A 72,089-nucleotide genomic window follows, 5' to 3' on the forward strand; every position below is an offset into this window, starting at 1 on the left:
TGAAAAGATAATCTAGCTATCTTTTATTTTTAAAAATATATATTTTATTGATTTTTTATAGAGAGGAAGAGAGAGGGATAGAGAATTAGAAATATTGATAAGAGAGAATCATCGATCAGCTGCCTCTTGCACACCCCCTACCACAACCAAGATACATGTCCTTGACTGGAATCAAATCTTGGACCCTTCAGTCTGCAGGCTGATGCTCTATCCACTGAGCCAAACTGGTTCGGGTAATAATCTAGCTATTTTTACAAACAGGATCAGAGACAAAAATGAGACCTGGCACCCTGGATGCACTGGTTACAACTGAGCTTACTCAGTTTAGATCTGACTTTTGGGAGGAGTTAAGGGAAAAAAGTTGAGACATTATTTAGTCTGATAAAAAATAAGCAAACATATTTTTCTAAAGAGACAAGATTTTTTTCCCCTGGCACTGAATTTAAGGAGAAATTTTGTATGTCTGTGGGTTTTTGTTTAAGGTACATGGAGTAATTTAATAAATATCTTAAAATGTGGTTTTGTGAAAGACAGATTGTTCTTCAAATGAATTTTTATATTAGTACACTGTGAAAACTAAGAGACTTGCATTCCATCTTAACTACATGAAGATTTCTGTAAGAGATCAAAATAACAATATCATGTATTATAAATTCCATTCTCTAGGTATTACCTAATATAGGTAATAGATTCTAGCTCTCACTCTCACCTACCTCGGAGCCAAATTCAGAATTTCATCCTGAAAGGATTCAATGTCAAAAATCCTTGAGGGAGGGATGAAGATCTTCAGACCCTCCAGAGCAAGGATGAGGGGCCAGGTACGGGACAGAAAGCTCCAGATGCCTAGCAAGGGGCAAACTGGGAAAACAAGAACCCCACCCCCAGGGTAGCCTATCCTCCCCATTTCATACCACTAGTCAGGCAGCTTGGAACCCAATCTTCCAATCTTCCAAAGTAGATCCAAATCCACTCTTTTTTTTTTTTTTTACACTAGGCAGACATATTTGTGTTTAGTTTGTTATTCACATTTCTCACCAAACAGCAGAAACTTAATCAAACTCATCCATTGGAGTTTGTTCCTCTTTCCAGTTACCTATTTCTCTTTCCAAATTGCTACAAATCCTCTCTGCGGTCCAGGTTTAGTTTCTGTTCTCAACTGAGGATAGCCTACCTCTTGTCTACATTATTTAAAAACAACAACCAACCACCACCACCACCACCACCAACAAAACCAATAAACAAAAGCCTGGTTTAATCAGTGGAGTAATTTCCATTTATTGTTCTCAAGCAAGACTATAATGCCTTACCAACCTACTGAAACATGACTTCTGCTTTTGGCGTGACAGTAGACCACATACTCTCCTCTTACAAAACAACTAGAACCTACATAAAACACAACTTTTATTATATTGCTTATATATCACAGCAAATAGAGAACCTTCCAAAGGAGAAAATAAAAAACCCAAAGAACCTCGAGTGCCTCTGAGAAGGCAGAGTTGAACAGGAAGCAGATGAAATTGCAGTCGAAAACCATGTAGATAAGAAGAGAATGAGAGTCCATATAATTAATAAACTACAACTTAGACCACCAAGAACTTTGGAAATGTAAAATAGCTATGGATAAAACGTTTAAAGAAACAAAAGGCGAATGTTAGGTCTGTTCAAATCATTGAATCAATACCCCTTCCCTGGAACTGACCTTTAGGCCACTTCACAACCAACATTCCCTTTCCTTCAGACCACAGTCCACCTGCTAAGACCACATTCCTCTTGCTAAGACCATAATCCTTCCCCTCCAGACCTTCCCAGGATCTGGACCCTCCCAGAGAATTCTCTACCCAGAAAAGGTCTTTAAAATCTCTGACTCCCTTGCCGAAACCGGTTTGGCTCAGTGGATAGAGCTTCAATCTGCGGACTGAAAGGTCCCAGGTTCGATTCCGGTCAAGGGCATGTACATTGGTTGTGGGCACATCCCCAGTAGGGGTGTGCAAGAGGCAGCTGGTTGACGTTTCTCTCTCATCGACATTTCTAGCTTTCTATCCCTCTCCCTTCCTTTCTGTGAAAAATCAATTATATCTATCTATTGGGTCGGCAAATATGTAATTGCGGATTTTTTTAAGAAAATCAAAGACAATTTTTTCATGGAACTAAATAACTTTATTCTGTAATGTATTGCCCATTTTGATCAATGACCTTTTGCCATCTTTCAGGCAGCATCATAATCCCACGTTCAAAAAACTTCTGGTTTTTATTAGCAAAAAACTGAATCAGGTACGATTTTACATCATCATCATTATTGAAATTTTTACCATTCAAGGAGTTTTGTAAAGATCGAAACAAAAAGTAATCAGATGGTGCAAGGTCAGGACTATATGGTGGATGTGGCAAAACATCCCAACCAAGCTCCATTAATTTTTGCCGAGTGACCAAAGATGTGTGTGGCCTTGCATTGTCATGATGGAATACAACACCTTTTCGATTTGTCAATTCGGGCCGCTTTTCTTCAACTGCATCATTTAATTTCGTTAGTTGTTCAATGTAGACATCAGAATTGATCGTTCGGTTGGGTGGTAAGAGTTCAAAGTAGACAATTCCTTTGTAATCCCACCAAACTGATAACAAAACCTTCTTTTGATGAATATCAGCTTTTGATGTTGTTTGAGTTGGTTCACCTGGCCTGCTCCACGATCTTTTCCACTTGATATTGTTGTAAACAACCCATTTTTCATCGCCAGTTATCAGTCGTTTTAAAAATGGATCATTTTCATTATGTTTCTTTAGCAAATCGCAGCTGCTAATGCGTTGCGTTAACTGTGATTCTTTCAGTTCGTGAGGAACCCATGTATCGAGTTTTTGAACATAGCCAAGTTGTTTTAAGTGATTTTCAATGCATGTATGTGATACATGAAGCTTCTCTGCAATCTCACGTGTTGTACTGTGACAGTCCGAATTGATTATTGCTTTGATTAGGGCGTCATCAACTTCAACTGGACGACCAGAGCGTTTTTCATCTTTGAGTGAAAAATCACCAGAACGAAATTTGGCAAACCAATTTTGACACTGCCGTTCTTTTAAGGCTTCGTCACCATAAACAGCACATAACTTTTTATGAGCTTGCGATGCGTTTTTCCCTTTGCGGAAATAAAAAAGCAAAATATGACGAAAATGTTCCTTTTGATTTTCCATTTTTCAACGAACGCCAAACGAAAACTACAAAACAGATCAAAAAACTTTTTTTTACTGATTAACAGCTGAATAGCCAACTATCAAATAACAAAATGTGTTTTACATTTGTACTACGTCTGCAAACCTAAAAATTCAACTGAAGCCATATATGTGTGAAACCCGCAATTACTTACTTGCCGACCCAATATCTATCTATCTATCTATCTATCTATCTATCTATCTATCTATCTATATATATAGTATCATTAACTGTTTAAAAATTTTAAAAAAAATAAATAAAATCTCTGACTCCCTTTCCCTGGGTGTTGATGCCATTTTGGGTCTGAGCACATCTGTTTTTCCAGATGACCTAATACATTTACAATTCTTTTTTTCTTTTTTTAAAATATATTTTATTGATTTTCCACAGAGAGGAAGAGAGAGGGATAGAGAACCAGAAATGTCGATGAGAGAGAAACATTGACCAGCTGCCTCCTGCACACCCACTACCAGGAATGTGCCCGCAACCAATGTACATGCCCTTGACCGGAATCGAACCTGGGACCTTTCAGTCCTCAGACTGATGTTCTATCCACTGAGCAAAACCAGTTTCTGCACATTTACAATTCTTTACCCCTTTTGGCTTTGTGCATTCCTCCTTAGGTGACCCTGACATTTGGTGCTGAAAACAGCCCTATTTATATTCAGGAAATACCACCCTAAACACCACCACAACCTCCTTTTGCGCCCAGGCCTCAACAAGCAAGGATTTGGGCTCTGAAGGAAAATATTGTCCCCTTTTAGCAGGAAGCAGCTAAGAGACCCTGTGCCCCCTTTTCTCTAAAAGGATCCAGTGCCAAAAATCCTTGAGGGAGGGATGAAGACCTTGAGACCCCCAGAGCAAGAATGAGGGGCCAGGTACAGGTATAGAAGCTCACTGGGACAGAAAACTCCAGATGCCTAGCAAGAGGCAAACTGGGAAAACAAGAACCTTGCCCCCAGGGTGACCTTCCCCCACTAGTCAGGCAGATTGAACCTCTGATCTTTTCCTTCTTAAAGCTAACATCTAGGTCTTAATTGTATTTCAGCTCCAGGCCCAGAAAAGCAGCAAAACCAGAGAAGTGACACTGTAGCAGCCTCAGGACCAGCTTTTATCTCCTAAGTTCCTCAATACGACTGACTCTTTCGAGCCTTCACCAACTAGTCTCTTGGGGACATCATGATGCTGTGACCCCTCCCTCCAACCATGAGGAATCTGTACAGTGTTCCAGCTGACTACGAAGTCCATCCCCTATGATCCCCAGGAAGTAACTACAGGAAATATGTATGACTTCTGTTCCTATTCCATAAAACACAAAGGCTGGAATGTTAATTCTGATCAAATAATTGAATTGATACCCCCTTCCCCAGGGAACTGACCTATAGATTACTTCACAATTGACATTCCCTTTCGCTTGTTTCCATTTGCTAAGATCACATTCCTCTTTTTTTTTTCTTTTCTTTCTACATATATTTTTATTGATTTCAGAGAGGAAGGGAGAGGGAGAAAAGATAGAAACATCAATGATGTGGGAGAATCATTTATAAGCTGCCTCCTGCACACACCACACTGGGATTGAGCCCAAAACTAGGGCATGTGCTCTTGACCAAAATTGAACCTGGGACCCTTCAGTCCAAAGGCTGACACTCTGTCCGCTGAGCCAAACCAGCTAGGGCTCACATTCCTCTTGGTAAGACCATTATCTTTCCCCTCCAGGTCCTCCCAGAGAATTCTCCATCCAGAAACAGCCTGCCTAGAGTCCTTTAAAATCTCTGACTCCCTGTCTCTGGGTGCTGGTGCCATTTTGGGGCTCAGCCCATCTGGTTTTCCAGATGACCTAATAAATGTATAATCCTTTACCCGTTTTGGCCTCATCCATTCTTCCTTTGGCAACCCTAACAATGGAATCATAAAGATGAAATATGTCAAAAGAGACTATAAAATATACTCAGGTTGTAACTGGACAACCAAGGGGTCCGGGCTGCTTGTCACTACTTAAGCCAATTCAGCAGAGACATGGTTGAATCACATATGAACGTTTATTACATTAGTGCCTGCAGTATGGGAGAGCAGCAGGTCAGCCCAAAGGTCTGCTCTGCATCTCAGAAGCCAGCTGCTTATATTGGGTAGAAGGGCAAAGATTTGTGGGGAAGTAGGATTTACATTCAGGGGAAAGTGGGAACGGGATAATCATTATAGATTACAAATCTTGTGGGCTGAGGGGAGGGGGATCACAAAAAGTGGGCGCCTCAGCATCAGATTACAGGTAATAGGGGCTTCCAGGTGCTTCCAAGACTAGATTGTCTCAGCAACAAGGTTGTAAATCTTTCTATAATTGGCATTTCTTGGGACAGGAGGATGGACTGCATTCTGATGTTAGCTCCCATGTCCCAGGGCATACAACTCCCAGCCAAGCGAAAATGTGCTTTCTAATCAGAACAAAACATCATGGTTAACAGAGCATGATTAATATTACTTGTAATTATAATTAGTTTCCAATATCCTATTTCTGCCCCTCACAATATGAAAAAGAATGAAAAGCCCAATGAGATCAAATAGCAGCAATCTATTTCCAAAAAAGTATTATACTGGTAGATGTGGGGAAAGAATAAAATATCTGCCAGCAGTAGAACAAATATTAATTATTTATTTGATTTTGTTCAGACTTTTTGTTTAGTATTTTGTAACTGCTTAACACACACTTAAACTGTCCTATTGGGAAAGTGGGGCAGGAGGAAAGGTTCTTATAGAAGCTGAGGGAAATGTCAGAAAGGCAAAATCCAGCCGGCGCTATCCATTTGTTTTTGGGTTTACTGTCTGAATAGCATTTCCTTCCTTCCTTCCTTCCTTCCTTCCTTCCTTCCTTCCTTCCTTCCTTCCTTCCTTCCTTCTTTCTTCCTTCCTTCCTTTCCGTTTTTATTTTTTTATTTTATTTTTTTTAAATAAGTTTTTATTGTTCATATTATTACAAATGTTCCTTTCCCCCCACCACCACCATTGCTCTCCTCCACCAGGTTCCCACCCCACCCTCTGCCCTTTCCCCATTCCCCATTGTCCTCATCCATGGGTGCACAGTTTATGTTCAGTCTCTTCCCACGCCCCCCCTCTCCCCTTTTCCCCAAGAATCGTAAGTTCACTCCCCTTCCATACCTCTGATTCTATTATATTCAACAGTTACTATTGTTCATCAGATTTTTTTTTTAAATTTCCTTGGTTTTTAGATTCACTTGTTGATAGTTACATATTTGTTGTTCATAATTTTTATCTTTGTTTACTTTCTCTTCTGAAAGAACCCCCTTCAGCAATTCATATAATTCTGGTTTGGTGTTGATGAACTCCTTTAGCTTTTTTTTATTAGTGAAGTTCTTTATCTGACCTTCGATTCTGAGTGATAGCTTTGCTGGGTAGATTATCTTTGGCTGTAGGTTCTTACTATTCATCACCTTGAATATTTCTTGCCATTCCCTTCTGGCCTGCATGGTTTCTGTTGAGAAGTCAGCTGACAATTGTATGGGTGCTCCTTTATAGGTAACTACCTTCTTTGCTCTTGCTTCTTTTAATAGTCTCTCTTTGTCTTTTGCTCTTGGAATTTTAAGTATGATGTGTCTTGGTATAGTCCTCTTTGGATTCCTTTTGTTTGGAGTTCTGTGCGCTTCCTGGACTTGTAAGTCTAATTCTTTCACCAGGTGGGGGAAGTTTTCTGTCACTATTTCTTTCAGCATGTTTTTGATATCTTGCTCTCTCTCATCTTCTGGGACCCCCATAATTCTGATGTTGGTTCGCTTGAAGTTGTCCCAGAGGTTTCTTACATTATCTTCAATTTTCTGGATTCTCTTGCCTTCTAGCTTCTGTGGAGGAGTGTCTTCTGGCTCTTTATGTTCCAAATCTTTGACTTGATTCTTGTGATCTTCCCTTCTGTTTTTAGGACTCTGTAAAATATTTTTTATTTCAGACAATGTGTTCTTTATTTCTTGTTGATCCCTTATCATTTCTTGATGACTCCGTATTAATTCTAGTTGATCTCTTTTCATATCCTCATAGGTCTTATCCATCTTTTCTAGGAAATTTTTGAAAAACCTTATAAGCGTAGATTTGAACTCTATATCCAGACGCTTTTTGTCCTCCATTTCTTTCGTTTGTGATCTATTTTGTTGTCTCATTTCGCAGTTACAGATGGGACGGGGTTTCAGGGTGGAGCCTGCAGCTTTGGCTTCCATCAGCCCCGCCCTATGCAGGTCCTTCAGTGCTCGCTGCTGCTGGCGCCTCTGAGAGAAAGGTGCCCTCGATTTTTGCCTGCTGCCAAACAGTCTATGCTCTCCCCCAATGAGCTCGGTATTGAGGTTCAGTTCAGTTGGAAGTGGAATTGGAGGTGGCGTTCAGAGCAGTCTGGAGCCCCAGTCTCCTTCCCGTCAGGGCAATCCCGTGGCACAGCCGACCGTCCCTTCTCTGCGCGCAGTGGACCTCCTTTCGCTGCTCCCCGGGGTTCCGCCTTACAGCCCGGCTCCCTATGGCTGAGCCTGAGTCCCCGGGGTCTGGCCTAGAACTGGGGTTCAGAGCAGTCAGGGGTTCAGAGCAGTCGGGGGCCCAGCACAGTCGGAGTTTTATCTCCTTCCCGCTAGGGAACGCACGCCAGGCACTCCGCCTCCCCCTCCTCTCTGGCTCCGTCCTCTCCGCGCGCTGCGTCTCCGTACCTTGGGCTTTTCCCGCTCCTCCGCGCCTCCTTCTGGTTTTCTCCTTGCTTCTTGCTGTAGAATTTCCAGTCAGTCAACCTTCCTGTAGTTCTGGGCAATGTCCGTTTTATATTTTAGTTGTATTTTATTGAAATTGTTGTGTGCTGCTGCGGCTAGGTGTTCACCTGGGCGCAGCCATCTTGGATCCTCTTTCTGTTTTTAAAAAAATATCCTCACCTGAGGATATTTTCCCACTGATATTTTTAAAAATATATTTTATTGATTTTTTACAGAGAGGAAGGGAGAGAGAGATAGAGAGCCAGAAACATCGATGAGAGAGAAACATCGACCAGCTGCCTCCTGCACACCCCCCACTGGGGATGTGCCGGCAACCAACATACATGCCCTTGACCAGAATTGAACCTGGGACCTTTCAGTCCGCAGACCGATGCCCTATCCACTGAGCCAAACTGGTTTCGGCTTCCCATTGATTTTTAGGGAGAGTAAAAGAGTGAGAGAAAGACAGAGAGAAATATTGATGTGAGAGAAAGACATTGATTGGTTGCCTCTTGCACACACCATGACCAGGTACCAGGCAGGGAGGAGCCCACAACTGAGGTACATGCCCTTGACCAGAACCAAACCCGGGACCCCTGAGTCCACAGGCCCATCAAATAGCACTTTTTTTACATAAGCATCTGATCTCAGCTTTTTCATACTGAGAACAATTGAGATTTCAGTTTGAAGACAGCCTGCGGTCCTATGGGTAGCATACCCCAATCGCCCTCAAATAGGCAGAGGAATTCATCTCTCCATTTTAGATGGCTTGATGTTTGTAGATCTTAGAATGCTTGCCTTTAAGGACACTTTTACTTGGAAAATTACAACACTAGTACACAAGTCAAGCCTTAACATATTTAATATTTGCTTGTTTAAAGCAATGTCATAAGATTAAACATGTTTTTTGCCGAAACCGGTTTGGCTCAGTGGATAGAGCGTCAGCGTGCAGACTGAAAGGTCCCAGGTTCGATTCCGGTCAAGGGTTGTACCGTGGTTGTGGCACATCCTCAGTAGGGGGTGTGCAAGAGGCAGCTGATTGATGATTCTCTCTCATCGATGTTTCTAACTCTCTATCCCTCTTCTTTCCTCTCTGTAAAAAAATCAATAAAATATATTTTAAAAAAAGATTAAACATGTGTTGGTGTGTTTTTGTTTTTTTTTCCTCACAAGGACATAAAAATTATGGAAGGGGAACTTAACAGGAAATTTTAAAAGGTAGCAATTTTTTTCTTCTAGTAGACCTGGGGTGGTCATGGCAGATAGGTTCCACTTTTTGTTTGTTTCACTGAGCAGGGATTTTACTGCAAAGTTTTGTTTTTAATATCTGCTTCTGCCTTGCCCTCAGTTAGATCGGCTTCCGGCAGGGCCACCATCAGTTGGCGCTCGGTAGCTTGAAATGCTGTAGGCATCAGGTGGAGAACGGTTCCCCCTTCCCATTGAAGGGGGAGGCCCTCTGTCTTGTCTGCCAACCCGATCGTGATCATGTGAGCGGAGATCATTTTGGCTGCTTAAGTAACTGTCTCAACTTCACCATAGCTGCTGCAGTCATCATAGTGACTGTTTTCCACCATAAAATGATGGGGCCCTCCTGTAGATGGAGCTATCGTAACTGTCATGTGGATCTCTGTAGGAACCACCCCTTAAATTATATGAATAGTCATGACCACAAACGTAGCCATCTCTATCGCTATAGCCTCTTGATACATAGTCATCACATGAACTGGAATGACCATAATCATGGTAAGTATAATCTCTCAGTGGTCCTGCATAATCTCTTGTATCACAAGAATTTAGATAATCTGTGTGAATAGCTGTCTTTAGTAAACTATCTGTCATCTCTTGGGAACAAATAAACATCTGTACCAGAAGGCAGATGTTACCTTCATTACTATCTCTTCCACATGGTGGGGAGCTCTTCCTCCCATTCACTGTTGCTGGGATCTGGTCCTGATGGAGCAGAATTTTTTTTTTTAAGTAAAATTACTTTTATTTATATATATATTGATTTCAGAGAAGGGAGAGGAGAGAGAGAGAGATAGAAAGGGTCTTTGCACCTTTGTTGAAATCATTTGACCATCTATGCAAGCGTTTATTTTGGGGTTCTATTCTATTTCATTTGTCTATATATCTGCCTTTATGCCAACACCAAACGGTGTTGGAAATACTGGTATCCACATGCAAAACAGAAACAACAACAGCAATAAAAACTGAAAATGGATCAAAGGCCTAAATGAAAAGCCTAAACGTATACAAGTCTTAGAAGAAAACATAGGGGGGAAGCTTTATGACATTGGGTTTGGCAATGATTTCTTGGATGTAATACCAAAAGCACAGGCTACAAAAGTAAACAGATAAATTGGACTACATCAAAATCCAAAACTACTCTGCATCAAAGGGCACAGTCAATAGTGTAAGAAGGCAACCTATGGAATGGGAGAAACTGTTTGTAAGTCCTATATCTGGTAAGGGTTAATATCCAAAATACATAACGAATTTCTACAACTCAACAACAAAAAGCCAAATAACTATTCAAAAATTGACAAAGGACTCAAATAGACATTTCTCCAGAGAAAATATATAAATGACTAACAAACACATGAAAAGATGCTCAACATTACTAATCATGGAAATGCAAATCAGAACCATAAGGAGGCATCACCTCACATCCAATATGATGGTCGGTATGACAAACAACAACACAGAAAATAACAAGTGTTGGTGAGGATGTGAAAAAATTGGAACTCTTGTGTACTGTTGGCGGGAATGTACAATGGTGCACTCACTATGGAAAACAGCATGGTGCTTCCTAAAAATAATATAATTACCGTATGGTCCAACAATATTACTTATGAGTATATATATAAAAGAACTGAAAACAGCATCTTAAAGAGATAATTGTACAATAATGTTCATAGCAGCATTATTTACAATAGCCAAAAGGTGGGAGCAACCCAAATGTACATTGACAAACAGACAATAACATGTGATATATTTATTAAAAGGGATATTGTTTGGCCTTAAAAAGGAAGAAAACTCTGACACATTTGACACCATAGATGTAACTTGAGGACATTATGGTATGTGAGAAATAAGCTAGTTGCAAAAAGACAAATATTAGATGATTTCACTCACTCAAAGAAACAGAAAGTATGATGGGTACCAAGGGAAGTGAAGGGGGATATGGGAGTTGTTTAATGGGTGTAAAATTTCATTTTGCAAGATGAAAAACTCTGGAGCGCTGTTGCACAACAATGTGAATGTATCTATTACTATGGAGCTGTGCACTTAAAAATAATCAAGATGGAAATTTGTATGTTATGTGTCTTTACCACAGTTAAAAATCGTGAGGAATGAGCAAAATGACTATACTGGTCAGAGATACACTTCAATATGTGCATTTTAATTACAAAGAAAAATGAAAAGTAATTATCATGCAGTCCAGATAGTGGTGATTTCTGGGAGGAGGGAGAATATACGACAGGGAAGGACACATAGGTTTTGTAGAATGCTGGAATTGTTCTATTTCTTGACTTGGGTGGTGGTTGCCCATATTCAACTTATAATTTCTCTTTAAACTCTTTATGTTTTATATATCTATATCTATATCTATATCTATATCTATATCTATATCCTGTTTCCCCCAAAATAAGACAGTGTCTTATATTAATTTTTTCTCCCAAAGTTGCACTAGGTCCTATTTTCAGGGGATGTCTTATCTTTCCATGAGCTAGGTCTCATTTTTGGAGGATGTCTTATTTTCAGGGAAACACTATATATTGGGTCGGCAGCTAAGTAATTGCGGGTTTCACACATATATGGCTTCAGTTGAATTTTTAGGTTTGCAGACGTAGTACAAATGTAAAACACATTTTGTTATTTGATAGTTGGCTATTCAGCTGTTAATCAGTAAAAAAAGTTTTTTGATCTGTTTTGTAGTTTTCGTTTGGCGTTCGTTGAAAAATGGAAAATCAAAAGGAACATTTTTGTCATATTTTGCTTTTTTATTTCCGCAAAGGGAAAAACGCATCACAAGCTCATAAAAAGTTATGTGCTGTTTATGGTGACGAAGCCTTAAAAGAACGGCAGTGTCAAAATTGGTTTGCCAAATTTCGTTCTGGTGATTTTTCACTCAAAGATGAAAAACGCTCTGGTCGTCCAGTTGAAGTTGATGACGCCCTAATCAAAGCAATAATCAATTCGGACTGTCACAGTACAACACGTGAGATTGCAGAGAAGCTTCATGTATCACATACATGCATTGAAAATCACTTAAAACAACTTGGCTATGTTCAAAAACTCGATACATGGGTTCCTCACGAACTGAAAGAATCACAGTTAACGCAACGCATTAGCAGCTGCGATTTGCTAAAGAAACATAATGAAAATGATCCATTTTTAAAACGACTGATAACTGGCGATGAAAAATGGGTTGTTTACAACAATATCAAGCGGAAAAGATCGTGGAGCAGGCCAGGTGAACCAACTCAAACAACATCAAAAGCTGATATTCATCAAAAGAAGGTTTTGTTATCAGTTTGGTGGGATTCCAAAGGAATTGTCTACTTTGAACTCTTACCACCCAACAAAACGATCAATTCTGATGTCTACATTGAACAACTAACGAAATTAAACAATGCAGTTGAAGAAAAGCGGCCCGAATTGACAAATCGAAAAGGTGTTGTATTCCATCATGACAATGCAAGGCCACACACATCTTTGGTCACTCGGCAAAAATTAATGGAGCTTGGTTGGGATGTTTTGCCACATCCACCATATAGTCCTGACCTTGCACCATCTGATTACTTTTTGTTTCGATCTTTACAAAACTCCTTGAATGGTAAAAATTTCAATAATGATGATGATGTCAAATCGTACCTGATTCAGTTTTTTGCTAATAAAAACCAGAAGTTTTTTGAACGTGGGATTATGATGCTGCCTGAAAGATGGCAAAAGGTCATTGATCAAAATGGGCAATACATTACAGAATAAAGTTATTTAGTTCCATGAAAAAAATTGTCTTTGTTTTTCTTTAAAAAATCCGCAATTACATAGTTGCCGACCCAATATATATATATCAGTTAAACTGCATAAAACAGTTTGAAGAAAATTATGAAGAAAAAAATATATAGTTGTAACAAATTACAACACACATTATCTTGCAGTTTGGAGGTCAAAAGTTCTAAAATAAGACATTGGCAGGATAGCATTTCTTTGGACAGCTTTGGGGAAAAAGCTTTCCTTGTCTTTTCTAAGTTCTAAAGCCCACCTGCATTCTCGGCTTGTAGTGTGGTGCCTTTCGAAGAAGTCTCCATCTTCAAAACCAGCAGCACAGCATCTTCCAATCTGTCTCTCTGCTTCTGTCATCACATCTCCTTTTCCCGATTCTGACCTTGTCTCCCTTTTCTGAAAACCATTGTGATTACATAGAGCCCAACCGAATAACCCAGGATAATCTCCTCATCTCAAAGTCCTTAATTTCATTACATTTGCAAAGTCTTTTTTGCCATGTAATACCTTATCTAATATATTCACACATATTCTAGGGATTCGGACTTGGGCATCTTTGGGAGGCCCTAGTCCAGCCAATCAGCAAGTGTTTTTGTTTGTTTACAATTTTTGTATTGTGTTGTTTGTTTTTCATTACTGAATTTTGAGTTCTTCATATATTCCAGTACAGTACAGAAATCTATTCTGCAAATATTTTCTTCCAATCTGTCCTTTCATTTTCTTAGTGATACCTTTGGAGGAGCAGGAGTTGTTAATTTTAAAAATTCCGACTCATCAATTTGTGTTTTTTATGCATTATGAATTTGCTGTTGTATCTAAAAAAACTTTGCCTGTGGTGGGAGCCTCTCCTACCTCTGTGACGGCTTAGCCCAGCTCCCCATGGGCCTAAGCTGTCAGTCATATCCCCTGAGGATTCCCAGACTGGGAGAGGGTGCAGGCTAGGCTTGGGACCCCCCCTCAAGTGCACAAATTTCATGCACTAGGCCTCTAGTATGTATTATAAAATCATGTAGGAAAAACAGAAACAATGTTTATTTCTTTCCCATATTTACCATTTTACATATAATGAAGTAGGTCCTATAGTCATTGAAAGGTAAATAATGAAGTTTTTTTTAAATTTTGTTTTGTTTTAAAGTATCAAGACACACGAATTTAAATATATATTTGATGTATCTCAACTCACTTTACTTATTCTTATTGATGTTCAAATTGTCCATTTTTACTATTCAACTTAACTTGTTCCCGAATTCTTTTGACATTACCCCATTTAGTCTTTGATAGCTTCCTTGCTTACTGACATCAAAAACTGTGTGTGTTTATCTTGTTCATTTCTAGCTGTAGACCTGAAATCAGCTATTTCTCCAAGAGTCCTATTTCCTGGTAGCAGGAAAAGGTAGCTTGAGATGGCAACCGTCAATTAAAGATATTTATCACTATTGGGTAACAATTCTAAGCTTCTTCAGCAGACTAAGATAGTACATATATGTGTATTTATAAACACAGTCCTTGGGTTATGTCGAACTCGACATACGTTGTTTCATGGTTACATTGCTATCCCCATTTATTTATATACAAAAAAAAAGTTCTGTCATTTCGATATATGTACATATGTGCTTTATGTTTTTTATTATTTATTAACCACAAATAAAGGTCAGGAATTGAAAAAAAATAAAATAAAAAATAAAAAAACTTTGCCTAACCTAGGGTTTCAATGAGTTTTCCCCCCTATATTTCTTCTGCAAGTTTTTCTAGGTTTGTTTGTACATTTAGAGCTATTGAGCTAATTTTTGTATAGCATTGGAGGTATGGGTCCTTTCAGGATTTTTAATTCTTGAATGAATTATCATGCAAAGACTAAAATGTAGCTAGAATTCATCAGCTGCAATGGTATTTAGTGATGGATGTTCTATTTCAGCAGCAACCTCTCGACCAGAGCCCCCTTCATTTCTGTCTTTGAGTATGACAAGGGAGCTGCATTGAAGATAAAGTTGTATTTGTGTTTAACAAAATATAAAAATTCCCAAATAAACAATATCCCCAAATAACATTACCAACAACAACCCCCCCAACACACACACACACACCTTACTTAGAAACAAATATGAGATAATACATATCCTTTTCTTTACCACATTTAAAAATTTTTAAACACAAGATTTATTATAGCCATTGAACAAGAAGATTGATTTACATTTCACTGCTTGTTTTAAGAGTTGTATGCAGACACCTGAAATGAACAGTGTAATCTTTATTTATCCTAATTGTATTTCGATACAGAGATTGATGTCCTAGAATATTGCTTGTTTGGTCCCTCCCTAAAGCAGCTCTTTGTTTATGTGTCTCTTCTCAGGTTTCCATAACAGAGAGAGATTTATGCTCTTATTTGGTTGAAATTTGGGAGAGGGGAATGAAATATGCACTCTCAAAAGCACTCTGGACCTTTAAATGCTTAAAAATTATTTTTATGTTTACCTTTGCCTTTATGACATTGTCCATGTATTTATAAGTGATGACATGCAGGCTTACATGGGTAATGTCTGAATGAGCACTTGCAAATGCTAAATGCAGGATCAGAGGTAAGAGAACCTGGGCCTTGGCACTAGGTGAACCTGGGTTTCACTCTTAGCTTTGGCACTTAATAGATTTTAGAGAGTTTCTTAGTCTCTCTGAGCCCCACTTTTCCCTTCTACAAAATGGAGAGAATTTTTCCTGCCTTGGATGCATGGACTAGGTTTTTTATAAACATAGCTAGATAGAGGGAACCCGGGGGATTGAGAGGAGACAAACAGAATCTGAACTGGATCCTGTGGGAAGGATAGGATGCTTCCTCTAACGTTTCCTTTTCACCTGCTTTTTTATTGCTCTGGCAAAGAACATATCTCTCCCCACTGCCTGCCTTTGCTGTTACCATGGTGATCCAGGTTCTATTTAGCAGGCGTTAGTGATAGGACAGATTGTTTTTGCGATTTTGTGAAATCTCACTCTCTAAAATAAGGACCAGGCAGTCACGGCAGCAGTTACATGTGTTGGGCAGAGTTTCTCTCAGCACGTGGTCAGCCTGGTGCCAGGTCCTGGTATCCGGGTGATGGGGAGACAGTCATCTGAACTGATAAGATGCAGCAGTTGAAGATTGCCGTTGGCTTTTCAGTTTCCCTTCCCTTCAGTGTCTTTTCTGTGCCACATGCCTCCATGTTCTGCCCTCTCTGCCTCAAACATCTGCTCTCAGATCATCGGCAGAAGTGGCATTAAAACAGATTCTTAGAACACCAACCAGAAAGGATATATGCACCCCTATGTTCATAGCAGCACAATTTACAATAGCTAAGATTTAGAAACAATATTTTCTTCCAATCTGTCCTTTCATTTTCTTAGTGATACCTTTGGAGGAGCAGGAGTTGTTAATTTTAAAGAATTCCAACTCATCAATTTGTTTTTCTTATGCATTATGAATTTGCTTTGTATCTAAAAAACTTTGCCTAACCTAGGTGCTCATCAACAGATGACTGGATCAGAAAACTATGGTACATATATACAATGGAATACTATGCTGCAAAAAAAGAAGGAATTCTTACTATTTGCAGCAACCTGGATGGAATTGGTGAACATTATGCTAAGTGAATTAAGGCAGTCAATGAAAGAAAAATACCACATGATCTTACTTATTTATGGATAATAAAGAACATTATAAACTGATAAAAAATATATATACAGAGATATATTTGTATATCTGTATAAAAAATATAAATACAGTAAAGTATCAAACAGACTGTCAAATTACAGTGTGAAAGTTAGGAAGAGCTGGGGGAGATAAGAGATCAACCAAACAACTTGTATGCATGCATAGAAGCATAACCAATGGACACAAAACACTGGGGGGTGAGGGCATGTATGGGAGTGAGGTGGGGGGGCAATGATAAGATATGTACACATATAATACCTTAATAAAAAAAATTAAAAAAATTAAAAAATAAAAATAAAATTGACAACAAAAAAGAAGAAAGAAAAACAGATTCTTAGAATTGATTTCAGAAAACCTTTTACTATAAAAAATGTTTAGTAAGTTAAATTTAGTAAATTATCATTTTTTAATTTAGTAAAAAATTTACTAGAATATTTTTAGTACTCATTACCTAACTTCAATAATTATGAATTTGTGACATGTATAAATATATATATATATATATATATATACACACACACACACATACTAGAGGCCTGGTGCACAAAATTTGTACCCAGGTAGGGTCCCCCTGGCCGGCAATCAGGGGCCGGCTGAGGCCTTCCTTCCCTGCTGCTGGCTGCTGGCCAGGGTCTTCCTTAGTTCTGTGTCACCCCCTGGTGGTCAGCACATGTCATAGCGAGCCGTTGAACTCCTGGTCTCCCAGTTGAACTCCCGAGGGGACACTTTGCACATACACACAAAGATATATATCTTTGTATATACATCAATATGTACATATAGCTGAAACCAGTTTGGCTCAGTGGATAGAGCATCAGCCTTAGGACTGAAAGGTCCCGGGTTCAAGGCATGTATCTTGGTTGAGGGCACATCCCCAGTAGGGGGTGTGCAAGAGGCAGCTGATGGGTGATTCGCTCTCATCGATGTTTCTAACTCTCTATCCCTCTCTCTTCCTCTCTGTAAAAAATCAATAAAATATATATTTTTAAAATGTACATATATTTCATCCTCACCTGTATTTTTTTGCCACACGTCCCAGAAATTGTCACTGGATCCATAAATATTTTTTTATTGCTGACACTATAATAGATGTTCCCTATTTTCCCCCTTTACTCATTCCTGCCCTCCCCTTTGCCCTCATTACATTGTTGTCTGTGTCCATGGGCATAAAGGTTTGAACAGAATCTTTAAAAGGTAAGAATTGTTGTTTGTGTGTGTTTAAAATGACTACGGTACCATTTAAGTTGATCTTGGGTATATTTCTCTTTGATAAGTTATAAAGAATAAAATTGACCTGTACTTTTTCCTTGCATGAAAGCTTAACGGCAACAAGAATTTCCACTTTGTGATAAACAACTAGCAAAATGAACAAAACTTACATAACAACTATTTTCAAACAGTGAAACTCAGGCAATGTAGAACTGTGAGACCTGAGAGGACTAGAATAAGTACTTTTGCTATATTATTTTCCAACCTCTCTGTTTTGGGGGGATTAGATAGAATCTAGGTGTGGTGTGCAATAGATAATCAGGACAGGTTGTTTTTGCAATTCTACAAAATAGTTATTACATAACAACTATTTTCAAACAGTGAAACTCAGGCAAAGTAGAACTGTGAGACCGTGGGTTCTGCACTTACCATGTGGCTGAGAGAAACTCTGCCCAACGCATGTAACTGCTGCTGTGACTGCTTGGTCCTTATTTTAGAGAGTGAGATTTCACAAAATCGCAAAAACAATCTGGCCTGATTATCTACTGCACACCACACCCAGCTTCTGCTCCTATTCAGGGTGTGTGTGTGTGTGTGTGTGTGGCATGCCCCTTAGAGCACCTAGAACACTATACCGCTGGAAGCAAATAGATAATGAAGATCTCCCATTAATGCCCGCTTTAATAATTTTCCAGTTCAAAAATCTTTATTATAATATAAAAACATTATGATATTCAACCTTGACTAATCAAATATTTACACATATAATAGAGCAGCCCATAATTGTTTTCTGAGAAAGATCTGTGTTCTAGCTTTAAAAATAAATTCTATAGCCACCAATACAGAAATGATATATTCATCTGTTGAGGTGCGAATTACTTGTGCATTCTATCGGAGTTAGCCTGTGCAAATAGAGCAATGTTATTTTACACAAATGGTAACATGCAGTGCTACCATTGTGCACCTTGCTCTTAATCACTTAACAATATGCATTCACCTATTAATTTATCACTTAACATTATTTGTAGAGCTCCTAATAAATGCCAGGCCCATTCTAGTGCTGGGGATGCAGTCCGTCTTTGGGGTGCATTGCCCTGACATCAGCAGTACTTACAGGTTCAGACTGAAAATCCAATTAGTAGGACCCAATGAGACTGAGTCTCACCCTAAGTTTACTCTATAGACAGAGAAAGACTGAGGAAAACAGCATGCAACACATCTTTGTTCTCATTGGAGATCCAGCAACTTTGCACGGGGAGTGCCAACATAGTTTTCATGAATGAGGTCAAAGTATATGGGATTCATCTTGAAACAGAGAATGTACTGTCCTAGTTCTCTACCTGTCACTTTATATGATTCTAGTTATGTAGACCCAAGGTGTGCATGCCAATTCATTGCTCTCCCAGTAAGCAAGACATGTAACCCATTTGTGGTATGCAGTTGTCTACATTTATGCAAGGAAGTGGTGCTGTGAGAAGGCAAATCCAGGATTACCTCCCCAAGTGGAACTGCTGCTCTCTCTTTACTCACATACATGCACTCTCTTGAGGGGTGACAGACAAAACCAGTAAGTATGCCCTAAGGACAGTATTGGTAAATGCGATGATGACCAATAAAGGAGAAAGAACGAGAGATGACCGAAGATGCTCCTTTATACCACAGCGAGGGGAGTCCTTGTATATTTATCATTTGTACACAGGTAAGTATATCCAGAGGATTCTTGCTCAGGAGCAGATTTGCTGCATCAAAGAACATGCACTTTTTGTAATTTTGATATATATAATCAAATTTCTTTCTGTAGAGTTTGCTCAACTTTATACTCCCACCAACGATGTGCCTGTTTCCTACCTACACCTTTGTCGACATAGGGTGCATAAGTCTGGAGTCTGAGCCATCTGATATGTAAAGGATAGGATCTCATCATTCCTTTGTGATTCCTTTTATTATGAATGGGTTTACACATTTTTTCATAACTTTAAAATCACTTACCCCCCTTTTCTGAGAACTATTAATTCATGTCCTTTACTCATTTTCTTTTGTGATTCTATTTTCTTGTATAAATTCTTATTGCATTAAAAAAATAAACCTTTTGCCTGAAATATGTAATAAATATTTTATTTCAATTTGAAATTTAGCTTTTTGCTTTGTGGTGTTTTTCTAATACACTATTTTTTACTTTCATGGAATTTAATTTATTAGGACATCTCCATTCTGGGATTATAAAAATAATTTTATATTATGTTTTCTGATAGGATTTTCCTGATATAATTTTTAATATTTACCGTATTTTTCGGACCATAAGACGCTCCGGACCATAAGACGCACCAGTTTTTAGAGAAGGGAAATGAAGAAAAAAAGATTCTGAAACAAATAGTGTCCTAAAATATTTTCTGTGCATTAAAACCCAACATCACAGTCATAAACACATGTAATCAACCCTGTAAAGTAAACAGCAGCATTTAGAACCATTTTAGAGCTGGGCAAGCACACAGAGACCACACAGAGCCGGGCAAATAAAAAAACTTTTTTTTTAAAGTATATGTGTAGGCTATATTTGGACCATAAGACGCAGGGACTTTTTCCCCCCACTTCTGGGGGGGAAAAAGTGCGTCTTATGGTCCGAAAAATACGGTACATTTATTATCTACCTGAAATTAATTTTGATACAAAGTGTGAGATATAGAATCTAAAATTTATTTTTTTTCTATATGCTATCCATTACACCACCATGATTTATTGAATAACAACTTGATAATATTTCAGAACTTATCTATCTACTTTAATTGGTAACCTAGAATATACATACTTTTGGGTTTTGCTAAAGACTGCAACCTCAAACTTTGTGTTGCTCAACTGTGATAAAAGATGATTTACACAGAGAAGCATGGATCAGATGCTCAAACCTCAGAGGGAAGGTAGGGGAGGGTAAAGGTAAGGGGAAGAGATCAACCAAAGGACTTGTATGCATGCATATAAGCATAAACGATGGATGCAGACAATGGGGTGAGGATGAGGGTATGAGTGGGGGGAATGGGGAGAGGGGGGATAAGGATACATTTGTAATACCTTAAACAATAAAGAAAAAGGAAAGAAGATTTACATGGAGGACTGCTTAAAGGATATTCATCTGAGAATTTTAAATATCAGTGTGTATTTCTTCTATGTTTTATTTCTGCATTAAGACAGAGAGTTGTGCCGAAACCGGTTTGGCTCAGTGGCTAGAGCATCGGTCTGCGGACTGAATGGTCTCAGGTTCAATTCTGGTCAAGGGCATGTATCTGGGTTGCAGGCACATCCCCAGTAGGGGGTGTGCAAGAGGCAGCTGATCTGATCGATGTTTCTAACTCTCTATCCCTCTCCCTTCCGCTCTGTAAAAAAAGCAAAAAAATATATTAAAAAAAAAAAAAAAAAAAAAAAGACAGAGTTGTTGTGTTTTTAAATCCTCATTCTAAGGTATTTTTCCATTGATTTTCAGAGAGAGTGGAAGAGAGAGGGAAAGACAGAGAGAAATATCCATGTGAGAGAAACACATCAATTGGTTGTCTCCCACAAGTGCCTGACCAGTGCGGGGCAGGGAAGGAGCTTGCAACCAAGGTACGTGCCCTTGACTGGAAGCCTTGACCAGAATCAAACCCGGGACCCTTTGTTCCACAGGCCGATGCTCCATTCACTGAGCCAAAACCGGCTAAGGCTGCTATTGCTTTTAATATCTTGGAAACTAAGGCCTTGAAAAAGACCCAACAATTAAAAAAAAAGCAAACAAACCAAATGTGACTGAATCCTATTCATTTCGTAGAATTGCAGAATAGAGGTGTTGGAGGTGTGGGCCAGTAGTATCTGGCCTAGTTTCCCCTCCAAGAGTTATTTGATAAATATTAAAATAAACCCCCAAATTTAACTTTTTCCCCTGTAAATGAGACTAAGGTGTCTTTTAAAGAAATGGGAAGTCTGTTTGAATCAGAATGAAATATACACACGTTTCTAAACACTAAAGTGTTTAAATATTTTCAGAACCAAGTTACTATCTGATATTTCATTTGGTTTAAATTCTGTTTGGGAAGCAATTCCTTTCTCCTTTCATGGTAGGTTGGCTGCTAGAGGGCCTGTGATCTCCCTAGCTCCTGGTACCCCCCAAGCTCTGGCCCCGCCCCCAGCTCTGGTCCCCCACTGTGTCCTGGATAGTCAGGCAGGAATCAGCGAGGACATTTGCTGCTGCGGAGAATACGTTGTGCTGATTTAGGAATAACAGCTCTGAGCGGATGATATCAGTAGCTTTTCAGCTAGCTTATTTAAAACTCTCTGCAGTGACCTCAGCTACACATGATGCCACTGGGCTCATCTAGACGTGGGCGGGAAATGTAAGAAGGATGGATGACAACTGGAACTCCAAGCAGCTGTATCTGCAGAGGCCCATTTTAGGAAAGAACTGGACTGAACAAGTTGAAGAGTGAAGATGCCCTTGGTACCCAGTGGCCACGATATAGATATGGAACCTGTGTGGCCCCTGGCCCTGAAAGCCTAGGGAGAAATCTTGCCTCCCTACAGCAGTTGCACAGGCCATTTCTCTTCTTTCTTTCTTTCTTTCTTTCTTTCTTTCTTTCTTTCTTTCTTTCTTTCTTTCTTTCTTTCTTTCTTTTTTTAAAATATACTTTATTGATTTTTTACAGAGAGGAAGGGAGCGAAACATTGATGAGAGAGAAACATCGATCAGCTGCCTCTTGCATACCCCCCACTGGGGATGTGCCCGCAACCAAGGTACATGCCCTTGACTGGAATCGAACCTGGGACCCTTGAGTCCACAGGCTGACGCTCTATCCACTGAGCCAAACCAGCTAGGGCTGCACATGCTATTTCTTGAGCTCCACACATACATTCTGTGGTGGGAGCTCTGGCCCTCGTTCCTGGTTCCCTTTGTATTTTGTTTTTTTGTTTTTGTTTTTTCTTTTTCTTTTACATTTTTTAAATTAAATTATTATCTGTGTACATGTGACTCCGTGGACTCATGGACATGGTCCTGTCAGTTCCTGTGGATTTCTCCTATTGGCCCTCCTTATGATTCTCTCTTGCAGCCCATGTGGCCACCGTAGCAGTGATACCCCCAGCGGTCGGGGGATCCAGGCTGAGGATGCCTGACTCCTAGAGCGCTTATGTCTACACTGGGGGCACGTGCCTTGTTGCAGAGCAGAAGTGCTGATGGGAAAAGCTGTGCTTAGTCTTCTGAAGCCTTCAGGGTGCTAAAGCTACACCAGAGCAGGGGACACGTTGGCATTGGTAAATGCCATTTATCTCTTATTTAGACACCAAAGCGATAGCATAAAATCTCCAGCACTCTATACCTGTTATGAGTGAAACATTCGTGGACCATTATTAAACACGATCTTACTAAAAACTTGACAAGTTCACAACACCTAGATCATCACAGGACTCGTCACCTTTTCAGCCTAATCAAAGATCTGTGTCCTACTGTTTAAAAAATAGCACACAAAGTCTCCAACTGGTTTGTGTCCTGCTTTTCCCATTCATTTCTATTGAATGCTTTTTATTATATTCTAAAAATAAAATCACAATTCACATAAAATACAATGGAGAAGGAGAAGTCAAAGACAAGTTTATATGGAGTGAAAGAATTGTTAAAATCAATTTATAGATAGGCAAAACCTTTTTTTTTTCTTTCTGGGTGGGGTAGTAGAGTGGACTAGAGTCTGTTGAACCTCCATCAGACAGAATTTACGGAGATGTAAAATAATTCAAATATAAAGACAAACACAAACTCCATAGAATCAAATAACCTGTAAATGAAGCATAATTTTCCACTGGAGATATGCAGTAATTGATAGATCCTTCCTTCCTCCAACCGATGGACGGAGAATGATGTAAACTCCACCTGCAGCTGGACGTTCCTGAGCACTGAACCACCAATCAACACCTGCCAAATACCCTAGGCCCCCTCCCTCCTCCCCCCATTCCTAAGTCCCTAGGTCCCTAATCACGTGCCTTACATGAAACCACCAATCAGCGTCTGCTGAGTGCCCTAAGCCCCGTCCCCTCTCTTTCCTCCCCTTAAAAGGTGCTTTTATCCTAGCCCTCACTCTCTTCCTCTCTCTCTCTGGAAGCAGCCGGCAGTGGTACTTTTCTCTTCAATAAAGCCTGTGTCCTGGCATCCCGGTCTCCGGCCCTCTCTGTTTCCTCTCTCAGTAATCTTTTTCTGCTTATTCTAAAGTCTTACATTTTCCTTACACCAATAAAATGTACTATAAGAATGTTTCCAAAGTATTGATCTAATGTGGAGAATTAGAAGTAGGACAGAAAGAGATTTAAAAAAGTAAGCCTAGACACACATAAATTAAAAAAAGATATTCAAAGAGGTTCTAATTATCTGATCTGGAGACGGGACCTGACATTGGGGGAGAGCATTTGCTTCAACTCTTGTGAAAGTCCTAAATACGTCGCTCATTCAGACAGTTCCCTCTACTGACCACTAGGTGTTGCTAAGCAGGCATGGTGACCCGTGGCTGGAGGAGAAGCAGGAGTGTCGCCTCTGATTCATCCCTGCTAATGTTCAACTGATGAAGCCACTCAAGAAGCTACTTGGACTTGTTGGCAACACAGAGGGTTGCTTTTATACTGTAGGCATCCTAGAAATGTGACATTTTGGAGTAAGGGTTCTTTACGACCTCTGGTCATAATTGGGCAAAGAGAGAAAACGTTACAGTTTGGAAGTCACTTGGCTAAAGAAACAAAATGAAGTAAATTTAGCCATGAAACGAGACTTGGTAAATCTATGAACTGTTTCCATTGCCTGTAAAAATACAGACAATGCAAAATATTTGTTTCAGTGAAGACAGGGTAACCATCCTTTTTTATATATTTTTTACCATCTAATTTTTATTTTTTCCACTCCTATGCCCCCAGCTTTCTAATAATTCCCAACTAATTTTGGCACGAGAAGTGGACGGCGAGCCATCTATAGTTACGTAATCTACACGAGCCTAAAATGAAAAGTGGAAAGTAGAGGGGCAGTGACTGCTGGTTAGACACAGAGTTGGAAGAAAGGAGGAGAGTAAGTCAGGAGGCTGTTAGAAAATCTCAAGAACAGACCTTCCTGTCCCTGAATTTTTTGGGGTGTTGCCTATGCAAGGGCCTGTCACTCGTCTACTATTAAACATGCCCTGATTTTCCTTTGGGGGATGAGCCCACCTCCACCAGGCACTGTCCAGATGGCTGAGAGGGAAGCACTGAGGCAGTCTAGTCTCATCAAAGGTGGGGTCCCTGGAAATTATTGTAGAGCCTAGAAACCACTGAAAGTCTCTTAGTTTGTGTCTCAAAGACACCACCTACTAGTTCTTTCTTCCTGGAACCCCACAGCTGCCCTGATTTCTGTCCTTTCAAAGACCTGAGTCTTCTTTGTATTTCTATATGCATAACCCATGGATACAGATAATAAGGTGGTGAAGGCCTGAGGCATGGGGCGGGGGGCAGGCTAGAGAGGGTTATGGGGGGGGGGGGGACATACATAATACTTTCAACATAAAGATTAAAACACACACACACACACACACACACACACACACACACACACAAAGACCTGAGTATTTTTTCTTTGAATAAGTTAGCAACTTCACACTTTTTTTTTTTTTTTTGCCTATGTTAGTCAGAGTTTGTTCTTATTGATTGCAGCCAAAAACTGCTAATGTAATGAGGAGTGGGAACTAGTAAAAAATCTAGTCCTATGATTATTTCTATAATCTTTGTTGAATTTATCATTGAAAAGAATCAGCCCCACATTTTGTGCAAAGATAATTTCCCTGTCAATCTGTTTGATGATTACCTTAGTTTGTAAATATCCTATGAACTGATGTTTGGTACCTTAAAACTAAAATACACATGTGAAAATGTATGCTTTGGTGCATCTGTGCTTTAAGTAATTCTTTTCATGTTTTATAAAAATGTGGCTCAGTGGTTGATTGTCAACCTATGAAACAGGCCATGGTTCAATCCTGGTGGACACATGCTTGGGTTGTGAGCTTGATCTTCAGTAGGGGGCGTGCAGAAGGCAGCCAATTAATGATTCTCCCTCATCATTGATGTTTCTATCTCCCTCTCCCTTTTCCTTCCTCTCTGAAATAAAAAATATACTAGTATATATATATTTAAAAATGGATCAGCCCCAGAATAATGGAGACTCTTTGAAAATGAGAAATCACAAACATTTATGGACACTTACTAAATGTCCCAGACACTTTTCTAAACATTTACAAATATTGCCTTACTTAAACTTTAGAATGACCACATTGAATAGATGTTATCATCCCCCTCTTACAAATGAGAAAGCTGAGGCACAGAGGGATTAGAGAACCTGCCCATTTTCACACGGCCAGATAAACATTCATGGGTTGCTGCATAGAATACTGGTTTTGTTTCCTGTGGCTTCTGTAACAGAGTACCACCAACTGGGTAGCGTAAAGCAGCAGAAGTTTATTGTCTTACAGTTCTGAGGGTTACAAGTCTGAAATCCAGGTGTTGGCAGGGCCATGTTCTCCGTGACTGTTCTAGGGGAGACTCTTGCTTGCTTCTTTTAGCTTCTGGTGCTTGAAGGTAGTCCTCAGTATTCCTGGGCTTGCAGATGCTCTAATCGCTGCCTCTGGTGTCATGTGGCTGTCTACTCTCTGTGTGTTCCACTCCTCTTCAAATAAGATCATTAGTCATATTGGATTAAGGGCCCACCTCCTCCAGTACGACTTCATTTTAGCTAAACTAACTTCATCCCCCCAAATCCTATTTCCAAATAAGATCATGTTCTAAGGTACCGGGGGTTAGGACTTCTTTGGAGGGAGGATACAATTCAACCTACAACAAGAATGTTAATAGACATTGCTCAAAAAGAATTCCTGGTCAAATAAATTTGGGAAACACAAGGTTATACACCACTACAAGAAGACTGTCAGCTAGTGCTTGAATTTGCTCATCTAAAGGCCAGTCCATATCTATCTTTTGGTTCATCAGTTTATAATGTTCTTTATTATCCATAAATGAGTGAGGTCATGTGGTATTTCTCTTTCATGGACTGGCTTATTTCACTCAGCATAGAGACAGTAAAGCAACAAGCAGACTGTCAAATTACAGCGGGGAGGGTTGGGAGATCTGGGGAAGATAAGAGATCAATCAAAGGACTTGTACACATGCATATAAGTACAACCAATGGACACAAAACTCTGGGGAGGGAGGGCATGTATGGGGGGGGCAATGGTATATGTACACAGATAATAATTTAATAAAAAAATAAAAATAAATAAAAGCCAGTCCATAAGCTGAGACTATAATGTAAGGATTGCTTTTTTTTTTTTTTTTCCACCCCACTGTAGGGTTAGCATTCTGTGTGTCAAATGGTCCTCAGGCTGATGGGAGGCAGCAGTCCCCTGGTAAGATCTCTTCTTTTCTGGTTCTACCTCTTCCTGCTCTGTCACCTTGAGACAAACACTTACTTTTCTGAGCATGAGTTTATTGATGGCTCAGATAGAGACAATAGTTAACCTCCCCTGTGGTTTTCTTGTAATGTCCACACTAAATGAGGCTGGCTGAAAAAAATAGCTGGTAGAGTACTTGGCATAGAAGTGGGCATTCACTTAACAGTAGCTGCCTTTGTTATGCTAACTTGTTGGTTGTAAATTTCTTGGAATTTTTATGAAGCATTTCTAGGATCTCAAGAATAATTTCAAAGCCAGGACTATTTCTACTAAGAAGGTTTTCTTGGTCATTTCCCCCTTTTCCTCTGACCATTTTTCTTCTATTTAGGAGAATGGTTTTCCTTATGGTTATAGAAATTCACAACTGTGTGTGTAACAGTCTCCGGCATTAGCACAGAAGGGGTTGTTTCTCTCTGCAGTTCCTTATTCTGATCTTCCACCCCAGTGAGGGGAAGAGGATGTGATCATGCGATCGCCAACCAACGGGAAATTGTGAAAGGGACCTCCCTATAGAAAAGCAGCCCACAAGTGCCTCAGCTCTCAGAGGAGGCTGAGCGTCTGAGAGGACTTGTCTGAGACTGGATCCAGACGTCTGTTCGTCCATCCAACATGGAACCAAAGCGGATCAGGGAGGGCTACCTGGTGAAAAAGGTAAGCAAGACGTGCCACCTGCCAAGCTGTCCCTGGAGAGAGGGCTGGGGAGGATTAGAGTCCAGTCTGCTCTCCCTGTGTACTCATTTTAGAAATGTTGAATGCTGAACCTACTGGGTTGAACTAGGAGAGCACTGCAGCATGTAAATGTTCAGGAGGAAGCCAGTACAGGTTCCACTTCTTTCTGGTTCTTAAAGGTGAGCTTATCCAGCACGGGTGTCAGCAGAGATTGATCTCATGGGACTGAGAACTCCAGGCTACAGAGTCTGGAAGGCAAAGGTCTAAGGCCCTTTTCAAGAGCCACAAATGCCTGTTATGACCCAAACTCTTTTTCTGTAGAGGTTATTTGGAGAGACTATTCAGTTATTATTTAAATTCCAATTCCCCTCCTTTTTATTTTTATTTTTTTGAGGAGAGAGAGCAAAAAATGGTTAAAGATGAGCTGTTATAATAGTACTCCAGTTGTACTTTATTACTTGGGCTTTCTTCTTAGAATCGGTACATTAAAACTCTTTTTTTTTTTAATTTGCCCGAGATCATTCACAATTCTTAGTGAATTTATATAACGTGCCGTTAAAGTGGTAGGTAGAGCACCGTTTTAAAGATTGGAAAATGAGGATGCAAGTGCACTCAACAATGCTTAGTCTCACTGGTGTGGCATCAGGAGTTTGGATTTTGTTAGTAGTGTTGGTTTTTCTTTTGCTGGTGAGCGTGTGCCATGTCACTGTGACACTCCCCAGGATGTTGAGTTCACACTCAGGGCTCATTAGCATCCTGGGGGCAATACCCATATAAATAAGTACACTCACACTGTTCCAAGTGAGCTATGCATGTCGGAAATGAACTGAATTCAATACGTCCCTTCAGATGCCCAGCTTTTTAATGGAATGAATGCCTACTGTGACTCTTTTAGGTTGTTTGTTGGTTTAACATTTTAGCCAAAATGTTCTGCTTACAAGGAGGTTAAACAGGGCACATTGCTGCCCGATTCTCTTTTAATTTAAAGCTGGAGGGATCCTAGATTATCAGACCTCATTCCCTCATTAAGAGAAGAGGAAATTGAGACCCGGAAGCTGGTGACTGCCCACTGTCACATGACTGTGACAGACTTGGGGCCAGCAGCCCACTCTTTTGAGACCTGAGTTTCTGATTTGTGGCCCTGAGCTCAGTCCAGTATACCAGGATTTTCTTAAAGTAAACTTAATCTAAGCTAAGATTTGTAATGCATCTATGGTAGTGAGAGGTATGAGTGGATGAGGGAGACTACATATACGCTCAGTTTGTATTTTCTCTAGCTAGCCATATTTTGAAACATCCTTTGGAAAAGACACACACATGTACACAAAGGTGTATATAGATTTTTTGCAATAGGCACCAATACTCTTTTTGAGAAGCAAAAATAATTAATGTTGACTTACTTCTTTCATGATTGCTTTGGTTAGTATCCTGAGATGAGTGGGTAAATGGAAACATTTTCTGGAGTTTTTTTTGTTGTTGTTCAAAAATAACTGAAACATCTTGTAATAAAAACTGTTTTAAGTGTGCATTTTCATATTTTAAACTCTATAAATTACAAAAAAAGAAGACTAAATCTTTAGTAAGCGAGTTTGCCCCATTAGAAAACGGGAATGATAGAGTTAAGATTATGAACTTAAGTTAGTAAATACATAGTTTTTAATTTTTTTCAGATCATGGCCTGTACAAGGCAATCTAGAAAATGCAACAAGAAAGAAAAATAGTGAAATTTCATATTAATATTTACATCTTCAGTAATTTTTGCATTTTTCTCTGGGACCTTTTGAACACTCTGTGTTGTAATGTATTAAGATCCCATAATTTGTCATTTTAAAGAAATGCTTGCTTCAGAAATATTCTCTTGTTGGCTATAGAATTACACCTGAAGCCAGAATTTCCTGAGAAGTTCTTAACTTCTTTAGATATTAAGTTTCATTTAGGTACATCATATATGGATTTAAAAATTATATATATATATATATATATATATATATATATATATATATATCATGAGATATGTACTCATTTCATATGTACTTGGTTGCCAAGTTAATAGTGAAGCAAGGGCCAAGAAAAATCTTTCTCTGGCAAGGCTGTGCAAATCCTTGACTATAGTTTTTGACATTAAAGCATGACAGACAATAATGTATGAAACTCTCACCAGGCACTTTTTTTTTTTTTTTTTACTCATGCAGTTTCAGATTTATAGGTGGTAATAAAACTATATTTCTTCTTATTCTTTTATGAAATAACTTTATTGGAGATAAAGATGTTTGGGGTAAAAGACTACAACACTAGAAAAACTCTGGTGCCAGGATTTTGTCAAGTCAGAAATTTTGGGATCAGTAATCAATGGAATGTTTCTGCTTTTCTTTTGTGCAAGGAAACTTCCCACATTTCATCATTCAGGTTTCCTCCTTTGCATCGGCTCAGATCTTTAAATAGAGATGTGGTTAAGGAAAGGAAGGAAAATACATAATTCTGTCATTTTGCAACTTTTTCATTCTAAGTAAGACCTGGATTTCCTTACTTCAGAATCTTGTCACTGAAAACCAAACTTACAAATACAAAAATACTTAGAAGCTACTATGGGGCCTAAAAGCAATTAATACTTTTTCTCTCACCCTTTAAGTTAATAATCAGATCAAAAGAGACAGATTGACGGGAGAAAATAAAATTTTAATGCATGTGCACAGGAATTCACATGCGCTCTTTGGCCCTTGAGTGTAGCTCTTCCACAAAATACCATGGCCTGAGCAAGTCAATTTTGAAGAAGTGGCGTTAGAAGAAGCTTAAGTTTAAAAAATTTCTCTCAAGAGAAATTTCAATCATTGACTGTTGATATTTGGCTCTGTTGGCTAATGAGTTTGCTGACCACTGGGCTAGGAATTTTTTCTCTCACAGCTACATTGTCTTCTGGACACAATGCCATGAAATGGTTTCCAGTGATTTGTACCCAGTGATTTCCATCATCTTAATAACTAATAGATGTGGTGCTTACCTTGCAGCAGGAACAGATTTAAAGTATCAATGCACTTCATACATCTAACAACCCTACAAAGTGGGTACAACTGTTAGCCTTATTTGACAGACGATGAAACTAAGGCACAGAGAAGCAAAGAGGCTTGCCCAAGGTCACACAGCTATTAGGTGGCATAGCTGGACTGGAATCCAGCAGCGTGGCCTCAGTGACACACAGATCTGTGCCTAATCGTGTTACATGCAGTCCTCTTGGGCTTGGATTGCAGTGATTTAGATTTCAAAGAGCAGTTGTGGTGATGGCTGGTACACAGGATAACCTTATGCCAGAATCATTTCACAGAATTGCCTATAATACTGTGTAATCCCATCTGCTAACCACTTTTGAGCACCTGCTACAAGCTAGCCACAAATACCAAGCTCTTAATTTATATCCCATTTAATGTTTACAACAGTGAAGAGTAGTACAATATTATCTTTATTTTACAGGTGAGGAGACTAATGTTTGGAAATATTAAGTAACTTGCCTATGAGCACCGTCTTCAAATTTGAACTCAAATTCCCAAGACAGAAATCATGCTATTAAGCACTTGGTACCATTTCTTTATTGCTTACCCAGTATGATTTTATTGAGAAATTGTCCAACCTGGAAGATTTTTATTAATGTAAAAACACATATTAGGGCCCTAACTGGTTTGGCTCAGTGGATAGAGTGTTGGCCTGTGGACTCAAGGGTCCCAGGTTCGATTCTGGTCAAGGGCATGTACCTTGGTTGCTCAGACATACCCAATAGGGAGTGTTCAGGAGGCAACTGATCTATGTTTTTCTCTCATCAATATTTCTAACTGTCTATCCCTCTCCCTTTCTCTCTGTAGAAAAAAAATTAATAAAACATATTAAAAACATATTAGGTAATAGATTGGTTTCTTTGCCTTCAGATAATTTAAATAGGTACAAACCAACCATGTATCTGAGATTTTATGCAAGTGATTTCATGGTCAGTTTGGAAAACCAGAAGATACAATTTACAATGCAGCAGAAATAAGGATGTAATTTGATGCAACACCAAGTTAAAGCAACACGCCCACAAATGTGGGAGAATAGGTCATGCCAACTCACAGTTCTGCTTTCGTTACACACGTAGTTTTGAGGAAAAGGTAATTTTCCTTGAATTCCAGCTATACGTCAACAAATGAAAAGAGAAGTTTGAGGGAAAGGGGAAGTTAAAGGAGGTGTCCTCACTCTGTGGGAAGTGACTTGGGAGGGGTTCTAAACAACATAATAAAGTCACCCCAACCCACAGCAGTGAGTCGTGGCTTTTTTCAGTGACGCTGCTCAGACTCTGCATCCTTCACATTGAACTGGGGGTGTCATTCAAGGTCACTCTCCCCCACTGTTGGATGGTGAATCAATGAAGAGCAGAGACTGTGCCTTACTCATTTCTCCACCCCAACATGCAGGCCAATGTCTGAAGCACATTAGTTGCTCTATCATTATTGGTTGAATGAACATGTCTCAGAGAAAGAAACTTGTCTAAATCACAGAAACCAAGGAATCAGGGGTCCATAGTACAGTAACTTTTAATGTATGAAAAATTTTCCAATGGGGCATTCATTTTTTGATGATTATGTTAAATATGTTTTAAAGCTTTATTTATTTTTGGCTTATAGGAGAGACCCAAAGGGATATCTTAAAATTGAGGATATCCACAAGGAGAGTAAGGACAACAGTCTGTTTGGAATAGATGTGTAGAATGCTAGGGTTGAAAGGAGTATTAAGTATTAAAGTAACTTTTAACTGAATTTTCCACCTGAGGCCGCATTTCTTTTTCTTTCTTTTTTTTAAATTTAGCCACTTTTATTTTTTATTTATTTATTTTTAATATATTTTATTGATTTTTTTTTGCCCCCCTCCTTCCCTCCCACACATCCCCTCCCTCCCCAGAGTTTTGTGTCCATTGGTTGTACTTATATGCATGTATAAAAGTCCTTCGGTTGATCTATTATCTCTCCCAGATCTTCCTCCCCTCCCCGCTGTAATTTGACAGTCTACTTGTTGATATACTGTCTTTATATCTATCTTTTGGTTCATCAGTTTATAATGTTCTTTATCATCCACAAATGAGTGAGGTCATGTGGTGTTTCTCTTTCATTGATTGGCTTATTTCACTCAGCATGATGTTCTCGAATTCCATCCAGGTTGCTGCAAATGATGAGAATTCCTTCTTTTTTATGGCAGCATAGTATTCCATTGTGTAGATGTACCATAGTTTTTGGATCCAATCATCTGCTGACGGGCACCTAGGCTGTTTCCAAATTCTGGCTATTGTAGATTGTGCTGCTATGAACATAGGGGTGCATATATCCTTTCTGATTGGTGTTTCTAGTTTCTTGGGATATATTCCTAGAAGTGGGATTACTGGGTCAAATGGGAGTTCCATTTTCAGTTTTTTGAGGAAACTCCACTGTTCTCCACAGTGGTTGCACCAGTCTGCATTCCCACCAGCAGTGCACGAGGGTTCCTTTTTCTCCGCAACCTCGCCAACACTTGTCGTTTGTTGACTTGTTGATGTTGGCCATTCTGACAGGTGTGAGATGGTACCGCATTGTTGTTTTGATTTGCATCTCTTGGACAATTAGTGACTTTGAGCATGCTTTCACGTGCCTTTTGCTGAGGCCACATTTCTTTTGCCATTCTGTTACCAAGCATGCTTGAATGCCTCTTGTGTCAGAGAACTCACTAATTTAACTTTCTCTCTTAAGTTATGCATAAACTGTTTTTTGTTTGTTCTCTGTTTGTTTTTTTCTGAAACCTCCATGATCTATGACAATGTTTGACACCTTTGAAGTCAGTCCTCATCAGTTTTGCTTGTTCCTTTTTGGGCTAAAACCTACCCAGTTTCTTCACCAATTTCCCAAAAGAGATGCCATCCTATCACTCTCATTTGAGCAGGCTCTGGTTTACCTGCAGCCTTGAGGTTTCCTAAATGCAAGGTCATTCTCCAGGTGCACCTGATAGGCACAGAGTCACAGGACGAGGTACTACTTATTGAGGCTTACTATGTTGCCATTGGCCATCTACATGAATTGTTTTATTTAATCTCCCAATAATGCTGAAAAATAGTAACATTGTCCCCCTTTGCCGGATATTATAGAAAATGAGGTATAAGAATTTGCTCAAGATCCCAGTGGCAGAATGTGGCAGAACTGGGATTTGAGCCTGGACCACTCAGCTCCATGGTCACCTGCTGGTTATGCGCCACTTAAAGTCAGAATATTACTGTCCTCACTTTAGATCTTATCCTTCTATATGGCCTACAATGACTTTAGGCATATATATACAATCTTTATTGATTTCAGATTTCAGAGAGGAAAGAAGAGGGAAAGAGAGATAGAAACATCAATGATGAGAGAGAATCATTGATCAGCTGCCTCCTGCGCATCCCACACTGTGGATCGAACCCATGACCTGGGCATGTGCCCTTGGCTGGAATTGAACTCAGGATCCTTCAGTCTGCAGGCCGATAATCTATCCACTGAGCCAAACCAGCCAGGGCACTTTAGCCTTTTTAAAAATTTTTATTATTATTAGTTTTTAGGCTTTTTTTTTTTTTTTTTAAATGTCCCACATCCAACTGCTGCTCATAATGCTCCTTTTTGTCTTTTCATGCCCCGTTCCCCAAATCGTCACCAATATATTTCATAAAATCTTTTTAAAAAATCTTATCGATGAATAGAATTATATCTTATTTAATTTTTGTCTCTTTGAGTACTATTATAGCAGGACATTTTTATGTCTATTGAGCCTGAGTATTTCTTCTCTTGAGAATGGCCTATTCATATTGTTTTCCCATTTAAGGGGTGCTTCTATGAATTTTTAATGATTCTAAAGAGTTCTTAAAAGCATATGTTAACTTTTAATTATATGATATATTACAAATATCCATATTTGATTTTGCTGTTTTTTTAATGTACATTAGTTCATTTTTTAAAAATATGAATATTATTTTTTTAATATTTTGTCCTTTGAGATTTCTTATTTTGGCGTTATGCAATGGCAGACTCTTGCACACTAAATTATACCCGTCCCATGATGATCAACAGCTATTCACTGGGAAACTTAAATAAACCTGATTCAGCAACTAAAATCCACCTATTGTACATTGTATAGGTTTTCTTCTATAATGAAAAAAGGCATTACAGAAAAATACAAACAATACCTCACCCCTCAATACTTCAGACATATGCTATCTATATAATATATATAAAACATTATATATTATGATTATCTAAAATTATAATCATGATTTTATGAGATCATATGTATAGCTAGTTAAGCTGCCTGAAAAAAATTGATTTAGATTCCAGAATTACTCAAAGGCACATAGGAACCAAAATAAAGATGGCATCTGAGGGGAAGTATTATAGAAAGACCATAAAATTGAGAATGAAGAGACCTGGATTCTAGTTCCAGTTCCACAGGTACTGGCCAGGTGTCATGTGTCCTGGACATTCCAGGATCACAATTCCCAGTTTGCTCTTGGGTGAGAACCAAGAGGGTTGGGAACAGGAAGGGGTACGTACAGTTGCAGTGGAGAGGAGGTGCTGTCAGTGTACTGCAGTGGCTATAGCAATGGCCGCTAGGAGAAGAGATATCCCCCGTAATTCCATCATCCTAATCGGGCTAACCCCTACCAAGCCTGGAAGAAAGTTTCCACTACTGCAAGGCCAGTCTCATTTCTTTTGTTTTACAAAAGATCAGCCTTCCCAAAGTGCATAATGGCCCTGAATCCCAAATGACACTTCCCGCTCTGAGAGCTGTCAGACCCCCGAGGCTACATTTGAATGAGGAGTTGCTTTTACCTTAATTGCTCACAGGAGGAATGCAGTGCTGGCTGACCTCTCTCAATTTATCCCAATACTAAGGTCAAAACTGCTGAGTGATTGTGGCAGTTACTCCTCTTTGAGGGGCCTGAGGTAGAATATATAATTTTTGAAAGGTATTCAGGGTCATTTAGTCCAACATTTTGCTCCTAGCTCTGTGAGTATCGCTTTTATTATTTTCAGTATTTTATAGACCTGTTTCTATGTTTCCCTGAAAGTATAGCCTAGATTCTCATATATATTATAGTAGTGTCCCATGTTGTTCATTTATTTATTAATTTCTCCCAATATTTTGAAAAATGTCATACCCACAGAGAAATGAGAAAACGAGTATGACTACCTGTATACTATTTACCTTGATTTATCAATGGTTAACACATGTCCACACTTGCTTTATCTCTCATACCTCTGTATTTCTATGTAAGTATACACACAGATTTCATGAGAATAAGCTGCGGACATCATGCTACTTCACTCCTCAGTACTTCAACATATATCTCCTAAGAATTAGGACATTCTTTTCCAGTTTGATGTGCCATTTTGCACTCCTGCCCACCACATATGGGGATTCCAATTACCATCCTTGCCAAGTCTTGCTCTTCTTAATTTTTGTAAATGTTAGATACTCTGATGGTGTGTAGAGGTATCTCACTGTACTTTTAATCTGCATTTTCCTGGTGAATAATGATGTTAAACAACCTTTCAGATACTTTTTTGATAACCTCTTTTTAAAAATTTAATTTTTTATTTTTATTTTTCATTTTTTCTTTATTGATTAAGGTATTACATATGTGCCCTTTCTCCCCCATTGACCCCCGCCCACCAGATAACCTCTTTTAAAATATATATGTGTATATATTATTGATTTCAGAGATGAAGGAGGGGTAGAGAAAGAGAGAGAAAGACATCAGTGATGCCTCCTGCATGCCCCCTACTAGGGATCAAGCCTGCAACCCGGGCATGTGCCCTAACCGGGAATTGAACCATGACCTTCTGGTTCATAGGCTGACACACAACCACTGAGCTGGGTTGGATAACTTTTTTTTAGTGAAATGCCTCTTCCAGTCTTTTTCCCATTTAAAAAATAGATTTTATTTTCCTTATTGGTTTGCAGGAACTCTTTATATTCTGAATATAAGTTTCTCTCAGATAGATGTAAAATAGGAAGGCATTTAACTGAAATTATTTCCTGTGTTTGCAGTGCCTGATCTTGCCCATTTTTAAAGAAAAAACAACAGTCTAGTGCTAGTATGGATAGTCATTCTGCCTGTGGAACAAAGAGATAGTGGGTTCTAATTTTAAAAGTTTTTTTAGTAACTAAATAACGGAAACACTTGGACAAGCAAAAAGATAGTCCTGCAAGCACTTAACTTTTTTGCATAAATAGACTTCCTTTTGGGCAACTGACCTTGATATAGAGGCTCTTTGCATTTTAAGATAAGCCACAGAGTCTTCTGGGAACTGGATGATAATTCTATTTTGTGAAAGTCATGACTGGGTGGCCTCATGGGTCCAACAGTGAGAGGCGAAGAACCTTATTTTCCCAAAATATAGACAAAAAAGAGAGACTTCTTTGATTTAGTCAGAACAGTTAATATACTGCTACAGGGGCAGTTGACATTAGCCCAAACTGAAAACTTTTCTAATAAGGATTTTTCTAATAAGGATTTTCCTAAAAGCATGGATAGCAACACTCAGGCATTACAGACCATTTTTTGCAAGGGATTTTCATACAACTTAGCCATCCTGAATGCAAAGCTGTTGCCTGAGTTTCTTCTTGACATCCACATTCAGATAAAATCTTAGACCACAGGATGGAAGAAACTTCAGCTAGCTCGCCACCTTCACGGCCTCCACATCTGAGAAACACAGCTGTTGGGTCATTTCACTTTCCCATGAGTCCAGCCTCAGGCATCGGCTACCATTTAGTCTGCCTTGGCACTTAAGATAGAATCTATTTGCCATCCTTGAGTTGAACTGAACACAATGGGCAGGAGTGGAGCAGAAAGCCAGCCTGAAATGCACAAGAAGAGTAGAGATCCATCCCATATTCCCTTGGTAATGACCCATGAGAGGCTTATGGCTGATTATGGATATGCATACAGTTTATCTTTAAAATGTATTTTTTTAAAGTTCCAGAAGAATGGCAGTCCCTTCTCCCTTGAAGGCTGCTTGCCTAACACCTTGGTCACACAAATGTGGGCCACCTGAGTCCACACTGGTCAACAATAGGCTGTTTACCAAGTCCTACTTCAATTCAATTTCAGAAAATATTATTACATGACTTTTTGTTGTCAATACAGGGGAGTGTGTTCAACACCTGGAAACCCATGTGGGTTGTATTGTTAGAAGATGGAATTGAATTCTATAAGAAGAAAAGTGACAACAGCCCCAAAGGAATGATTCCCCTGAAAGGAAGCACTCTGACTAGTCCCTGTCAGGACTTCGGCAAAAGGATGGTGAGTTGACATGAATAGCCACATGAATGGTTGGTCAGACACTAACCTTTGAGTCTGTGCATAGCCTAGACAGTATGGTTGGTTCCCCCCTGCACTAGCTCCCTTACCACCACCTGCTTTCCACTACTCTCCCCTGGGCATCTGGGTCTCTCTTGGCCAAGTACTTCCAGGACAGGGCTGGCTCAATTGCTGTGCTTTATTAAGGGACCTCAGCATCTTGAAAAGAATGATCCCTAATGGCATGTATTTTTATTTTTAGTTTGTGTTTAAGATCACTACAACCAAACAGCAGGACAACTTCTTCCAGGCAGCCTTCCTGGAAGAGAGAGATGGCTGGGTTCGAGACATCAGGAAGGCCATTAAGTGCATTGAAGGAGGCCAGAAGTTTGCGAGGAAATCCACCAGGAGATCTATTCGACTGCCAGAGACTGTTGACTTAGGGTGATTTTCTGTGTTTGCTTCCTTCTACCCCCCCCCCCACCCCCCCACCCCCTCCTTTGAGGAGATGTTCCAGGGCTTGCTTTGGTCACCTCTGAGGGCTGTATTCACCTTTTCACATCAATGCTGGCTCTAGGCGTACTAAGATGTTTACCTGGAGGAGTGATCATGGCTTCTGCAAGCCTAGCAGCTGAGGAGAGGAAGCTACTGGAATATACATTCCCTCATTTTGGAAAACCTTGGCAGAGAAAGAGACCCAAAGAGATAAAGAGAGACAAAGAGATAAAACTTATTGCATTTGTGAAGTAGCCATAATAAGCTAGTCTTTAAAGAATGCTCCAGGATTTCTAGGTAGGGAGGAAAAGGCAGAGGGTATGTATGCAAGTATGCAAGGTATACTGTCAGCAAGGACCAGCCAAGGTGAACAACCATCCTGGGCAGAAACCCTGGCCTGGTTTAATGTCCTATGACATTTAATGTCATATAGTTGATATGACATAATGGAATTGCAGGTGATAGTTGTTGTCTGTAGGTTGTTAGAGGTTCACAGGAAAATTCAGTCCCTGAGGGCTCCTTCCTTCCTGCATGTTTCATACATCCCTCTATCACATTGCTTCCTGATAATTTTGCATTTATGTTGAGTATAACCTGAAACAAGAGCCCAGTCAGAAAGAATTTCATGTTGGCTGCTAAAAATGTTTAAGACCGGTTCTGCTTACACAATGTGGTTGTCCCTGAGAGACATTGAAGACAAACCCTTTCAGCAGCCTAACACAGGACTTGGCATGTCACAGGAGTTTAATTAAGTTTGTAGAATGAGCTTGGGAGACTTAGACTCTTCTCTCACCAGCAAAGCTTTTGGGTAAAGACCCAAGAGCAAGGCTCCAGGTCTAGTGCAGCTGCTGGCTGGGGCATCAAGTGAACACATTTCTGGCCATGGCTGTCAGAGCTAAGTGGGAATGGTGTTTGTTCTACATGGAACCACATGATACATGAAAGAGGCTTTCTGGTTGCTTGCTGGCAGTTTCTCTTATGAAGCTATCTTGAGTTTATTACTTCAAGGACAAAAATGCGAACTTACTATTTTGCCTTGTTTCATAAGTTTAGAATAAAAGATAAGCTTGGCTAAAACATTCGCTTTCTTGGAGGCAATGTCTAGTCTAGATGGTCTCTTCACAACACTTAACGGTCTGGGATGTGAAAATCAAGGGACCTTGAAGATCAGAGTATGTATGGAAAACTGGCCCTAAGAACTTATTCCCTGCCACCTAACTTTCGCTCTCAGGCATTGGAACTTAAATCAACAAAGAGCTTAATGAATTTAAGAACTAATAATTATCTCCCTACTGCATTCTGTTGAATGCCATGCCGGACACAGACTTATGCCCTTGAACTATTGATGTTCTGGTGGGGAGATTAGGCGCAGGGAGCACCTGGGAGGGAGGGGAGAAGCTTGTGCTCTTGGCCAGCCCCTCAAAGTCCCTGCAAGGACTTGCCATTCTGAAATGCTCCCCACTCATCCGTCTGTTTTCATCTCTGTGCAGGGCTCTGTATTTGTCCATGAAAGACACGGAAAAAGGAATAAAAGAGCTGAACCTAGAGAAGGACAAGAAGATTTTTAATCACTGCTTCACAGGTAAAAGGTCTTGAAACTGAAATGGGGCAGCTGGGGAAGGCAATATGAAGTTCTCGCTCAGTTTTATATATATATTTAATATATTTAATTGATTTTATACAGAGAGGAAGGGGGAGAGAGAGAGAGTTAGAAACATTGATGAGAGAGAGTCATTGATCAGCTGCCTCTTGCACACCCCCTACTGGGGATATGCCCGCAACCAAGATACATGCTCTTGACCAGAATCGAACTCGGGACCTTTCAGTCCCCAAGCCGACGCTCTATCCATTGAGCCAAACCGGTCCCGGCAAGTTCTGGCTCAGTCTTATGTGTGGGGTGGGGTGTGTGTAGCAAGCTGGGTACGGGGTCATAGGAGGATGACTGGTGAACATGAGGATTGGACTTCTCCATCATGAACATAAAATTAAGGTTAAAAAAGAACTTTGTTGTCCAAGATATTGTTTTGGAAATGCCAGCTATATCCATCAAAGAGTCGTTTTTCTCCCAATAAATGGCATTATGTTAAAATAGACACAGAATTGAATAAAAGAATAGACAGGAATCAAGATACATAAGACTTCAGTGTAAGTGGGTAAAGAACTATTTCTTCAATGATGGATTGCTTCTTAAAGAACTTGTAGATTTAAGAAAAGGAAAACAAAACAAAACCCTTTACACAGTTCCTTTTTTTTCCGGGTATCTATCCCACTGATTTTGTTTTTCCTTCCTGGAATAACTTGGAAGAGGAGACAAGTCAGACACATGGGCACTCTGGGGATTTCTAGAGTGGTTTGTTCTTTAATTAGGAGAGTTAACCTTCCCTCTGATGGCCCCATCCAGGTAACTGTGTCATCGACTGGCTGCTTTCCAGCAAGTCTGTCCGGAATCGCCAGGAAGGCCTCATGATCGCCTCCTCACTGCTCAACGAAGGGTACCTGCAGCCTGCAGGAGACCTGTCCAAGAACGCAGCGGATGGGACTGCTGAAAACCCTTTCCTGGACAACCCTGATGCCTTCTACTACTTTGTAAGTGAGGGAAGCTACTTAGTTACTCTTCCAGGTTCTGGGGCTGGGCCACCCACATGTGTGAAAGAGAGGCCCAATATTCTACCCAGCGTTGTTAGCTGTTCTTGACTTGACAGCTGTCCCCTATCTCAATGCCTGCCACATCCACGTGAGTCAGTTTAAAGGAAAATATTGTTTACTTGAGTAGTTTTCTTTAAAAGGACTTTTAAAGCTTTACATCTATTCTTACTCTAAGTAATAATTCATTTATAAAAACAAGGAAGGTATAGCAATTTAAAAAAAATTGCAGCCTGCTTGGAGCTGCCTTTCTAGAGGAAATCCATAAAATCACATTATGCTGATTGTATTTTTCTCTTCTCAAATTTACATGAAAATATTCAATTTTATGCAAAATGTACGCATTGCATTCCCTCCCCCAATCATCTGTGTACCTCCCATGGCTTGCTTACCACAGATGGGGAAACACGTGATATTACACAATGTGGATCTAAACCTGGGCCACGTGAGAAATCCTGCAACAGTGAATTTCTAGGGGAGTTTTGGCAGTTTTGTTCCTATTTGGGGTCAGAGCCCACAAGTTAGGAAGTGACTTAAGAGCCTTTTACAAAAATGATGGGAATGTCCCAGAGAGAGTTTCATTTCACTTTGGGGGAAGTTCCGCTGTCAGTATACATATTTTAAGACATCTAATTTGGCTACTTATAGCCATTTAAATGTGGGATTCTAAAAATATCCAGCCACAAGGTCCAGGTCAGGCTTATTTCCTGTTTAATGTGTTACTGTGTGTGTAAAGATGGTACACATATCAATATGCCTAAGACTGATAAAATAAACTTGCTATTTCCTTTCCCAATAGCCAGACAGTGGGTTCTTCTGTGAGGAGAATTCCAGTGATGATGATGTAATTCTGAAAGAAGAATTCAGAGGGGTCATTATCAAGCAAGGATGTTTACTGAAGCAGGTGAGTGGCCTCTACTATTCCCTTTTAGCCTTTCCCTCTTCTCAGGTTCTTTTCATTTCTAAACCACCAAATGGTATTTCATTTGGCTGATAGTCAACCAGTAAATGAAACCAGCAGACTGAGAGATGGACAAATAGCTTGGTAAATGATGAAAGAGGCATTAGGAAAGGAGGATCGAGGCAGGCAGGGCAGAAGATGCACCTCAAAGAAAGGAGACTCTTTTATCAATATCATGGGAAAAAGAGATGTTTCAAGAAAATTATTGGTCTTTTAGTTAGCTGGAATAAATCAGTTGGCTAAGAGATGGCATGGAAAAGGCAGATATTTCATAATAAAAATACTTCCATTTGCTTATCCCTCCTCCCCAACTTCCCCCCAAAGTAACCAGGAAACAGGAATAAGTCACACCCAGAAGAGGAATATTATATATGCTTGAGAGCAAGTAAGTGCCATTCCAGCCTGTGGGTAGGACATAGTGAAACCAAATCCAGGGCATGCCCAAGGCCAACTGTGCAGGAGCAGCAGAAGAAGGTCAAATTCAGTCCTGGGGGGAAGTCATGTGCATTCCCAAGTGTCCACAGGTATAGTCTAGCATTAGACTGGGAGGCAAGGGCTAGGTGAGCTGAAGAGCTGAAGTTAGTTACCAGGTGCCAAAGCATGAGATGCCAAGAGTTAAGGGCTGGGGTGAGCGAGAAATCCAGGGCCAGCTCCTGGTAGAGGCAGAAGCATCAGGAAGACATGGGAATATCAGGATGAAATCAACTGATACCAGCACATGGTGACACAGAAGCAAAAGCTGCTTTATGAAGCCAAGGTTTTGCCCTTCTGGTTGTACTGTGAGCTGTCTTACAGGCACTGCTCAGCATGTAACAGGGAGAATCTGGTTGCTGTAAGGAGATTTTTGTGCACCGTCTATAGGCCCTGTGGGACTGAGAGATTTGATTTACCTCATAATGGGCCCCTGAACTTTCAGGGCAAAGAAGGGAGAACCAAGGTTGAGTATATATATCTACTTTTAGAAAGAAGAAATCTGGGCTAGTTGAAATTAGGTATAGATGTGGATTCTGAGTTTTACTAGGGGAAGTGGGACATTAGCGTGGTAAACCACCTTAACATCAGAGTCCTAAGAAAGAGTACAGCAAGGATTTAGAAAGATTTCACAGACTCTTGTAATGACTTTTATGGCAGGGTGGCCAGTGACTAGATCAAAGGAAAATTATAGGAGCAAGGCCAGCCTTATGTAGGGAAATGGACAGTTTGCCCATTTTTGGCTTCCTCTTTAGTTTAATCCTGGCTCTTTGATTACAGGTGCTGGGAGGTGGCCATTAAGACAAAAGTTCCTTAGGAGGGAATTTCATTATTTTCTTACGTTGTTGATTCCTTCCATAATTCTGTATTGTTATCGGCCATTAATGACTGTTCTTGAATAAGTTGACCTAAGGAGTCCTAGTCTAGAGAGGAGCCCTGAGAAAACTGAACGTGAAGGTTGAAAAGGGCTGAACGAAGTCTGAGCTGGACTACATAAGTACGCCAATGCAGGCTCTGGCTGGTCAAAAAGTGGCTGAGGGTAATGGGTGCCTCAGTGCCTGTTGAAGACAGTGGGGACCAGAGTAGGCATGTTCCATGTTTTCCTTCACCTTCCTCTTCTCGGCCTTTGATAGCTACCAATCAGCCTTAGCTGGTACTTAAACACCACTTAAAGGCATTATAGTGGTGGCCAGGGTTGGCTTATTTCACATCTTCCTGTTACCTTCCTCTTCCATTGAGTCATGAGAAGTTGGTATTCACCCAATTATTTCATAGGAGAATATGCCACATACACAGATTAGGATAAAATGGTGTGGGCGGAATAACTTTAGTGTCTACATCTTATGGGCAACATCTAGTAAGGCAAAGAGCAGAAATTCATTAGAACTTTAGAAGTTGATGCTTTGCAAAAGTTATTCTGAATGTGAAATAGCAGATAGAAATATTCTGTATTCTCCCATGTGACTTCCCAGAGTTCCTGACTTCAACCTTCATGCAAGTAAAAGACTCTTTTGAGATGAGCTCCTTGACCAAATGATTGGTCAAATAACTTAGACCCATTCTTTTTTCTTTTTTCTTTAATATATCTTATTGATTTTTTTACAGAGAGGAAGAGAGAGCGATAGAGAGTTAGAAACATCAATGAGAGAGAATCATCGATCAGCTGCCTCCTGCACACCCCCTACTGGGGATGTGCCCGCAACCAAGGTACATGCCCTTGACCGGAATTGAACCTAAGACTGAGCCAAACCGGTTTTGGCAAGACCCATTCTTGAAAGTCCCCTTTAAGTCCCTCTGACCTGGAATTATAATGTTTGCTAAAATTGTAAATGTTTCATTGCTTTCTATACACATACAATGAAAAAATATTGGAAAATTCATTTATGTGCCTGTCAATGTGTGGAATTTTAGAGAACAACATTCTTCATATTGGCAAGATAGAAACTCCATATCTTTTAATCTAATTTTTTTTTTGGCTTCTGAGTTATTTAAGTCATTTGAATTTCTGTGGGAAAGCTTGCAATTGTTGTACCATGACATTTTAATAAATTGCTATAAGCTAATTGAAATAACTGGGTAATTCAAGGCAATAGACATGAAGCACTCCCCTGTGCTAGGCACAGTGCTGGGCATTGGAGGACCAAAGACAAACAATTCTGCCCTCAAAACCCACAGTTCAAACAGTGTCAGTGTTTGATTCTATTGGACAAGGCCAAGTCCTATTCTTCCTTCTCATCCTGTCTGGTACAGCAACCATTCCTTCCCATTTCCTTTGCTGCTACCTGATGTTAGTCCCTGACAATTTTATGCCTGAATTGTTGTAATCATTTCTTAATAACTTTCTTTTTACCTTATTATCTTATCTTGTCCATGGTTTATCTCTAATCTAACCAGCTAATCTATTCTGTATGTTGTCACCACAGGGAGCTTCTTAAAATGTGATTGTAATCTTTTTACTCCTGACTCAGCAACAACCCCACCTTTTATTTTTACTAAATCTTCTTTCCACTTTTCCATCCTTGACTTGATTGTTTCTCATGACCCTTGCCTTCTAGTCTGACTGCTCTTACTGCTGGTTTGTTGTCAATTTTCTTCTCATCTATCTTTTTTCTCAGCCACATGGATAGGCAAAAAACTTACTTTGACATCCAAACCCCAAATTACATATCCCTCATTTAATTTTTTCAAATCCATTATCTATATCAACTATTTGATTTAGATACTTGATATTTTATTGATATTTTCCCACATGGACTATAAACTCTGTGAAGAGAAGGGACATGTCTTAAATTAAATCTCTTTATAGCCCCCACATTACCTAACATAGTACATTGAACATATAGAGTACTGTTTTGTATAATATCAAGTTGGAAGGCAATCCTAGAAATAATTTAACCTATAGTTTAATGACATCCAAATTGTTCATGGGCCATCATGCTAACTCTCTGACAAAGATCTGGGTTGGGGCCTGGTTCTCCTAGAATTAGTATTTCAGCCAAGATTTTGCAGGTGCTATATATACAGAGTGATGCCAAGAACTCATCATTTCTTTTTCTTATGTTGATCTTGGATATAGGGGCATCGGAGGAAGAACTGGAAAGTGAGGAAGTTCATTCTGAGAGAAGATCCTGCATATCTGCACTACTATGACCCAGCTGGGGTGAGATTCTGTGGCCAATAAACCCATTCTACTGGGAGCTTCTACTGCATCTGCTCATGGGGCTTTCCACTCCCATTTCTGCTCTGCTGATATCCCCTTTTCCTCTTCACCCTCCCACTTTTATTTTTCTGCCACCTGTTTCTGCAGTTTTCTACCTTCTCTTATTTGCAAAGATTTGAGATCTTAGGCTTTGAGGCATAGGCTCAGGGATGGAAGAAAATATCTAAGTTGTCATTTATTAGTCTACTCAACAGAATTTGTTTTATTTTCTCTAATTTAATATTTTCAGAGGGATCCAACCAGTTCAACACTTTGTTCCTGGTTTAATATGCAAACAAGTGTTAGTTTCTCTTCCAGGCCAACTTGGATGAAAGCATTGTTTAAATGTAGGCACTTAGACTGTTGAGTATTCAGAAGGGGGTTTTTCCCTCAATGAAATGAGCCAACTCTGAAGTGTAAAGACAACTCCATCTGGGTTAGGTCCCCAGCCTCTTTGATTCCCTCCCATGAGGTTTAGTTACATGAGGTTAAAGAGTTCCGGAAACATGCAGTTATCTTGTGGGACATGATGATTCAGCCTTTCCACCTCCCCTCCCACTTTCTCCAGATAAGAAGCTAAGATTGACTTGTATCTCCTCATCTCACCTCCCTGGATGAGGTGGTGGCTGGGGGACTTGGGCAGGGTTTCTTTTAGTTTCCTTCTGCTCTTATCTATTTTGGGGGGCCCCTGATCTATATCAGAATGATTGTGTGGCTTTGCATCGACTGGACAAGGTATATCCACACCCTGTATTTTGGAAACATAACAAAGGACTCCTCTCTCCTCTAGGGGGAAGATCCCCTGGGAGCAATTCATTTGCGAGGTTGTGTGGTGACATCAGTGGAGAGCAACCCAGATGGTAAGAATGCATTTTTGTTTGACAGCGGTGTATCTACTTAGGTTCCCTTTCCACTCATGGGCATCTTGAGCCAACAATTATCAATCATTCAATTAATCAGACATGAGCAGGAATGAATTTCTGTTTAAAAAACCTGGGAGAAACCAAGAGCTATTCTTTCCCAACTGCTGCCCTGGCTCTGTGGGTCTTGGGGAATTGGAGAGATTTTGTGGATGCCTTGGGTAAATCTCTGAGCAATGCTGAGAAAAATTCTTCACATTGGAACTGGCTTAAGTGGAGAAACTCGTTACCTCCTGATGCATGCAACTGAGCAATGACATTCCTTAACGAGAGCCTTTTACACACCAGAAAATCTCCCACAACCCAAAGAACATTTGCAGTGTGTGGAAGACGCACCTGGGTTATAGGTCTGTGCTAGTTGGTTAGTTAGCAGCATGGCCTTGGGTGAATCACCTAACTAATCTAGGTCTTATTCTTCCTCTGAGAATGAGGGGTTTGCACCAGATGACCCCGCGTCCCAGATCACAAGACTATGATTTGGTGCAGGGAATAAGCATGTTGGTGTAGATTGACTTCTCAGGTGTGGGGGTAGTAGGTGGTATCACTGTGGAGGTGTGGTTTAGACATCCACCTTGATTTTATCTGGTTGTTTGGGGGTTTATGATGTTATAGAGATAAACAGAAAAACACTACTGTTGCAAAAGTCTAGATTTTTTTTTTTTTTTTTTTTTTTTTTTTTTACTACCCCTGCTTACTCCCTTCACCTCACAGAATTCTGCTTTAGTTTTGAGGTGGAGATGTTAAGCCTTGTCACAGTATTGGCCAATTTACTGCCTCCAATCTTTCAGCAAAGACTCTAACTTAGCCCTTGACAAAAACAAGTTCAGGCTAGTCTGGTGGTCCTGGCGGTGGGCTTGGCTATCTATTTCTTTATTTACTTACTTATTTATAAATTTAAAAAAATATTAGAGTCAGCCCTTGATTTATATTATGAGTAGAGGGAATATTCATTAGACACTATTAGAGGTTACTCACTACTCATATGCACAAGTGAGAAATTTAGTTTGTAAAAGAAAATGTTTCTCCTTGAGTGTTTCAACTTATTTCTTAAACACACACACACACACACACACAATCATACTATGTACCTGTCCATAGAAATACTATATATAGTTATACAATAAGTATATATGATCATACAATGATGGTAAGCTTGAAAACCACATGTTTGATTTTCTTAAAACACCCAGAAAGCTGGAATTTCCTTCCTTGCAGAAGGAGGGTGAACGAGGTGGCCTCTCTGATGCCCATGGGCCCTGTCATTCATGTTTTCTTTTCAGCAACCAAGAAAAGCGAAGAAGAGAACCTCTTTGAGATCATCACGGCCGATGAAGTTCATTATTTCTTGCAAGCGGCCACCCCCAAGGAGCGCACCGAGTGGATCAAAGCCATCCAGGTGGCCTCCCGGACTGGAAAGTGAGGACACACCCGCAGCTCCTCACCACTCTCCGGAGGGAACCCCCCCTCCCCCAATAAGCTCGGTCCAGGGTCCATTCACTTCTGGAGACCAATCGACAAGAGAGGGCCCAGGGATGGGAATTTTCCATCTGCAGGGGTTCTCAATGTAACTAGCCACATGCCAGGCGATGCCCACCTGCCCCCCACCAGATGGCTCACCGCAGTCTCTGCTTCTCTTCGTGTCCCCCAAGCAGATATAGCAAGCTCTGTGGGGTTGGCACACAGCTTAATCTCTCAGGCCCTTGTTCCTCTTCTGGAAAACGAAGTGAAAGCCTTGGGGTCCTCCCTAGCTTAAAACCCCAAAGCCCCATGATTCTAATGCCCACCGTCACCCTGCTGCTGTCCCTTCTTGACTAAGTCTTGGCCCTCAGAACCTGAAACAACTCTTCCCTTTATAATCTTTGCAATCTGTACTAAGAGATCTTTGCAATCTGTACTAAGAGGAGTAGGCATAAACCATGTTTGTTCTTTTCCACTTCCTTCCCCTGCCCTTGGCCACTAGATCATGTATCAAAATGAAGGAGACCTCTTTTCTTCCTCCCTCCCTCTACCCAGAAACGCCCTGAGAGCCCGCAGTGGTGGCTTTTGGGGTGAAGCCTTTGTTCTCGTACCAGAGCCTGGAAGGTTATCATGTCTCCTGAGAAAAAGACCCAAGGAGGCCTGAAGTAGCCGAGGTCTCTCAGGCGTTTCCCACTCCCACTGGAGGCTGATCTGAGAGGGCCTGCCTTTGTCCCTTTCGGGAGCATTTCTCTATCACTTATTAGCATTAGGATGGGGAACTCCAAATCTTTGAGATTGTTTAATTTGAGTGTTTGCAAGGAAAAAAGTGACCATATGGGTTCCCTAAACTAGTGGTCAGCAAACCGCAGCTTGTGAGCCACATGTAGCTCTTTGGCTCCTTGAGTGTGGCTCTTCCACAAAATACCACTGCACGGGCGAGTCTGTTTTGAAGAAGTGACATTAGAAGAAGTTTAAGTTTTAAAAATTTGGCTCTCACAAGAAATTTAGTTTGAAAAATTTGGCTCTCAAATTTCAATTGTTACACTGTTGATATTTGGCTCTGTTGACTAATGAGTTTGCAGACCACTGCCCTAAACGGTTTCTCTCCAGGGTGCAAGGCCTGGACAGAAACCTGGTAATGTGTGCCCCCCAACCCGAGCTCCAGGGTCAGGGGCTGGACCACAGGCAGACAGACGGGGTGATGGGTTCATATAAAGACAGCACTGAAGGGAGAGAGCTGGTGGAGGTGGCCGTCAACATGGTTTAGTGCTTTCAGTTCTCCGGTGAATGACACTGTGGTCGTGCCTGAGCTTTAAGCATAAGCTGTAGCAGCTCCTGCTGGGCCTCCGAGGGGTCTGACTAATCTGACCTCGATGCAAAACGGGGACCGGTTTCCAATTTTTGTTTGTGTCCACTGACTGGGGATTCTAATCCAAAACTGAGAGATAAACCAGGGATGTGTGCGAAGGTGTATTTCCCAATTTCAGATTTTTAATTCTAAGGCCCCAGCGAAGAAGGGAGAGTAGAAAATTCTTCCTAATTGTATCAACTCTCTTCCCTCCCCCAATTTCACACAATATCCATGAGGCTATTCCTAGTCTCAGATTGCTTTAGCAATGGCCTTTGGGCAAAAGACTATCTTTCCTCTGATTCTGTAGTAAACTGTTTTCTTAGAACAAGCACGGTAGTTTTGTACATTCAGTGTTAAAAATATTTATTAATATGGAACCCACTTTATCTTTTCAAATAAATATGACTGTGATAACTGATGTTTTGCCTCCCAGTAATGACTCTCCTTTTCTACAACCCACTTCCATTTACTGAGGACAACACCATTTATAATCACTCAAGTTATCTCAATGACTTTATGATTCTAAACAAAGTCAGTCTGTTCTAGGAATAATAAAAATAGGAGGAAATAAAGATAAACCATAAGCCTGATTCACTAATTTTTAATTTATGAGAACTTGATTATAATGTTCAGGCAAACAAGAGTCCACAAATGGCCATTAGCTGTTAAGGATGCAGAAACTATTTATATCAGGGGAAAATAGTTTCCTCTTGGAGGGTTGCTGTGTGTGGTTGAGCAGATGTGAGCTGCTCAACCCCAGGAAGCACTAATTCAGACTGGAGTCTAGGTGACTGGCGCCCTAGGATTTTCATTACACACTCTGCATATTTGGATACAGTGGTCTGCAGAGAATGCAGAGTGTTATCATGAATTCCTCACACAGCAATTCTTCCTGGTGGAACGAAGGGGTCACTTTTCAAAGTCGATATTTAGAGTCTAGGTATAGATGTTACATCTGAACCTCTTTGGCTAAGAAGTCTGCCCAGGCCTTCGGGCTAATAATAGGTTTATCCACATGGGTCCTAGCCCCAGAGTGACAGACATTTCCCTCAGTTATGTGGATGAAGGAATATACAAACTGTCATTTTCATTTGAAGGACATTCAAAACCAAAAAGGAAAGGCTGCTTGGCATTTACCCAGGATTCCACCTTAATCAAATGTAGAATAATTATTAAGAAAGTATATATAAAGGAGAAAAATGTGCATCATGTGATCAACAGAAAAATAAAGCATCTGATCTGAAAAATCTAATACCTCTGTGGGGAAATGTTCTGACTTAAGGGGAGATGTTCAGTGTCTCTTGTAGACACACACAGACACAGACACACGAACAGCGACTAAAGTCTTCCAGCAGAGGATGACTTTCAAAAGCAGGAGGAGGAACTTGCTTCGATTAAAATGACGAACTGTTTCCCAGTGCTAAACAGAGCACTGGCATCATTTCCTTTGCATTTGGGGGGAGCCTACTATAAATGAGCCTCTTTCTCCTGCCTTCAACCCCCCCACCCCCCAGTCAGCCTTCGGGTACAAAGAAAACCACCAAACGGAATTCCTTGAGATTTCAGGATCTATTTTGTGCTCTCTGAATAAGGAGTTTCACAGCTAAGAATAGTGGATCAGGAGACATCAGAGGGTAAAGAATGGGACAAAGAGAATGAAAGGAGAAGCTTGCTTTAAAAAACAACAACACACAACAACTTGAAATGATAGTTCTCAGTGATTATGGCTGAGTTTCAGGGCAGAGGGAAGGTAAAATTCAGACAGAGGAGAAAAAGGAGAATGAGTGGAGAGTGTCTATGATACAATATTTGCTGCCTAGTTAAGATTCAAGGCAACAGTATTTATGGGAAGGTTGTTTGATGCAGTGGGAAATGCCTTGATTGAGAGCCTGGAACCTGTGTTTGAATGCCCAGTCTGTGACTTACTGCACTTGCACCATGTAAGAGTATCAACTTCCTTGCCCTTAAAATGAGAATAACAATGTCCCCCTCATAGGACTCTTCTTAGGACTAAATGAAATATTACCTGTAAGTTACCTGGCATGGGGGGGGGGCACCAGACAGATCCCAGTTCTCTTTCTTCTGACTTCTCTGTCAAGAAGCCATCATGTTAATCCAGATTTACTTTATCTAAATTTAACAAATATTTATTGAACATTTACTATGTGCCAGCAATGAACTGTATACTATTATTTTTTCATTTGAAAAGTATATGTATATATACGTAAATATATATACATATACTTTGCAAATGAAATTATATATATATAGTGGCCCGATACACGAAGATTCATGCAAAAATGGGCCTTCCTTCCCCTGGCTGTTGGCACCACCTTTGCTCTGGCCTGGAGCTGCCCAGAGGCTGGACCGGCTGGGGCAGGCTGGGGCAGTGTGGAATGCCTGTGTCATCACCATGGCAATGAAACAAGCATCCCATTCCCAGGCACTTGCACCTGTGTATGTAAATTAACCACTAATCTTTATTGGGTTAATTTGCATATCCACTCCTGATTGGTTTGTGGATGTTGTGAAGATATGGTCAATTTGCATCTTTCTCTTTTATATATATATGAGAGAGAGTTATTTTTTTCCATAGGTATTAATTTACTCAATTATAAATTGCTCTGTATTGGGTTTTGAGAACATAATCTCCACAGGCTCTATGTCAACGGGTTTCAATGTTTGGCCTCTGTAGGAATGGCTTGTGGAATTCTTTCACTGAACATATGCCTGAGCCTGTGCTTCAGGAATTCTAATTTCATAAGTGTGTAGTAGGGCCTTTATACATATATATGTAATTTTTTAAAATCAATATTAAAGGTAAAAACTACCAACAAACTGCTTGAATTCCCACTGCCTATAGTTTAAACATTGAAGAATAGCCTAGCATTTAATGCTCTTTGCCAACTGGCCCCCACCTCCCTTTCCTAACTGATTTCCCCTTTGCCCACCATCCACTCCAGACTTGTTCTTGGGAAGACCATCAGGCTTCTGGAACCTCCTCTTGCTTGTGCACCCCAAAGCCTAGATCTCTCTCTCTCTCTCTCTCTCTCTCTCTCTCTCTCTCTCTCTCGATATATTTTTTATTGATTTTATAGAGGAAAGAAGGAGAGAGAGAAAAACATGAATATGAGAAACATCAATCGGTTGCCTCCTATATGCACCCCAACAAGCAATCAAGTCTGCAACCTAGGCATGTGCCCTGACCAGGAATCCAACGGGTGACCTTTTGGTGCACAGGACAGCACTCAACTAACTGAGCTACACAGGCTAGACTGGTTCTCTCATTCTTAATGCCATAGCTCCCCCACCCCCTTTGTCATTCCCTCTACTTCCATGGCAAACCTTATGTCTCTGAACTTCTCTGTCATCTATTTGTACTAGGAAGAGTTCATAGCAATAGTTATATACTCTGTTGGTTGACCTTATGAACCATGCTACCTGTTTTAGGGTTTGTGTTCTTTGGGATCAGGAAAATGTATGTTTTTTTACATATTTCCAATCCCTTCTGGCACCTAGTACAGTGCTTGTGCATAGTAGAAGCTCTATAAATAGCTATTGATTGAGTGATGTGAGCCAAGGAATTACAGTCACAAGTAGGAAGCTCTTTATACACTGGCATGAGCTTAGGGAAAGTCCTGCAGTCATGAGAGCAAACACTTCTGCCTGCTGCCGCCATCCTAAGTACTTGGCAGATATAAGCTCAGTTAATTTTTATAGCAACCTTAGGAGATTCATATTATATTATTTCCATTTTATGGATGAGGAAATTTTGGCACAGAGAGCTGAAGTTACTTGTCCAAGTAACAACTAGGAATTGTCAGAGTCTGGCTGGCTCTAGAGTCCCAGAGTTCAGGCTGGTAAACCCACTTTCTCTTAATATCGATAATAAGAGATGAATTTAACGTGGTGATCATAGATGCCAAGAAATTTGTTACATACCACACCAATTCTTCACTTAATTTTTATAACAGTCATGGGAGGCAGCTTCACCTCCATTTTGCAAATGAAGAAAATGAGGTTAATAAGATTACCCAAGAGCCCTGAGCCAGTAGCCCAAGGAACTTCAAACCCAGGTCTGCGTGGCTTCTGAAGCCACGTGCTTAAGTGCTCGGCTCTGCCCTGGATACATTTGGGTTTTACCTCCTTCTGGTCATGTGTCTCGTTGCTGTGGGAACGCCCTGCTTACTGCACCCACTATTCATGCACTATCAGCGGCAGCAACATTTCCTGTTAGGTCACAGGCTTTAGGTTTTCCTTTGTTTAAAGGAAAACTTGCATGGTGAGATACATCTATGCCAACAGCTCTGCTCTGCTGATATTGGTTTGGAGGCTTCTGACGATTTTATTCTCTAACACTATATGTTCCAAAGCATTTTCCTGAGCTCATGAGGTGTGTGTGTGTGTGTGTGTGTGTGTGTGTGTGTGTGTGTGTGTGTCTATATATCCACACATGCACTTGTATATGTATTTATAACCTTTTTACCTAGTTCTACGGATATCACTGCATCCATGCTCAGGAAAGAAATTGCTGTGTGACCACAGGTCCTGTTTTGTCAATAATAAGAAAGCAAACAACATCGTAAAAAGGGGAGGATACTTTACTGAAAAAGATATGTAGATGGCAAATCAACATCATTAATTATCTTATTGGTGAAGACACTACTTTGAATACAGTGGGTTGAATAAAAGATATTATTAAAAGTAATTTCATCTGTTCCTTTTCACTACTTAAAATATGACTATAAGAGAATTTAGCATTGTGCATATGACTTGCATTTATGGCCTGCATCTTTTTTTAAAAATATATATTTTTATTGATTTTTTTACAGAGAGGGAGAGGGATAGAGAGTTAGAAACATCGATCAGCTGCCTCCAGCACCCCCCTTCCCCCCACTGGGGATGTGCCCTCAACCAAGATACATGCCCTTGACTGGAATCTAACCTGGGACCTGTAAGTCCGCAGGCTGACGCTCTATCTACTGAGCCAAACCAGTTTCAGCTGTGGCCTGCATCTTGTTTTTATTGGATAACGTGGTTCCAGATGGTAGTTCCTCTATCTGGATGGTTTCTAAAACAAGGATGTCAAATATATGGAATAGATCTTACACCCAACCCACATTGTGTAATGTGAGCAAGAAATAAGTGTTAAACCATTGGGGTTTGGGGTTACTGTGGCATTAATACCCTAGCTAACCTGTTGGGTCAACATGAAAGAGGAATTTCCAGACTATCCTACCCTCTGAAGTTTCCATAAATAATTTTTCTTCTTTAGATTTCTCATCTCTAGGAGCTACAACCAGACATGTAGGAATCTTTTATGATTTTCCTTGTCTGTCTAAATCAGTGGTTCTCGACTTTTATAATGCCTTGGACCCTTTAATAGAGTTCCTCATGTTGTGGTGACCCCCAGCCATAAAATTATTTTCGTTGCTACTTCATAACTGTAATTTTGCTACTGTTAATGAACCGTAATGTGAATGAATATCTGTGTTTTCCGATGGTCGTAGGCTCTACAGTACTGGTTCTCAACCCATAGGTTTAAACCATCGGAAAACACAGATATTTCCATTACGATTAATAACAGTGGCAAAGTTATAGTTATGAAGTAGCAGCAAAAGTTATTTTATGGTTGGGGGTCACCACAACGTAAGGAACTGTATGAAAGGGCTGTGGCATTAGGAAGGTTGAGAACCACTGTTCTAAGTGAACTCTGGTCTTGTAATAATTCAGAAGAAGAATGGCATATCCAATATCACTGTGGATTTTTCTTTGATGTCAGTGTCTTGATAGACAAGGAAGATAAGTTTCTCGTTGTCTTGCCTTTGAATTAGTAAATAATGTCAACATGAGGCTGAAAGACTCACTGCCCAGTTTGGTCATTTGTTTTCTGTCACAGTGTGTGACCCAGATGGAAGAGCAGCCCACTCTTTCCGTTATGCCTGCCTTCCTGTCTCTCTTGCTCCACATGCTCTCCACACTATGGTTAGAATTTGCTTGTAAAACACTAATATAAACAGTTCATAGAGAGGCCCAGAGAGCAAGAGGAGACCCAGAAGCCTGGGGAGAAGAATTATTTTACAACACAAAGGAAGTGGTCAGCAATGCCAAATGAGGCTGAGGCCTCAAAAAAGCAGTTGGGTTTGGTCACTAAAACACCATGATGACTTTCAAGGGAGCAGTTTCAGAAGAATGGTGAGGCGACAAGTTGCAACCCAGAAAAAATGGTGGGTGTAGTGAAAGGGGGAAGCTGTGGACATAGACTAACTATTCAGTCTAGAAGTTTGTTCCAGTGAATTTTAGAGAATTGGTTTGCAGCTTTCAGGGGTAATAGCATAACTCATTCACTTACTTGTTCGACCCCTGTGTACCAGAGCCCACTAAGTGCTTGTCCACTGCTAGGTGATTAAGACATGTCAGATTCCCACTGTTACACAGTTTGCACAAAACAGGCACATTTCAGTCTATGGATGGAAAGAGAAAGCACACAGGTCCTGAGGTAGGATCAAGTGCCAAATATTCAAGAACAAAAAGGCCATTGTGCTTAGAGCTTGATAAACTAAAGGGGAAGTAACAGAAGACATCGGAGAGACTGGGAAGGACTTTGGTGTGTGTGTTTTTTTTAAACACAAGGGGACACCGTTATAGATTTTAGAGAAATGACACGATCTGATTTACAACTGTTGAATTCTCTTTGGCTGCTTTGTGAAGATGGACTGAGGTGGGCAAGTGATGAAGCTTGGACACATGATAGGAAGCTGCTGAATAATTCAGGCAAAGGGAGAAGGGTGGCTTAGACCAGGCTGGCAGCACTGATAACAGAGAGAAAGAGCCAGATTGGAATATGTTTTGTTAGCTGAATCACCAGTTAGGACCTGCTAAATGTTAGGATATGGGAAAAAGACAAGTGAAGGATGACTCGGGGTTTTTATCTGAGCGAGTGGATCAACAGTGGAATCTTTTGCTGCTCTAGGAAGACTGGGGGAGGTGCAGATGTGAGGTGTGGAAGAGTAGTAGGGTAGATGGGGTTGCTCATGTGTGACATGTTTTGAGTCATCTAAGTAGAGGTGGGGTACAGAGAAGTGGTTAGAACCCAGTGGAAGATTGTTCTCTTAGTGGAGAACTGAATTTTGTAAATTATAGGTTGAGAGGAGGAATATGCTGGAGAGGGGATGAGAGGCAGAAAATGAGGAAGGAAGGTTTTGAAAGAGGGAAAGAAGGATTGGATCACTGGCCCAGACAGAGGTTTGCCATAGAAAGCAGAAGGGACTCTACTGAAGTGAAAACGGAAATAAAGACAGATGCAGAAATAGAGTTCTTTAGAGGTTGAGAGAAAGAAAGAGGGTAGGGCTTATGTGGAATGACCTCTGCCATCTCTCTAAATAAGAGAGGAAGTCCCCTACTGAGGGGGAGTCCAGGGAGAGGAATTGTTAGGAGCTGGAGGACAAAGGTGAGGAATAGACCTCTTAGGGGCTCAGTTGAGAGGAGAGATCACTCTCGGTAGTACAGGAGTGAGAAAAGCCCTTGACCTCAGAAATCCTTATGACCCTCAGGCAAGGATGAGGAATGCAGTGGGAATGAATTGGGCACACAAGTTGAGTGCAAACTCTAGCAGTAGGTGAGGGGAGTGTTGTTAGACTAGGCCACATGTGTCAAACACAAGGCCCGCGGGCCAACTCCGTCCCGCCAGGCCTTGCAATGTGGCCCGCACCGCGCTGTCATCACTGCACTCCGCTGCGTTTCCATCACAATGACAGTTTATGACTGTTCAGTAAACCATTCGACCCGCGATTTAGGATGGATTTTAGATTTTGGCCCCTTCTCTGATTGAGTTCGACACCCCTAGACTAGGCTAAACGTGTGTGTGTGTGTGTGTGTGTGTGTGTGTGTGGGCTACTGAGTGGGGCTGATGGGTTAGAGTCCTGGTGTGTGTGAGGGGGTGGGGGAGGTCAGGAGAGGGGGAGGAGGAAGATTCTGGGTGTGTTTGCTGCAGAAGAGAGATGTGCTGCTAAAGTGTGGTTCACAGCCCAGAAGCTGCAGTGTCCCCAGGAGTCTGTTAGAAATATAGAAGCTGGGTTCCTGCCCAAATCTCTGAGTAGGAGTGTGCATTTTAACTAGACTCCTGGGTGATGTTCTATGCATATTAAAATTTGGAATGGGCTGCTTTGGGGAATGAGGCTTTCAAAGGTTAAAAAAACAAACAAACAACCTTGTATATTTCTGCTGAAGATGTGAGGATCTTTCTTATAGATTGGTTTGATATATTTTACTTTGAAATCTATATGATTTTTAATATATATTTTTTATTGATTTCAGAGAGGAAGAAAGAGGGAGTGAGAGATAGAAGCATCAATGATGAGAGAGAATCATTGATTGGCTGCCTCCTGCATGCCCCCGACTGGGGATCAAGCCTGAAACCTGGGCATGTGCCTTTGACCGGAATTGAACCTGGAACCTTTTAGATTGTATCTTCTGAGCCAAACTGGCTAGGGCTGATTTTTCTGATTTTAAAAAAGAATATAGCCGAAACCGGTTTGGCTCAGTGGTAGAGTGTCGGTCTGCAGACTGAAAGGTCTCAGGTTTGATTCTGGTCAAGGGCATTACATTGGTTGCAGGCACATCCTCGGTAGGGGGTGTGCAAGAAGCAGCTGGTCGATGTTTCTCTCTCATCGACGATTCTAGCTCTCTGTCTCTCTCCCTTCCTCTCTGTAAAAAATCAATAAAATATATATATATATAAAAATATATATATATATATATATATATACACTTGTCTTGAAAGTGGAAAATACACATATGTCTGAAGAAGAAACCAATGTTCTAGCACATTTTTAGGTCTTACAATGTTAGCCGGAACAGAATCCTGACTGTGAGGGTTTCCCGGAAGTTTCGTTTCTCACAGGGAATAACCAAAGGGAGGCAAGTCCTACCTGGTTAGATGACCTTCTAAGCTAGTTACAAAACTTAGCCTCTGTTTCTCTATCAGCTGATGGGTATGCAAATAAGGGTTAATGTAAGGATTATATTACATGTAAATACCTTAAGGCAATTCCTGACACATAATATTAGGACTATATCAGGGAGAGAAGTCTCTAAGCAAAGCAAACTTTTCACACAGTGTCATAGCTGCTCCTGCTTGGAGGTCTTTGGATTACTTTGGTTATAGACTACTGTCTGGAAGGTACTCACCACCCATGACACTTCAGAGGGCGAGCCCTAGAGGACTGAGGAGGCAAGATACAACCTTGATCTGAAGGAGCTGGTCATGGGATGGATGTCAGGACCTAGGAAAAGGGAAACAAGATGTGGAGACTTTGATGTGGGGAGTTCGAAGCAACAGAGCAAAAGCCTAAGTCTTGGGATGGACTAGAAGATGCTCCTCTTCCACTTTTGGTATTGTACCTTTTCTCTTAGTTAGATGGTTTCAATTTGAGCTAGGAAAGTCCATCACAGCAGTGCAACTGCTTTTGTAGTAACATAGCTCAAACTGAAACCATGAAAATCAGGAAATAAATGTATGAGCTGCCTTCAACTGCCCCTGACCCGGGGTTAAGCAAGGTGGAAACCCCCCACTTTCTCATTGTGGCTTGTCCACAAATGTAAATAAGCCCTGATGGAACGTGGTGAGTGTTGAGCATCATGACGTGTAACGTTCAATGTGCCATGTAGGGTAGAAAGAGTACATAGCGCTCCTCTGGAGGCATAACATGTCCACTGGGTCATCTGAAACGCAGATATTGAGACAGAATTAGAAATGGGAGGGGTTTATTGGGAAAGAGAGAGGTTAAGTCCATGAAAGATAGAAGAAGAAGCTGAGTTGGGTAGAGAGAGCTTTCAGACTACAATGCAAACCTGGCAGTGGTGGCCTTGAAAGACAGTGCAAAGGGTAGTCTTCTCAAGGGACAGAGCTTTGAGATTTGTATGGAAGAATAAGTGCCCAAGGTGATCATATAGTTGGACTCATGGACAGTGGCAAATGGCCTGTAGAAACAGTCAGGGTCCTATAGGGAAAAAGACTGAAAAATCAGAAACAAGATCTAAGTGGCATATGGATGTATACAAGAGGACTTGAAGTATAAAGATGTCTGTATTACATGCTAATACTCCTCAAAAGCATCCCCCTGCAAATTAGTTAGCCAGTTCTTGTGTACAGTCACTATAGAACCATGGGCACCTCAATAGGGAGGTCACGGTGGCAGAGATGGAGGCTATGCATAGTGCCAGCAGTATTGACTTTCACTTTCTAAGGCTGATCTGCTGTCACCTCTGAATGGCCAACCTGTGAGCAACAGAGATAAACATTGAGCCTCTGTATGGCTTTTTATTTTATTTTATTTTATTTTATTTTATTTTATTTTATTTTTATGTTAATCCTCATCTGAGGATATTTTTCCATTGATTTTTAGGGAGAGTAGAAAAGAGAGGAAAAGACAGAGAGAAACACTGATGTGAGAGAAACACATCGATTGGTTGTCTCCTGCACATGCCCCAACCAGGGCCCGGGCCAATGAAGAGCCCACAGCTAAGGTACACGAACTTGACTGGAATGGAACCCAGGACCCTTTGGAACCCGGGACCACAAGTTGACACCTTATCCACTGAGCCAAACCAGCCATAGCTGGCACTATTTTTTAGGAGACCAAATAGCCACTGGCCAACTTGACTACACTGGACAGCTTCTATCATGAAAGGGCCAATGATTTATTCTTATGAGAATAGACATCAATTCTGGGCCAGGGTTTCCCTTTTCTGTCCATGGAGCCCACGGCCAGCATCACTACCTGAAAGTTTACAGAGCGCCTGATTTGAGGTGCAGGGTCCTATACAACATAGCATTCAACCAGTGGACCCACTTCACAATGAGGGTTGTAAGGAATGGGCCCATGACCATGTGATCCATTAGACATATGACACATTGTCACATCCAGAAGCTGCTGGAGTGGTAGGACATTGGAATGGCCTGCTGGAAGCACAGCAGAAGTGGCAGTTCCCAGGCAATACTCTGCAAAGAGGGGAACCAGTATCTGGGATGCAGTATGTCAACCGAATCAGAGACTTCCATATGACACCGTGTCTGAGACCCAAGGGGTGAAAGCAGGCATAGCCTTACCTACCGCCATGTCCAGTGACCCATGGGTGATTTGGGGCTACTGGACTTTGCAATTTCTGGACTCTGTTAAGTCAGAGGTCTTTATCCCCAGAGAGCACATTCTTGCTAGAGGATACAGCAAAGTTCCCACTAAACTATAAGATGAATTCCTTGTGTCTTGGGACCAGATCACAAGAATTGGAGTCAGTAACTTGAAACAGAATTAGAAATGTAAGGTATTTATTGGAGGCAATACGTATGAAAGATAAAAGTGGGAGGATTAGGCAGGGAGCACCTCACATTGTGGTGCAAGTAGGACAATGGCTCAGTCCACATCCTGGGAAGCTCCAAAGCAAAGATTGCCTGTTCCCATGTTGAGGAGAAATGGCCAAGTCCTCCTATTCCACCATGACTTACTCCTTAAGAACAGAGGTATTTGGTCCATATGGATTTTAAAAAGAGCCTTTCCTATATTTCAGAAAAGGTTTTTATAGATCCCACCCTTAGATCTCCCTAGTGTCTAGTTAGCTTTCATACGAACTCTAGGCCTGTAGCTTTGGCTCAATTGAACAATACAATCCTTTATTCTCTCAATAAAATTTGGCATTTACTAACGATAACACTGGCTTGCATAACTATTATCTCTAAAATGGACATCAAAATTCTAGTTTGGAACTAAAAGCTGAATATTGTTTCCCTTTTTTGTAGCTTAGTTCTGCTCACCCCTCTGAAGAGGCTAAGGGAGTAATAAAAATTACCAGAAATAAAAAGTACTTGTAATAATATTTCAAATTATTACGCTGCATTGATTTATCTCATAGATATCATGTTGCATAAAAGGAACCAGTCTCCCAAAGAATATAATGTATGATTTATTTTATAGGAGGTTTAAGATCAGGCAAAACTAAAGTTTGTAAAAGTCAGAACATTGAATACTTTTGGGGGTATGCTATATCATCTGGAAAACTACAGGAGGAACTTTCATAAGATGCTGGAATGTTCTATAACTTGATCTGGGAATTGTGTATTAATATGGGGAAGATAAGTTGTTATCTGTACACTTAAGATTAGTGTGCTTTTAAATATAATTGTATATTGTCTTTCAATAAAAATGTACTGTATTGTTAGTTTCCTATTGATATTGTAATAAATCATCACAAATTTAGTGGCTTAAAAGAGCACATGTTTATTATCTTACTAGAGGCCAGATGCACAAAATTTGTGCAAGGAGCTTGGCCCTTGCAGCTGTGGTGGCTTGCCTCGGCCTTTGCAGCCCCGGCTTTGTCTGAAAGGTCATTTGGCTGTCCAGTCTAATTAGCATATTACGCTTTTATTATTATAGATAATAAACATTGGAAAAATGGGTCTCCCTGGGCTAAAATCCAGGTGTGGCAGGGCTGTGTTCCTTTCCAGGGGCTGTAGGAGAGAACCCAGGTTGTGCTTTGTTTTGCCTTTATGAGCTACTAAAGGTTTCCCAGGTTCTTTGGCTTGGACTCTCCTTCCATTTTCAAAGCCAACATTGGCCAAGTATTGACATCTCTGAGGTTCTGACCCTTTTGCCTCCTTCTTACCCATTTTAATATCCTGGTGATTGGATTTGTCCCACCTGAATAATCCAATATAATCTCCCTGGTTTAAGATTAGTTGATTAGCAATCTTTATTCTCCCTTACCATATAATTTAACATATTTACAGTCTCCAGGAACTAGGATATGAGTGTCTTTTGGTTGGGAGAAGGCTGCTCACCACAATTATTATTCTGTTATAGTTTCTTAATTTATAATAAAAGTTTTCAAGATAATTTCCTAACAAAAAAACAAGTTTAAAAACTATTTGCAATAAAACCATCATCCCATTTTCAAGTGGCATCTCCCCAGATGGGCTTTTTCTAATATTCCTGAATCTGCTTACTCAAGTGCTCACAAGTTTATAATATGCCCTATGATGTTTCAGTCTCCTGTCCTGGCTATTCTCTGAAATATAATAGAAAATTCAGCTATCATGAATATGAAACACTGATTTTTAGGGAGAAGATGGAAAAATGCGTATCAAGAGAGAGAAAAAAAGATCAGTTGTGACTTCATCTCAAGAAACACAGAGGTCACCTCACCTCTCCCTATAAAAAATAATTTTCCCTTTGATGGGGAAAGACTTTTCCAGAAGCAACAAATATATGCTACCTCTGCAGCAGCCTGCTTCATCTACCCAGAAGGCTGGCTCTGTTTGTTGATTTCTGGAAGTTCTGCACTTGGCCAGTTAATGCTGTTCTCCTGGTGAGACAGTCCAGCAAATATTATGAACTGTCAGTGATCCAGTGTACATGGGGCTTATTCCAAACTTTTAGACATTTCTTGAAAAAGCCACTTTCTGGGTAGGACAAGGCACATGATTAAGGAGGTTCATATAGTTTGTAGTGCTTTTAATTTTAAAGAAGGTTGATTGGTAAGTCTTCATTCTCTTAACTTCTACTTACGCTCTCTTATTTTCCATTGGTGAAGCACTGCAGTCATGACACCAGAGTTGATGGAGAATCAAACTGTGCAATATATAGGTAGAACACCAACATGAAGTTTTATTAAAAACAAAGCAGTGGGGTGAAGGCTGAAAAAATGCCAAGCTTGGATTTGACTCAGACTTTTCTTTAAGAAGGAAAAGAGCTTATGACAGAAAAAAAAAAAAAAAAAAAAATAGAAGCTTTATTTATTTATTTTTATTGATTTCAGAGAGGAAGGGAGAGGGAGAAGAGTATAGAAACATCAATGAATAGATCAATGCCTTCAAAACTCTGAGTAAAATTTATTTTTGATCTGGAAGTCTATATGTGTCTTTTTAAAGGCATTGCTCCTTCAATTCCTGACCATTCTGGGTTTCCACAATGCACTTCACTTAGATTCTTTTTGGTATCTCTCCCTGCATGTACTATAATTGACCTTCCTCTTCCTCTGCTAAATCATTTCTCATTCTTCCATCGACTTTCTGTTTTCAGACTGTGTTTCAATTACACATCTCCTTAGTCATATTGAAAATGCACTTTATGTTGCTGTTTCTCTTTTTTCTTGTTGTTTTGGAGTAATCTGCAATTAGGTATAGAAAGGCCTTTCCCTGCTTTCTAATAATGGAAAGATTTTCTCCTTGTCTTACTCATTCAGTCTTTCAATGGCTACTTATTGATTGCCTCTGTTCAGTCAGGCTGAGAAAATAACAAAAGTAAGCCCCTATGGCCTCTATTATAATGCAGTGGCAATTCTAATGCTACCCTATTCTTCCTGTGCAGATCAAGGACAAGGTTAAGTTCTCATTCTCAGGAAGGCACAAGGACAGGCACATGCAAGTGGTTAACACTATCCTGTTACCTGAACATGTTATACACATTCATATGGCCACCCTTCTGCATTCATGCATCTGTTCTCAGTGTTCTCTCCCCATGTGGATGCTTCTTCAGGGCATCAGAAAGGGGAAAATCTTCCCCAGTTGATTTCCCCTGCATTCACTCTTTATTTGCATCTGTCTACGAATGTCTTGTCTTTGTCAAATGAGTCAGCAAAGATGTAACTGTTCCCTTATTTGGCTTGTTTCATGTGCTTCAGTGTCATACTGCAGCCAAGGTACCAGGGTTGCAAAGTCTATGATGTCAGTGCATAAGGCGCACACACGTAAAGGCATCTAGTTAGTTATATTTTCTGTTCCATCTGGACACCCGAATGTTAGCTTCAAATGCTAATTGGTTGAATGCTTTGCCTACTTTCTCTTTCAAAGCCTGAAGTTTTTTTAAAGTTGAAATTTCTAAAATCAATGAAAGGGTTACTTAAAAAGTGAGGAATCAAAATGTAGTAAATATAGTTTATTAAAGAGTTAACTTAGACACTGTTGGTGGAAATGCAGACTGACGCAGCCACTATGGAAAACAGGATGGACTTTCCTCAAAAAATTAAAAATGGAACTGTCTTATGACCCAGCTATTCCACTTCTAGGAATTTGTCTGAAGAAACCCAAAACACTGATTCAAAAGAATATATGCACCCCTATACTCACTGTGGCTTTATTTACAATAGTCAAGATTTGGAAGCAACCCAAGTGTCCATCACTAGATGAGTGAATAAAAAAGCTGTGGTACAGTTACACATGGAATACTTACTTGGCCATAAAAAAAAAATCTTATCTTTTGTGACAGTATAGGTAGATCTGGAGAGTAGTATTTGAAATGAATTAAGTCAGTCTAAGAAAGATAAATACCATATGATTTCACTTACATGTGGAATCTAATAAGCAAAACAAACAAAATAGAAACAGATGCAAAAAGACAGAATAGACTGACATTTATCAGAGGGGAGGGGTTTGAGGGTTGGGTGAAAAAGGTGAAGGGATTAAGCAAACCTCCCCCCATATCCCTCACGCACACGCCAAACTCAGAGACACAGATAACAATATGGTGATTACCAGAGGGAAGGGGAAGTAGGGGAGGCAGAAGAGGGTAAAGGGAAGATAAATAATGATGGAAGGAGTCTTGATATTTTATTAACCAGTGTCTCCTCAATAAATTAATAAAAAACCAAATTATTATTTTAAATAGAAGAAAATTTAAAGTAATATATAGACATTGATATTATTGTGGGAATCTTATTCAGCATGTATTTTTTAAAAATATATATTTTATTGATTTTTCACAGAGAGGAAGAGAGAGGGATAGAGAGCCAGAAACGTCGATGAGAGAGAAACATCGACCAGCCGCCTCCTGCACACCCCCTGCCAGGGATGTGCCCGCAACCAATGTACATGCCCTTGACTGGAATTGAACCTGGGACTTTTCAGTCCGCAGACTGACGCTCTACCATTGAGCCAAACCGGTTTCAGCTCAGCATATATTTTTTAATTTATTCACATGAAATCAGAAACTTCAGAAACAGTTGTCATTAGAGGGTTTTTAGAAATAAAATCTACACTAGAGTTTTGAAGTGAATGCTCTCGGGTAGCCTTTCTTGTTTAGATAAATAAAAGTGTATGTAAGTGTGTGCATGTGTGTGTGTGGGGGGAAAGGGGGGCTGTTTGCAGATATTTGTCTGTAGATTCTAAAACTATGTCCCTTAATCAAAGATGGAGTTTTTACCCTTCTTGGGACACTAATAATTCTGAGGTATCTAGTTACCATGGAAATGTCTTGGCCATTGGTTTTCCATTTTATTTATTTATTTATTTAATATTATTCAAAATATTTATTGATTAATCACTACATGTCAGGCAGGCACTGTTTTTGCTACTGATCTTGTTGAGTTTATATTCTTTTTAAATAGACATTTTAATGTGGTGGTAACTACTACATGAAAAGTCAGATAACTTTTGGGGAAGGAAGGCAGGGCAGACCTCTCTAATAAGGTGACATTAGGTTAAAGGAAGAAGCTGAGCCATGCTGATATCGGGGAGGGGGTGGGGGGAAATCATCCAGACAGATGACACAAGTGAGAAGGGCCGAGGTGGGCTGGGCTTGAGGAACATGAAGGATGCCAGTGCAGTAAAAGCAAGTATGAGCGGGAGGGGGGGGGGGGGGAGCGAAGGGGACTGCATGGTAAGACCAAAGCAGCAGTGGAGTCCAGGTCATGTGGGATCATTTCAAGAAATGCCACAAATATGTAACATTTTCCATGCTGTGCATTCTAAAAGTTCTCAGGCCTTTTCTCAACTCCTGAGCAGCAATATTTTCAATTAGACTTAGAAATCTAACACATTGTACCTGTAAACTTATTAAACACATAAAGAACTTCCATCCACATTGTTAAAACCAGTGGTCCCAGAAGTCAGGTGCCATTGGTAGGTCCCTCCCTCCTCCTTAAGCATCTCACTTACTTTCTAGTTTCCCCTCTATTTTATTTCTCAGTCTCTTTGGCTGGCTCTTCTTCTTTCTCTTCATCTCTGAATGGTGGAGTGTCTTGGTTCTCAATCCTAGGTTAAAGGGATGGGGAGAGGGGGATAACTGTTAACTCTCATAACAGTTCCATGAAGTACATATTTCCGTAATCTTCATTTTACAGTTGAAAATCTGAAGCACAGATAAATTGCTCTCATAGTTAATAAGGAGCAGCTGCAGAAATGGAAGGATACCATCTAATAAACATTCACATTAAGGTAACTATTATCCTATATAACAAAGAGCTAATATACAAATGATCGTCACACCCTCGCACCAGGGCTGGGAGACCTGAGGCCGTGCCCCCACACTGTGGGGCATGATGGGGTAGGGCCAGCTGGGTCTGGGTCTCGCAGGATTTCGAGGTTCACACAGGTAGGCAGGGACTTGACTCTGGGTCCAGCAGCATGCCCCAGACTCTGACAGGAGGGAGATTTTCATATACATTTTACTAATTTTCTTTCATCTCTGACACTTCCATTATAGAGAAAGGTCAAATAGCAATATTAAAATATTTCTTCTAATTAACTCCCTTTTAATGTGCACAAATTTTGTGCGCAAGGCCACTAGACAGATTTCAACACTTAAATGCGAGCAGCTTATTTTGAAATGAAATGGAGTCTTGCATGTGAATTTTGATTACCTTGCTTAACTTACCCAAGGCCCCTTGTTTAACTTTCTGCCTAAATGAGTTTCAAAGGGAAGAATAAAAACATAATTCTAGAAGTTTTTTCACCCCGAGGTCTGTGGTCAGCAAACTGTGGCTCTCGAGCCACATGCGGCTCTTTGGCTCCTTGAGTGTGGCTCTACCGCAAAATACCACAGCTTGGGCGAGTCTATTTTGAAGTGGTGTTAGAAGAAGTTTAAGTTTAAAAAATTTGGCTCTCAAAAGAAATTTCAATCGTTGTACTGCTGATATTTGGCTCTGTTGGCTAATGAGTTTGCCGACCACTGCCCTAGGTGAATTCCTTTTGTAGTCTTTTCATATAGGGAAGAAGAATTTATTCACAATGTTAGCAAAAGGGTGAGAATTTTTTTTTTTTACACCTTAAGACTGTCAAACCATAAATGCCTATTTCTAAGTTCTTTAAACCAACAAACTCAGAACTCACATCCTTTACTTCAGTAAAAAAAATCTCACACTTACAGCCCAGCATCATAGAACTACAGAATCAGTGGAGACGCTGGAATGAAGAGTTAAATAATGAATCTGTGGAAAAGAAATAATGCCCCTACAGAAAAACACCTGTACAGAATAATTGAACAAAAAGTGAGAAATTAAATTCATATGTTTTAAATTGTGCCTTTGGAAATTAAAATAAAGAAACCTGTTGGGTGGCCAGATAAGGATTGAGGGGCAGAGAGGGAGAGGACTTTTATTAATTGGAGTATTATATTCCTTGACATCTTAAACTTCTAGCTGCAAAGGCTGCTTGTCATTTTGGGTTGTACCCTCCCTATGTTCTTAAAGTCACACTTCACTCTTAGCCCAACCCCCCCACCTGAAGGTGAAACTGGTTAGTTTCAGTTCCGTTATTTGGCACTCAAAAGGGTTCAGACCAATTCTGACTTCTGGCTTCTGAGACTAGCAAACCAGCTGGAATGAGGAACGTTCTCACACTCAAGCTCTTGGTCAGGTTTCAGTAGAACTACTCCTCCCTCTGCTGGAAGCTGTAGCATTGAGCAGGTCTCAAGGAGCGGGTGGCAGAAACAGCTCCCGTCACACTCTTCCAAGTAGAAGCTGATTGACCTTACTCACCTTACATCGCCTCCGTGAGCCTCAATTTTTGCATCTTTAAAATAGTAATGTTAAAAAGCTACCTTTCAAGACTGTTTGATGAGTCAAATGGCCACATAAAAGGCACTTAATTGATGGAAGGTATTATGATTAGACAATTTTAGGGAAGACAGCCAGCCTGTTCCTCAAGTTTTTCAAGTTTGTAAAATATTGTTGGTTTTCTGAATCTGAGAAAACACATATATTATGTCAATTCAAGAAGCTGTTTGCTCTAGGGTATAATTTAAAACACTACTCAAAGACCAATGGATATATTCCTTGGTCAGGGATATGATAACTAGACATCATCAAGATGTGAATTATCCCTAATTTAGTAGTATTCCAATACATTTCCATGGTGTCTCCTGGAACCTTGGAGAAGGACATCCTATAACAGCATGAAGCAACTGCTATAGAATAGAAATGGGTGCTGTAGAGTGTATAGGCAGAGTGGGCCTGAGAAGAGACTGCATTATCTTATAATGCCACCGCATAGTCAGCAACCATATTCTGGCTCATGAAGACTGTGGAGTTGGGAGGGGCATGGGACACACTATAAGACGTAATCTTGCCTATGGAAAGTACTCCAGTCATTTGCATGCTAACTCAGGCTCAACACATTACTCAGTCTTTTGGGACTAGGGCTACTAGGTAAAATACAGATGCCCAGTTAAATTGAATTTCAGATAAAACTGAAACACAGTGTTTTTTTAAATATATATTTTATTGATTTTTTACAGAGAGGAAGGGAGAAGGATAGAGTGTTAGAAACATCGATGAGAGAGAAACATCAATCAGCTGCCTTCTGCACACCTCCCACTGGGGAATGTGCCCACAACCAAGGTACATGCCCTTGACCAGAATCGAACCTGGGACCTTTCAGTCTGCACGCTGACGCTCTATCCACTGAGCCAAACTGGTTAGGGCCTGAAACAATTTTTAAAATTTGTTTTAAAAATGAGATATTTGGCACACACTTATATAAAAATTATAATTTATTGTTTATCTAAAATCCAAATTTAACTGGGCATCCTGTATTTTTATTTGCTAACTCTGGCAATCCTACCTGGAGTTCCCCCTTTCCCCTCTTCCTCTTTCCTGGCATCCAGTCAGAGCAGGAAGCTTGGGTAACAGTGTTGCATCAGAGGCGCAGCCTGTGGCCTGCATGTCACAGCCTTTCCTGAGGGGCCTCTTGCCCCTTTGGGTAGCAGCCTCTCCTCTCAGTGCGTCCTTTGCCCCTAAAATCTGCAGGCTGTTCTCTTGGCAGGATCAGGATTCCAGGTTTGGGGTGCTCTAAGGACTCTGAGGCATCCTCTATTTCTCTCAGGGTTTTGGCTGCCAATCCCACGGCTTCTGCTTTGGGGTCCTGTGACCTTATTTCTCAGCTGCTTCTCTAGCTCTCTCATGGGGCATTGGAACTTAGTCAGATCTCCCTCAAGTCTTATTAAGCTGAGGGAAACTTGAGGGTGACCTCTCTCTCTCTCCAATTCCTTCTGGAAGTTCAAGGATAAATATATTAAACCTTTATACAGGAGTCACTAAATGGGTTCCATCCTGGTGGCCGGCCCTGCCCTGGCTCTTAACTAGCGCAGGAAAGAATTTAAGAATGAGTAGAGTGAGATCCAAAGCAAGTTTTACTTAGGGAAAGTTCTATATAGGGAGAGAGAGGCCAGGAGGCTGGTTTCCTGGTTACAAGTCTGACAGGGTGTCACTGCAGAGGTACATGTCTCAGTGGATACCGGCAAACTCATGTCTGAGTTGTGCGCTGGTATGCTCCATTCTGGAAGTGCCATGGTGCCCCTTCTACTTGTGGTGTCAGTTTTTTTAAAATTGTTATTGTAAAAATAAATCTTTATTGTTGACAGTATTACATATACCCATCCCCAATTGATCTCTTCTAACTTACCTCCATCTCCCGCTCCAGGCCTTCACCACATATGAACATAGAGGTACATACATTATTTCTGATCGGTGTTTTGGATTTCTTAGAGTATATTCCTAGAAATGGGATCACTGGGTCAAATGGTGCTTCCATATTTATTTTTTTTGAGGAAACCCCAATACTGTTTTCCATAATGGCCGCACCAATCTGCATTCCCACCAACAGTGCACTAGGGTTCCCTTTTCTCCACATCCTCACCAGCACTTGTCATTTGTTGATTTGCTGATGGCAGCCATTCTGACAAGTGTGAGGTGAGATCACTTTAATTTGCATCTTTCTGATGATCAGTGACTGAGCATGTTTTTCATATGTCTCTTGGCCATTTCTATGTCCATTTTGGAGAAGTATCTAAATATTTAGATCCTTTGCCCATTTTTTAATTGGATTGTTTGTCTTTTGTTAAGTTGTATGAGTTCCTTATATATTTTGGATATTAAACCTTTATCAGGTGTTGCATTGCCAACAGTGCCAACTATTCCCATACAGTGGGCTCCCTTTTCATTTCTTTCTCATGGAGAGATTTGGTGTTATACCTCAATCAAATGATCAGACTTCCTTCTAACATGGATCAGACATTATGTGCTAATTCTTAATGTGATGCAATAAGAAGTATATTACATCACCTAGGTCAGTGGTCAGCAAACTCATTAGTCAACAGAGAGGCAAACCGCGGCTCACGAGCTGCACATGGCTTGCGAGCTGCGGCTTGCCAACCAAGTGGTGTAGTTAGTTGCTAAATATGTTATACCTGAATCAAACCATGAAGAGACAGTTAAATCAATTACAGAAAATTCTATAAGAAAACATCTGAATTCTTTTTAAAAAGTCAGTATCCTGAAAAACAAAATCAAAGGCAGGGGGACACTTCCGGTTAAGAGACATAAAAACGAAATGCACGTGTAAACCTTATTTGGATCCTGAATTCAACAAAAAAAATCTATAAAATCTATTTTGGGGGGCCATTGGGGAAATTTAGGTGTGGATTGGAAATGAGGTATTACTAAATTAATATAAAATTTTAGATGTGATAATGATATTATATACAGGAGAGTACACTTATTCTTAGAAGATGCATGCTGAAATATTTAGGGACAAAGTATCACATCTTCATCTTATTTTCAAATACTTCAGAAAAATTAATAATAAAACCAATGTGGAAATGTTGACAACTGGTTTATCTTGGAAAAGGGTATACATAAAAGTTTTTGTCATAGTATTATACTTTTTTGCAGGTTTTAAATTTTTAAAAATAGAAAATTGAAGGAACATTCTTGGCTCTTCAATTTGAGTTGCTCATTCTCAGATAAGTTTTTTAATTCATTCAATATAAATTTATTTAGCACCTACTGTCACATATTCTTATAGGTTACTGGGGAGTAGTAATGAACTAGAGAGATTATTTGCTAACCTGTTTCCTCATTCATAAGTAGAGATACAGTAATAACATCCCTACATAAGCTAATGCTTGTAGTGGAGTAGACACTCAATAAATGTTAACTGTTAGAATTCAACTTTGTCTCTTGTTGACCTACTTCCATCCATTTGACCTTTGGTCCTTCAACTGTACTTTAAATAAAAAGGCATGATCCTCCATCTTATGTATTAT

General features: G+C 40.2%; 1 protein-coding gene and 1 long non-coding RNA gene across 3 annotated transcripts; both read left to right on the forward strand.

Moving 5' to 3' along the window:
• The first annotated feature begins 245 nt into the window (after positions 1 to 245).
• LOC118717461 lies at positions 246 to 5,051 on the forward strand. The gene is made up of 2 exons (XR_004987486.2): positions 246 to 1,847; positions 4,954 to 5,051. It is a non-coding gene; the product is annotated as an uncharacterized LOC118717461 (long non-coding RNA).
• Positions 5,052 to 27,787: 22,736 nt separating this feature from the next.
• Positions 27,788 to 48,431, forward strand: PLEK (pleckstrin). Of its 2 annotated transcripts, none has more exons than XM_045580839.1 (9): positions 27,788 to 27,945; positions 38,126 to 38,281; positions 38,541 to 38,722; positions 40,264 to 40,355; positions 41,175 to 41,359; positions 42,216 to 42,320; positions 45,925 to 46,008; positions 46,838 to 46,907; positions 48,248 to 48,431. In XM_045580839.1, the coding sequence occupies exons 1-9, from the start codon at positions 27,904 to 27,906 to the stop codon at positions 48,385 to 48,387; spliced, it is 1,056 nt and encodes a 351-aa protein (XP_045436795.1). In that variant the 5' UTR covers positions 27,788 to 27,903; the 3' UTR covers positions 48,388 to 48,431. The 2 variants fall into 2 exon arrangements, with proteins under 2 accessions (XP_045436795.1, XP_036291455.1); XM_036435562.2 differs by having other exon boundaries at positions 48,251 to 48,431.
• Positions 48,432 to 72,089: the final 23,658 nt, after the last annotated feature.

The sequence above is a fragment of the Pipistrellus kuhlii genome, unplaced genomic scaffold (genome assembly GCF_014108245.1).
Source record: "Pipistrellus kuhlii isolate mPipKuh1 unplaced genomic scaffold, mPipKuh1.p scaffold_m20_p_13, whole genome shotgun sequence".
Taxonomy (NCBI): domain Eukaryota; kingdom Metazoa; phylum Chordata; class Mammalia; order Chiroptera; family Vespertilionidae; genus Pipistrellus; species Pipistrellus kuhlii.

Excerpts from the sequence above, each read along its gene's own strand:
- PLEK (XM_045580839.1), top strand. The coding sequence starts at position 27,904 with ATGGAACCAAAGCGGATCAGGGAGGGCTACCTGGTGAAAAAG. Across the intron at positions 40,356-41,174 it reads TTTTAATCACTGCTTCACAG|GTAACTGTGTCATCGACTGG; the intron begins GTAAAAGGTCTT and ends GGCCCCATCCAG. Across the intron at positions 41,360-42,215 it reads CTGATGCCTTCTACTACTTT|CCAGACAGTGGGTTCTTCTG; the intron begins GTAAGTGAGGGA and ends CTTTCCCAATAG.